Source organism: Ailuropoda melanoleuca, chromosome 11, assembly GCF_002007445.2.
Source record: "Ailuropoda melanoleuca isolate Jingjing chromosome 11, ASM200744v2, whole genome shotgun sequence".
NCBI lineage: Eukaryota > Metazoa > Chordata > Mammalia > Carnivora > Ursidae > Ailuropoda > Ailuropoda melanoleuca.
The window spans coordinates 40,272,765-40,344,853 of record NC_048228.1 but is presented as its reverse complement, the minus strand read 5'-3'; the positions used below and the strand labels follow the sequence as shown (position 1 = coordinate 40,344,853).

The 72,089-nt window shown below is 40.2% G+C and overlaps 1 protein-coding gene across 1 annotated transcript; it reads left to right on the top strand.

The window, feature by feature from the left end:
• Nucleotides 1–15,038: 15,038 nt before the first annotated feature.
• On the top strand, nucleotides 15,039–67,214 carry PKD2 (polycystin 2, transient receptor potential cation channel). The gene is made up of 15 exons (XM_034671547.1): nucleotides 15,039–15,500; nucleotides 23,113–23,226; nucleotides 35,449–35,582; nucleotides 37,112–37,362; nucleotides 40,897–41,121; nucleotides 43,603–43,831; nucleotides 48,432–48,599; nucleotides 50,947–51,128; nucleotides 52,258–52,378; nucleotides 55,268–55,366; nucleotides 57,567–57,688; nucleotides 57,937–58,054; nucleotides 59,156–59,319; nucleotides 64,318–64,465; nucleotides 64,823–67,214. Exons 1-15 carry the CDS (start codon nucleotides 15,065–15,067, stop codon nucleotides 65,057–65,059), a joined length of 2,748 nt encoding a protein of 915 aa, XP_034527438.1. The 5' UTR covers nucleotides 15,039–15,064; the 3' UTR covers nucleotides 65,060–67,214.
• Nucleotides 67,215–72,089: the final 4,875 nt, after the last annotated feature.

The following is a 72,089-nucleotide window of genomic DNA, read 5'->3' as shown; positions in this document are numbered from 1 at the left end:
ATCCTGTATTTTTATTTTCTAAATCTTTCAACCCTGGAAAAAAAGGGTGTTATCCTATTCTAGATTCAAAGCCTAAAGAGGTATAACCAGGAGCAAACCATGAACTTTGGCACCTAGACTGAAAAAGAAACAAGATTATAAAACACATTTTGGTGACAATCATGGTAATTGGAATACACAGTATGTTAGATGATATTGCAAAATTACTGTTAATTTTCTTAGGTGTGATCATGGCATCATGTTTATGAAATGGACATCCCTGTTCTTCAGAAATGTATAATGAAATATTCAGGATTGATGTGCCATGGTTTTTGTAATTTGCTTTCCAATGATTCAGAAAACACACACACACACACACAGAGTACACAAGGAGAAAGAAACTAATGTGGCAAATTGTATAATTCTTTCAATTTTTGTCAAGGTTTGGAAATGTTCCCAAAATTTGGGGTAGGAGGAAAGAGCCGGCAGAATACAAAAATGTATGATGAATAACGTCCTTAAAATAATGTCTCTTCCATCGATATCAAAGTTTCAGAGCAATTCCTTCATGGTTTACTTCTTATATAAAATCAAGGAAAAGGAATTAATATATTTTTACAACTAAAAAAACCCCAATATTTAAACTATGTCCCACCGCCCACGTATTCCCTAACGGCCCTGTAGACACTCCCTTCAGTTGCAACCTGACAATATTTTCACCCTTTTTCCATGTCAGTAGCATAACCTAAGCATGATTCGGAGTCCTTTTTGACTGGTCCCTGGCACTGCCTCTCCCCCTCTCCCACACCCAATATTTCAGGCTTCTAGGAACAGTGGCTCCGAAGATTGATTGCAATTATAACGGTAACAACAAAACTTCCCTGTGAGTCAGTGTTGCCTGTGCAGCAGGACAGAGGCAAATCACTAAAATAAGCAGTTCTGTTCTGGATCTGTATTGAACATTCAGAAAAGGACTTAAAAACCCTATTTGTGCAGGTTGAAGAAAAAACTGTCTTCTATGGCACAGTTTCATAAGGCAGCATTTTATGTTTCCTCAATTTTGTGAATTGCCATCCTGAAGCATTATGAATTATGCTCTCCACTTGCAACACCCAGACCCAAAGCCCACACTAACATGTTACACGTTCAACTGCAGTCTCTTTGACTTAACTTCTTTTATTGCAAATACCGTAAAGACTCATGTCTGACTAATCTAATGTGGTTATTTTAATCCAAAGGGCAGCTATATATTGCATATTAGGTCCCTATCTCGAAGAATAGATGTCCCCACCCCTAAGATGCAAACAAATAAATCCAGGAAACCTATGTGGCTAAACACAGTCATCAGGTCAAATTGAAAGCTAGGTTGGCAACCAAAAAGGCAAAAGACCAGTTGCCTCTGAGGAACCACCAAAAGAATGTGGGGCAGACCTAAGGGAAAAATCCAAAATAAGGGTCCTAAAGGTGCCCTAAGTATTACCAACATCATTTAGAACATATCAAGGTGATACTTTGAAGTTATTATTTATAAATTATTGAGTAAATGTACAGAAGTTTTGCATGGAAATAATACACCCAATTTCTTGAAGGTGAGAAGAGGTGAGGGATGGCCTAACCCTAGTAAAGCTCAAATACCTGACTTTCCCCACACATCACCTTCTTCCTCATTCCAGACACTAACACTGGGGAGGAAGGGGATTAAGTGCTGATGCTGACATGTTCTTCTAAAGAAGGACCCTATTGTCTTAGTCTGTTTGGGCTGCTATAACAAAAATACCACAAACGGGATGGTTTATAAACAACAGAAATTTATTTCTCACAGTTCGGAAGGCTGGGAAAGCCAAGTCATGGCACCAGAAGATTGGGTGTCTGGTGAGAGCTCACTCTGGTTCATAGATGGCCATCTTTCTGCTGTGTCTTCATGTGGTGGAAGGGACTGGCGATCCCTCTGCAGCCTCTTTTTTAAGGTCATTCTGGGCTGTGCCCTCTTGAGCTAACCATGTCCTTAATACCATCACATTGTGGTTAGGATTTCAATATATGAATTTGGGTGGGGGCAGGGGGTTGTGGACAAAGGAATAGTTGGTCTATAGCTCCTACCCTCTAGCCTCAAAGCATTTGGAGATGGACCAAAACACAGGCAGACTCTACTTGGCAGTGCCTCCACAGCCTCTCTGGAGGTGTCAAATCAATGATCTCATCTACCTCAAAAAGCTTGACAAACAAGAGCAAAACAAACCCAATGTCCCTTTTTACCACTTTCATCCAACATACCCCTGGAAGTTCTAGTCATTGCAATAAGGAAAAAATAAATTTAATGTAATTTAAAAAGTAAAGAGTACACAAATTAGAAAAGAAAAAATAAAACTATTTTCGGACAACATGGTTTTCTATGTAGAGAATTCCAAGAAACCTACAAAACATTTCTAGAACTAAACAATGAGTCCAATAACATTGTAGGATTCAAGATCAACATACAAAAATCAATTGAATTCCTATATACTGACAACGAACAAGTTAAAACCAAAATTAAAATGATGTCATTTATACTTGCTAAAAAATTGAAATGTTTTGGTATAAATCTAAAAAATTATGTATAAGATCTGTATGATAAAAGTTACAAAATGCTGACTTAAAAAAAAACACAAAAAAGACCTAAATACTTGGGGATTCACAACAGGCAATAGCAAAAAATCCCAAACAATCCAATTAAAAAATGGACAGGAGAATAAATAGACATTCTTCCAAAGAAGACATAAAGATGGCCAACTGGTACATAAGAAGGTGCTCAACATTACTAATTATCAAGGGAATCAAAATCAAAACTACAAGGAGATATTACCTCATACCTGTTAGAATGGCTATTATCAAAAAGACAAGAGATACCAAGTGTTGGCAAGAATATGGAGAAAAGGGAACTCTTGTTCACTATTGGCAAAGAATGTAAATTGGTACAATGACTAGAAAAAACAGTATGGAGGCTCCTCAAAAAATTAAAAACAGAGCTACCATATGACCCAGCGATTCCACTTCTGGGTATTTATCCTAAGGAAGTTTGGATAGGGAAGTTTGGATAAGGAAGTGATTTATCCAAAAATCATTATCGATTCATCAGAAAGATATAACAATTGTAAATATTTACTCATTATTGGAATACTTAAACATATAAAACAAATACGAACAGAAATGAAAGGGCAAACAAACAGCAATAAAACAATAGTAGAGGACTTTATACTCCATATTCAACAATGGATACATCATCAGACAGAAAATCAATAAGGAAACAGTGGGCTTGTATAACACTATAGAGCAAATGAAAGTAACAGGCATTTATAGAATGTTACTTTCAACAGCAGCAGAATACACGTACTTTTCAAGCACATTCTCCAGATAGATTGTATGCTGGGCCACAATACAAGTCTTAACGAATTTAGGAAGACTGAAATCATATCAGTCTTTCCTAATCATGATGGTATAAACTAGTAACAGAAGGAAAGTTGGAATATTCACAAATATATGGAAATTAAACAACACACTCTTCAACAACTTGTGAGTCAAAGAAGAAATTAAATGAGAAATCAGAAAGAATCTTGAAATGGAATAAAAACATGCCAAAACTTATAGGGTCCAATAAAAGCAATTCTAAGTAGGAAGTTTATAACAATAAATGCTTGGATTAAGAAAAAAGAAAGTTCTCAGATAAACAACCTAACATTACACCTCAAGGAACTAGAAAAAACTAAGCCAAAGTTAGCAGAATAAAAGAAATAACAAAGATTAAAGCAGAAATAAATGAAATAATGAGTAGATGGACAATAGAAAAGATAACAAAACTGTATTGGTTCTTTGAAAAGATAAAATCAACAAACCTTTCATTAGACTGACAGAGAGGGAGAGAAAAGACTCAAATAAGTAAAACTATAAATGAAACTATAAATGAAATGAAAGAGGGGACATTACAACTACAGGAATGTAAAAGATCATAAGAGAAAATTATCAAAAATCTTATGACAATGAATTGGATAAACTAGAAGAAATGGATAAATTCTTAGAAACATTCAACCTACCAAGACTAAATCATGAAGAAATAGAAAATGTGAACAGTTCAATGACAAGTAAAGACATTGAATCAGTAATCAAAAATTTCCCAATAAAAAAACCAACCAAACAAACCCAAGCCCAGATGGCTCTATGGGCAAGTTCTACCAAACACTTACGGAAAAATAAATGCCAAACTCTTCCAAAATATTGAAGAGAAGGGAACACTTCCAAACTCATTTTACAAGACCAGTGTTAATATAATAATGGATATATGTCATTCCACATTTGTCCAAACCCACGGAGGTAGGATACCAAGCATGAACTCTACTGTAAACTGTGGACTTTGAGTGATTATGTTGTGTCCATGTGGGTTCATCAAATATAACAAATGTGCCACTCTGGTGGGAAATGTTGGTAATGGGGAAAGCTATGCATGTGAGACAGGAGGCACATGGAAAATCTCTTTACCTTTCCCTCAATTTTGTGTGAACCTAAAACTGCTCTTAAAAAATAAAGTCTTTAAATATGGCGGGGAGAAAACCACAACAGTGGTGAAAAATTTTAGCATATCGCTTAGGGTCACTTAGATTCAATTAGGAAATAGATGACATACTCAACAGGCTAATCTGACTAGGAGTTATATAGAATGGACCAGCTTTTATTCTAGGCTAATTTGGCCCCACGACTGAAGCATTATCTGAGTCTTCTAGTCAATGCCCCATATATTACAAAGTTTCCCTACCTTAGATGTTGAGAACTAGAAAATTTTCTCGCTCTGTGAGAGTATCAGAAATTTTCCCACTTGCTCCTTTCAGGTAGTTCTTTCCCGGGCAGATTTCCCGCCAGGCAGTTCTGTCCTGAGGCAGATTCTTCACATGCACACTCTGAAATGAAAGGGCAACTCTGGGAGGTGTCTGGAGCTCCTTCCGCAGTTCTCTCCTCTCTGGTACTCTGTCTGCAAATTGGCCTCCCTTGTACCTTGGCCTCTTTGGCCACCTTGGCCTCCCCAAATTCTCAACTTAGTCTTCTCAACTAGGAGGGACTACACTGCAGCCTGGGAGCCCCCTCTAGGTAATTATTGGGAAACCATAGAACTGTCATCCTTTATCTCCTTGTTTGTTTATCTTCTTTCAAGGATTACTGTTCATCACTGCTGATTGTCTGGTGTTTGAAAACCATTCTTTATAAAACTTGACTGTTTTGTTTTCTGTTTTTTTAAATTGAGGGTAAGTGGATATATCTGTCCCTGTTGCTCTGTCAGGCTGGGAACAGAAATCCTTTAAAAATAATTTTAACTTAAAAAAAATAATGAAAAAGACCAAATAAATATATGACCACAGAGAAAGAAAAAGTGAGCTGGCAGATTTCACAGGAGAAATTAAGGATTTAAATAAATAATTAGAGAAATAAAAGCCACATTCGAAACTATAAAAATGAAAGATATAGGGGTGCCTGGGTGGCTCAGTCAGTTAAGCCTCTGCCTTCAGTGGCTCAGGTCATGATCTTGGGGTCCTGGGATGAGCCCTGCTCGGGCTCCCTGCTTCTCCCTCTCCCTCTTCCCCCCCTCCCCCGCTTGTATTCTACCCTCCGCTCTCTCAAATAAAGAAATAAAATCTTTTTTTTTTCAGGGTTGGGATAGATAACTTTTATTCCAAAAGAATTCCATATCCATATTCCATATCAATAACAGCATTTAGGTAAGTGTATACCCTTGCTTTGTAGACAAGATTCATTTGAGTGCCTAAGTTAAGGCATTTAAAAATTATATATATATAATTTACATCACCCATCCAATCTCATTTCCTTATATAGGCAACATCCTATAAAATGAAGTCTGATTCTAAAGGCCATATCTGCATGTAAAATTTAAAAAATTAATATATGCATGGATTTTTTTACACCAATCTTATAAAAACAGTATGTTCTGTTTCCAGGGATAATTAGCATCAACTTAGTCTGCTGCTAATTTCAGTTATTTCTTACCAAGTACATTAAAAAAAAAAAGTGAATGATACAGTAACATGGAGGGCACGATTTGTAAAAACTTCTGTTAAAAAATAGAAAATGATAAAAAGAGAAATAATTAGAAAGAAGATAATACAAAAATCAAGCACAGTAGCTCCAATATATGCATAATTGGTATTCCTGAATAAAGAAAGCAAAATTTAAAGTATTTCGAAATTACAAATGAAGAAAACTTCCCTAAAATAAATGAAAAAATGCATTTGCTGATTAAACCCGTATAATTTTTCCCAGAAAAATAATTATGATAATAATCAACACAATGATGTACTCTAGAGCAGGATAATAAAAAATTCACTAAGCAGGTAGATTTTGGGCAGGAAAATCAAGTCATCTGCCACAGCTGAGAGGAAAGAGTAGGTTTAATCTGAACTCTACTTCTCCATGGCAACATTTAACGACAGAGGAAGGTGGAGGAATGTGTCCAGGATCTTGGAAAGAAGGAAGATTGAACCAAGAATATTATGCCCAGCCCATTTGTTTTATGTTTATGGCAACAGAAAGGCACTCTCAACTTTGTACAGACTTTGGGAATAATGAGGCATTAATGAGTCCTTCTTTTAAAAAATGAAAAAAGAACACTTAATAAAAAATCTGTCCCAAAAGGATTGAATCAAGAGAACTTGGGGAAGGGGAACCCATGTTTGAAAAGTATTGGTAATGAGTACTGAATATATTTAAATATAAGATGAAATATTATATTTATTATTTTAGAAGAAAATAAAAGTTTATAGACTTTGACAATGTCAAAATTATTAATTTTTGAAAGTGTTGGTAGAGAGTACGTATTTACCTTATTTTCAGAAAAGTCAAAGCCTACTGAAAAAATTGACAGATCAAAAAACAATTCCTTGCTTAATTTAAAAAATTGATGTTATTAAAATTTACATTTGTAAGTAATTTCTAAATAACATTCAGACAGAAACCCAACACAGCTCACTAATCCTCTCTAATAAATTGATGAGAAGCCCTTTACAGGTCAGGGCAAAGTAAGGACTATGACCAGACAGAATCATTAAATAAAATTAAACCATTAAAATTTACGAATTTAAAATATGTAGTCAGTGAGCAAGAGTATGAGGGAAGCTACTGTAACGAAAGTAGGATGGTATTAGTAAAAGGTTAAACAAACAAACAAAAAGAATACAACATGCAGAAATAAACTCACACATACAGGGTCAATTGATTTTCAAAAATAGTGTGAAGATGATTCAAGAGAGAAAGAATTGTCTTTTCAACTAATGATGCTAGAACAATTGGACACTTATATGTAAGGGGAAAAAAACTTGATTCATACCTCCCACCGTATGCTAAAATTATCTCAAAATGGATTATATGCCTAAACATAAAACCTGAAATTATAAAACTTCTAAAAGAAAACATAGGAGAAAATGTTCATGGCCTTGGATGAAGCAAAGATTTTTAAAAATATGACACCAAATGTACAATTCATAAGAGAAAAAAATATGACACCAAATGTACAATTCATAAGAGAAAAAATCACAAATTGAACTTTACCAAAATTAAGAACTGCTATTAAAAATTACCAAGAGAGTTCATTTTAAAAAGGACTTCTGGAATATTATGCAAAGATTTCAAAGCTATAATTTAATTATGTAAAAAAAGAAAAGAAAGGTTCAGGGACTCCTGGGTGGCTCAGTGGGTTAAGCGTGTGCCTTTGGCTCAGGTAATGATCCCAGGGTCCTGGGATGGAGCCCCTCATCGGGCTCTTGCTCAGTGGGGAGCCTGCTTCTCCTTCTGCCTGCCGCTCCACCTGCTTGTGTTCTCTCTCTCTGACAAATAAATAAATAAATAAAATCTTTTTTTAAAAAAAGAAAAGACAAGTAAGGTTCAGCATCCTCTAAAGTCTCTAATCTCCTAACTCTTGCAGAGTGGGAGGCCAAACCGGCCACCCTAAGCCCAGACAAGGGGCCCCGAACCTGTGGTCACACAGCGTCTTATGCACCTAAGTAACACAACTTTTACCAGTCTGAAGATTTACTTCTATTCAAATTTGGTAGTACTGTTTTAATTGCAAGGGAAAGAAATCCTAACCTAAAATAAATTAATCAGAAAGGAAATGTTAGAACTAATGAAGTCCAGGGGTGGATCTGCCTTCAATTAGCGCTGGCTCAGGGGATCAAATGATATCATCAGAAGCTGGTCTTTCTTCATCTCCTAAGACCCACCTAAGACATAATAAATCAGAATCCCGAGGAGTTAGACCCCAGAATCTTAAAACCAACAACAGAAACCCTTTCCAGATGAGTGCCATAAAGCACTTATCGGTTCCTTGCTTTCTGTGTGTATAGCTTGTCTTTGCAAGTTAATGCAAGCTTCTTGTGTGCAAGGACAATTTCTTCTGCACCCTAATCATGTCGAAGATTGTGGTCGATGGATATTAAACAGGTATTCTGTAAAGTCCGGTAGATCTAGGGATGCTGTAAGTTTAATGCTATAAGCATCAGAAGGCATTTGAAAAAAAAAATCTGTATTCTTTTGGAAAATCTGGGTGAGTGACAATACAGTTGGATTCAAAGTTTTTGAACAGCTACATCCAAATGGAATTAGTGAATAAATCTGAGTTAGTAAATAGCAGTATTCCAAAGCACTCTATTCTTAGCCCTGCCTTGTTCAAAATTCTTTTGAACTTGAATAAAGATATAGATGATAAATATCACATCTGCTATTGACAAAACCAAAAGATGTCAAATGATAAAAATGTATTTCACAATGTTCTTAAATAGCATGGTCACCCAAACATTACCACTAGATCCATTTTGGTATTCTTCCCAGTCCTCACATTATATATATAGTTATATATACATATATATATGATATATATATATATATATCATATATATATATATAGTTGGATCCATTTCCCCTGAGTATCAACATTTTGGCTGCCAGCTTGTCTAGACTTATATCCTTTGACTCTAAATCTAGCAGGAAGAAAAGCTTTTCTTTTCCACAACTTGAAAAAAAAGTTATGTCCTGATTTCCATTGAAGAGAACCAGATCCCACGCCTGTTCTTAAATACCATTCACAGGAGCCAAGGGTTCATGAAGCTCTGGTCGGCCACGCCTGATTTCCACACTCATCGCTTGGGAACTAGTGGTGGTGTCAGCCACATCTGAGGCACACATGGACTCAGAACAGGGAAGGGTGGTTCCCCAAGAAAATCTGATTATTGTTTTGGTAAGAAAGGGGAATGGCTATTGAACTGCTAAATAGCAAACCAAATAAGCCAGGGTCCGTAGGGGTTTACATTCTACTCAGGAAGACAACTATGTTAACAGATATTTTCAATATGAAATGATAAATGTTGGGGCGCCTGGGTGACTCAGTTGATTAAGCGTCTGACTCTTGCTTTTGGCTCAGGTCATGATCTCATGGGTCATGAAATCGAGCCCCTCATCAGGCTCCGTGCTCAGTGGGGAGTCTGCTTAAAGATTCTCTCCCTCTGCCCCTCCTCCCACTCACTCGGAAACTCTTTCTCTCACAAATAAATAAATCTTTTTTAACAGAAAGATAAATGTTGTGATTAAATTTTACAGGGCAGAGGGGCAAGGAAATTCAAGCTAGGGGCCAGGATTATGGCCAAGTAAATTCTAGAAGGGGATGATGCCTGAGTCTAGAAAGATTCTAAGTCTTTAGGAGACATAGAAGAGGGCTTGGGGAGGATGTAACGATGTTTCCAGGCATCTTCGACTTATAAGATTTGATCCCCTTTCAGGCAGGAATTATGTCTTATCCTTGCCCTCCTGGAATCCAACACAGTGCCTGGTGTCTAGTGGACACTCTGTAAGTGTTTGATGAATTTGTTAATATTCCCTCATAATGTGTTCAGCAAAAATTCTATGGTAATTTGTAAGGTAGATATTTAACCACATTATTCACAGAAGGAAACTGAGATACAGAGGTTAGGTCATCGAAATCACAGTGCCAGCCAACAACAGTGCCAAGGTAACTCCCACAGAGGCAGGGACACATCCAAACCAAATTCTAGACATAAGGTAGAATATCACAAATCCTAGCCTTGCATTATTAGTGCAGTAAATTGAGAAATAAAAACAAGTAAAAATTTTAGTATGGTTAGCAGTTCTTATAAAGCCCAAAACACCAGATTTTTTTCTAATGATTTCAGATGTCAAGTGGTAAAAATTTATTTTATAATGTTCTTGAATAAATAAGGACTGGGAAAAAATTGAGAGGGAAACATGTTTGTTTGGGTGGGTTGCTAAGCAACACCACACATACCAGAGAGTCCTTCTGGATTTTCTTTGGAAGGTGAAATCTGCAAGACCAATGGGTCCTTCTGCTTGTGTCCGCTTCATCTGTTCACAAGGGAAAATAAAAGCAAAACAGGAAGCAAACAAGCAAGTCTAGTAATACAGAAGCCAGAAGTGTGGAGAATACTAAGTATTAAATCGGACTGGACTATTTTTAAAGTTGCCTTTTAAAGGGCTTGTCTGAGTGTCCACCATGGCACTGAGACAAAGAGATGGGGTTTGTGTAGCATGTTCCAGAAGAACTTACCACACAGATGAAATAAAACCAAATAGCCTCCAGCTATGTTATTTATCCTGCAGTATTTCAGGCCCTGTAGGTTATTGAAACTTGCAATATGGCAATAGGATTATGGCAACCAGGTGAAGAAAAATATGAGTTTGTGCATCTCATTTATTTAATAAGAGAAAACTTCTTATGAGAACTAGGTTATAAGATGAATATTAAAGGAAGGAATTCTGTGGGAAGGGGGAGAAATTTACAGGTTCAAGGCCTTCTTGAGGAAAAGCAAGGCACTCTGAAGGGGGAAAACATGCCAAGGTAAAAGCACAAAAGAGAACATGAGGAAGCCAGAAAGAATGACTCGGTATTTGAACAGGAAATACATTGCATGGCTGGTGATGGGTTTATGAAAACTAAGATTGGAACTGGTAATGAAATTGCTGGAACATAAGATTTAGGATGTGGTGCATTAAATACTAGAGAAATATTTTTTCTCTGGATTTTTTAAAACTCACATTACTTGTGAAGATTTGTAATTAAAATTGTGGGTAAGCACACATTTAACTCTGAATTATGTATGTGTGGACACATTTTTGGTCAGTCTGAATTGTTTTGGAGACAATGGTATAGTCCTAAAAAAGAATGTTTCAAATTTTATTTCAAGTAATTGACACTATAGAAGATGGCACGTTATTATTATTATTATCAATTATATATATAGAATAAAGGCTACACTCTTTAACATGCATCTCAGGCCTTCCATGATCTGGCCCTACCTTCCCCTCCCATGCCAGCCTGAGTTGTCTCTCTCCTCAACCCCTTCTTGTGTGAAAAACTTGTTACTGACTTGATGCCCTAGGGGCCAAGAGCAAGCCACCCCAAAAAGTGTACCTTAGCACCGATTGTTTTAAATAAAAGTTACTTAAGAAACAGCTGGTGTAAGGATACTCAGAACCACCTCCACCCCCCTCCAGCAGGAAATCAGCGTCCCATATGAAAGGTACCCTTCCTGTGCTAAGAAGTACAAAGATATCCTTATCACCGGAGATAGGAACTTTAAAGCCCAAAAAGCTGTAGAAAAAACCCTGAGATCATAACCTGAGCCGAAATCAAGAGTCGATGCCTAACTGACTGAGCCACCAGGCGCCCCATGCACTTCTACCTCAATTATGATAAAGATTTCCGTCTATTACAATACCTTATGTGGTTTTTGGGTTTTGTCACAACTGGGTTGCGAGCTTCTTTAGATCGGACACTCCCTGACTGGCAGTGTCTTCTTGACACTTCTTGAGCACCTGCTACGTGCCAGGCGCAATGCTGTGGAAGAACACAATCAGTGCAACAGGCAAAAAGCCCAGCCCTTGAGGAGTTTGCATTCCGTGCAGAATTGTTGAGGGACATGAGCCTAGTCAGGTGTCATCATTTTCAGTCATACTGTTAGACCTTTGGTTAAGACTGGGGTTTTCTAATTCTTCACGTAGAGCCCTTTTGAACCTTCCCATACCACCATTTCTTCTCTGAGGTGCAAGGGGACTTGGAATAACTTATGCCCACAGGAAACTTTTTTTTTTTTAAGATTTTATTTATTTATTTGAGAAAGAGAGAGAGAGCCCACGCACGCACAAGCAGAGAGGAGGGGCAGAGGGAGAGGGAGAAGTTGACTGACTCCCTGCCCAGCAGACAGCTTAACTCGGGGCTGGATCCCAGGACCCGGAGATCATGACCTGAGCTGAAGGCAGATATTTGACCGACTGAGCCACCCAGGCGCCCCCCGCATCAAACTATAATTAAGTCACTGTTCAAAATGTTATTTTCAATTTTGTAATGTTTGTTTCCCAAGGATGTTTTGATTTTCCACAGTTCAAGGTTTAGAACACAGCAGATGACTCCTCAGTTTATACATTTCTTCTTTGTTCTTACTTTTTTTTTTTTATGCTAGCAAGTCTATAGTCTACAGATACAAGGAAGAGAATACTGAGTGGAAAAACAATAATACCAAGGAATAATAGACTAATAAAATTAATTCAATTACTATTTATTTATTGGGTTCAGGTTCTGTGCTTTCACTATGCCTAGTAGTAACATTATTATTTTAATAGAATATCCAAGATAGAACAAAATATTCTTGGGACTTAACTGCAGGGAGTTATCTCATTGGCAAGATACATACGCTAACTCTAAAAAACAGCAGATGGGAGAATATAATTTAGTATTGTAGAGAAGAGAAGTTGTTCCTCTACCCTTCAAGGTCTTCCAGCTGAACTTAGAATTAAATTTACATGAGACAAATTAATAAAGGGAAAAAACCCCCAAAGTTCTATTATGTGCACACAGAGGCCTAATAAGGAAATTAAGGCCTAAACAAATGACCAAGGCAGGCAGTTTTCATATTTTTTAGACAGAGACAATATTTGTGAGGAATTGACAGGCATAAAGAAAACAGATGTTTGAGAGCTTTTATTAATAAGGAATTCTAAGTGGAATTTGATACAGGGAATAGGAAGAAAAGAATTATGAGGTAGTAGATTAGGAAAAACACACTCCGTCTTTAAGAAGCTCAAAGTTAAGAAAAGGATGCTGATAACTAAATAGATAAGCTGTAGAACTGATGATAGGTGGCCATGATTACCTGAATAAAATCAGCACGTTATGAGCACACAGGGAACCAAACAAGAGGGGAAACAACGCTAAGAAGGTAGACTGGGAGCTGTTATGGGCTGAATTGTGTCCCCCTCAAAAATTCCCTTGTTGAAGTCCTAATCTCCAACAACTCAGAAAGTGACTGTATTTGAAGACAGGGTTTGTTTTGGGTTTTGTTTTTTAAGATTTTATTTATTTATTTGACAGAGACAGCGAGAGAGGGAACACAAGCAAGGGGAGTGTGAGAGGGAGAAGCAGGCTTCCCAACGAGCAGGGAGCCCCATGTGGGGCTCGATCTCATGGTCCTGGGATCAGGGCCTGAGCCGAAGGCAGACACTTAAGGGCTGAGCCACCCACGTGCCCTGAGTGTTTTGTTTTGTTTTTTTAAGGTAATTAAGTTAGAGTGAGGTCATTAGAATAGGCCCTAATCCAATGTGACTGATGTCCTGATGAGAAGAGATTAAGACCCAGACACCTACAAAGAGACCACCATGTGAAGACTCTAGCGGAAAACCACCATTTACAAGCCAAGGAGAGAGACCTCAGGAGAAGCCAATCTGGCAACATCTTGATCTCACACTTCCAAGCTCTAGTATTGTGAAAAAATAAATTTCTGTTGTTTACACCCCCCCAGTCTGTGGTACTTCGACAGCCCTAGCAAACAAATAAATACAAGAGCAGATGAAGAAAATTCACTAACCTAACCTAAGGAACTTAAGTTTTATCTATTAAGCTGTGGGAAGCCCCCCAGAGGTCTCTAAGCATCAATGTGACCAGAGCAGTTAGGTTCTGAATACCATCAGGAACCTGGGGACCCTGACGAATGGAGATGGAATTGAAAAGTTTGTTGTTCCAATGAGGAATAAAACAAAACATAGACCAAGGGCCCTGGACGAAATCACTGACAACAGGCATGAGAAATAGAGATCCTATCAGAGAGATTTGTGGGGCAGAAGTAGCAAGATCTGGGGAGATGAGGTGTACGAAGTGAAGAGTAGACAGATGAGGGTATCAGGGAGAAGCGTAGCTTGAGAAGGAGGACAGCCATGCCTCAAATTTCAACTGGGGGCACAGGAGGCAACGTAGGCTTAAAAGAGGAGGAGAATGGATATTTAATTTGGTATAGGTTAAGTCTGAGACAATTGCAGGAACATCCAGTTGGATGTGCTTCGTAGAGTGGGAATCAAGTTCTGGGCTGACGTGGGCTTGTGACTCGGAAGCCAGAGTCTAAGGCGGCAGCCGGGGGAGGGGATGAGCTCACGCTCAGAGTACCAGCGATGTGAAGGTTCCAGGACGCAATCTTTGGGGGTCCCCACAATGTGTGGAGAGAGGAGCCAACCAGAGGTTAAAGAACCCATCCAAAATGCAACGGAAGCGGGGACAAGGAAGTGAGCGGTAGTTTGTTGGTAGTTTCGCTAGTACACACCATCCCACAAAATGGTTCTCTCTCTCTCTCTGCACTTTGGGAAATCGAGGCAAAAGGGGCTGGGGGTTAATAGGCACCCAAGCATTATGTCAGGGTCACGCAGGCAGTGACAGCTCCGGAAGCCCCTTCTCCGCAGGCGAGCGGGCGGGGCAGCGAACCGCTCCCTGCCGGAGCCCCTCCACCCGAATGGAATGTGGGCGCCCGCACCGGGCTCGGGCTCCACTTGGAACGGGAGCCTGGGCGCCGCTCGCCGACCGCGCAGTCCGTGGGGGCGGCTTCCTCGCACCTCCCCCTGCAGCGCGCCGCGGCGGCTGGGCGAGGCGAGGCGAGGCGAGGCGAGCGGGAGGCGGGCCGAGGGGGCGGGCGAGGGACGCGGGACTGCGGGGAGGTCGGGGGCGGGGAGCAGGAGGCGGCGGGAGCAGAGGGGCCTGGAGATCGAGATGGAGCGTATCCGGCAAGCGGCCGCGCGGGACCCCCCGGCCGGAGCCTCAGCCTCTCCTTCTCCTCCGCTCTCGTCGTGCTCGCGGCAGGCATGGAGCCGTGACAACCCAGGTTTCGAGGCCGAGGAGGAGGAGGAGGAAGAGGAGGTGGAAGGAGAGGAAGGAGGAATGGTGGTGGAGATGGACGTGGAGTGGCGCCCGGGCAGCCGGAGGTCGGCCGCCTCCTCCGCCGTGAGCTCCGTGGGCGCCCGGGGCCGGGGGCTGGGGGGTTACCACGGCTCTGGCCACCCGAGCGGGAGGCGGCGCCGGCGAGAGGACCAGGGCCCCCCGAGTTCCAGCCCGGCCGGCGGCGGGGACCCGCTGCATCGCCACCTCCCCCTGGACGGGCAGCCGCCCCGAGTGGCCTGGGCCGAGAGGCTGGTTCGTGGGCTGCGAGGTAAGAGCGCGACCCGCAGCGGCTGATGCGCAAACCAGAGCTGCAGGCGCCGGCCGGAGCCATCGCCCGCCGTGGGCAGCTTTCCGGGGCTCCACCTCGCATCCCTCTCGTGTCCCCGCCTCCCTTGGAAGCGCGTACCCCACCTCTGCTAATTGTGCCCTACTTCCGGTACCCATGGCGGGATTCCACTGCGCCCTTGTTTGTGCAAATTTGTGGGATACCTTCTTCTTCTAAAAGAAGATAGGTCAACATATTTTTACCTCTGTATATAAGTGAAAGCCGTATTAGAATGAAAGGATACCTCTGAAGATTTCTTAATTGTAGGGAAAGAAAAAAAAGGAATATTCTAATATAACTGAAGGTGGTTGCACCTGTATATCGGGTCTCCCACTGGTCTGGATGCCCTCTTACCCCTCATTCCATTCTGAAAAGGGTAACTGTAGTGTTATGCAAGTTGTGGGAGAAGTGTCATTGAGTTGTCACAGATGTTGTTTTGGTGATGTGTGTGGTTGTTTTGGGGAGAGCAAGCTGTTGAGAACACCAGAAATAGAATAAAATAATGTCTATGAAAACATCTAGCCATTTCTAATCTAGGCATTTTTCTAAAACAGTTGCAAGGAAAAAGTTACATTGTTTTAAAAACTTGGTAGTATGATTTGAAATAGCTAACTTAATGTTCTTTGAAATTCCAACAGACAGTGAAGTCACCAGATACCAGCTGTGTGTACTTGTGTCAGAGTTCAGTGCACCCAACTTTCCAAAGGCAGGAAAGGAATTTTCAAATTTGCCAGTGCCTATTTAGAGGGCACAGATTTTCCAGGAGCAGAGAGGATCCTGTTTTTGCAAGGTTTTGTCAGAGGCATCCTTGGAAAAGAGTTGCATTTGGTCTCACCATTCAAATTATTTTAATCTCCACTTTTAAGAGTTTACATCCTCAGTTCTTTTGAAAGTTTCCCTTCCCTTTTCTTCCCTATCAGTTTTGCAAATCTTGTACAAAAAATCCAGGTGCTTTTATAGCAATATAATTAAGACCAGGTCAGCCCTACACCCATATTCCAGTTCCACCACACACTGGCCCTATGACCTTGAGCAAATAGCTTAGTATCTCTGATCCCCAATTTTTGCTTTTCTTAAAAAGAGATAATCATAATACTTTGTTCTTGAGTGGGGAGAATTAAATGAGATGAAACATGTGAAATGCATAGCATGTCACTGACATGTTGTGAGTGCTTCATAAATAAAATCAAATTTTTAATAGTGTACACTTTTGTACTTCTTTTATGTAAGTGCATATGCTGTTAATTCATGACAGGGTGGGGAACGAAAGATCCTTTTGAACAACCTATGTAAGTTAGTAAAAAACCCTAATGCTTTTTAAGGTTCAAAACTGTATCCAAACAAATTATTTTTTTTACATTGTTTTAAATGTGCTTTAAAAAATATTCACTGAAGTAAGAGAAGTTTTTTTACAAGTTAGTGAATAATAAGTTATGATACTTTTACCTTTTTTGAATAATCTCAATAATGGAATATAATGAAATGAAATATATATCTTTATATGAGTTTATATACAAGTATAGTTTGTCAAAAAATTTTTTGCAAAAAATTTACAGTATATAAGCTCAGAGTGAACTTCTAGTAAAACCTTATCAATGGTCTAATTAGTAGGGGAAGAGACTCAGGAAAATGTTAATCTTAGAAAATTTTAGAATAAATTTTATTTTATTATATATATTAAAAAATAAACATATACTTATCACTTATTAAGTAAGTCACATTTGTTGAATAATTAGCACCTACTATGAAATACTGCGCTAGGTGCTCCCTCCTCCACCACCAAAAAAAAAAAAAAAAAAAAAAGAACTAAAATAGTACCATCACCATTTTCCTATGGACAGAAACCAAGAAAAGTAAAATAAATAACCATGAATGAGTTGTGATATTTTTCTGTTATGGGATACCAATGACAAAAACCTTCTATGAATTTTGTAAGTAGTACCCTAGGATCAGAACAGAAAGTAACTTGCAATTTTTAAAGGTAGGAGAAATTAGTCAAGGTTGGAGTGGTCAGGAGCTTCCTTGGAGATCTCCTGCTTTCCCAATTTTATACAACTCACTCAGATTTCCTGGGCCTCTGTTCCTCATTAATAAAACGGAGGAGTTGAACCTAATCTCCAAAGTCTTTTCTAGCTTCAACATACTCTGTGATGGTCTTTAATGACATGAATCCAAGATGGACAAAAAATGATCCTTTTTGCTCTTTGTACAGTAGATAGCTCTGTCTTCTTAGCAGGGGTAAGATGGTAAAGAAGAAATGTTGGAGGCCTGGCTGTGGGAAACACTGTGTCCACCCAAGGAACTGAGAATGTATCCCTAAATATTAGGAAGCAGTTGCAAGTTGTTAACAGGGCCAGAAACATGCAGAAAAGGACTATCAGTAGGCAGTGCGCTGCGCAGAAAAGCTTGCACAGGGAGACAGAGAAGGACTGTGTAGCAGGCAGCCAGGGAAGAAGTGCTGAAGGTCTGGACCAAAGAAAGTGAAGGATGGCTGAAAGATGTAAAGACTGCCCCCAAACTTAAAGGTATCCCCAATAATCGTGTTTACTTTTTTCTTAGCAAACTCTTTTTCATGCAAATATAAAATTTGACACTTTACATGAGTCATCAAATTTTTTGAATTTCCAGAATTCAATGTGTTCTATGGATGTATCAACTTGGTAAAGTCATCTCTTGTTATTTTAAACATCTATGCTTGGGTTTTTGGGGTTTTGTTTTCCTGGAGAAATCCTAAAGCACTGGCTGTATTGGTCAGGGTGGGCTAGGCTGCTGTAACAGATACCTCCTTTCCCATTCACTATGTTGTATCATCACTGCCCATTTCCAGAACTTTTTCATCATTTCAAACAGAAACGCTACCCATTACCACATTCCCCTGCTCCTGGTAACTTCTATTCTACTTTCTGTCTCTGTGACTTTTTCTAATCTAGGTACATCATATTAGTGGAATCATACAGTATTTGTCCTTTAGTGTCTGGCTGATTTCACTTAGCATAAATTTTCAAGGTTTATCCATGTTGTAGTATGTATGCAAATTTCATTCCCTTTAATAAATGAATAACATTCATTTTGTTTATCCATTCATCGGTTGGTGAACGTGTGGCTTGTTTCCACCTTTTGGCTGTTGTGACTTTCCCTTTGTTTTTAACCCAGACCTCATTTCATCACTTCTTCCTTTTCTTTTTTTATTTGCATTTTAATTGTATTTCCATAGCTGTGGGGATTTTTTTTTTTTGAGGGAGTATTGCTGCTGTGGGGTATGTGGTAAGGCTATGCTGGTAACAGAATTTGTGCAGTCAACAAACATTTGTGAGAGTCTCCTTTGTGGTGTATATTAGGGTTACAGAGATGAATAATACAAGGTCCCAACTCTCAAGGAGCTCAGCCTAGTAGAGGAAACAGGTATAAGTAAATAATTGCGATGTGAGGTCCCAGGGATGGGAGGGACCCAAAGAAGAGAGGACCAGCTCTACAGGACGAGGTCAGAGGAAGTGAAATTTGAGTTAACAATTTGGAGGTTGAGGGGGGTATTTAAGAAGGAAAAAGTAGCAGAAGTAAGACCAAGCAATCCTGTAGCTTATTGGTACTTTTTCCTCTAAAAAGTTAGAGCTCGCAGAGGCTCCAAGAAGGGGGCTGATATGGTCACATGTCAATCTGAAGATGATTCTAGCAAGAATGTCGAGAATGGAGTGAGGCAGATAGTGCTGGTTGGCAGGAGAATAGGTCAGGAGAGGACTAACCAAAAGAGGGGTAACTGGCTGCAGCCAAGGCTTGTGATCTGGGATAGAAGGAAGCTGGACTGGGGTGCCTGAGTGGCTCAGTCGTTAAGCGTCTGCCTTCGGCTCAGGGCGTGATCCCGGGGTTCTGGGATCGAGCCCCACGTCGGGCTCTTCTGCTGGGAGCCTGCTTCTTTCTCCCCCACTCCCCCTGCTTGTGTTCCCTCTCTTGCTGGCTGTCTCTCTCTCTTAAATAAATAAATTAAATTAAATTAAATTAAATTAAATTAAATTTAAAAAAAAAAGAAGGAAGCTGGACTGGAGAAGCCATCAGAATTGTGGACCAGCTCCATGTGAGGGTTAAGAAAAGGGCCTGTTCTAGCTTGGTACCTTTAACCCAAACAGGGCAAGTAGGTTTCTAGACAAAGAAAAAAATCTCCGTGTGGGGCATGCAAGTAAGAACTGTCTGGAATATGCAGGTAGAACTGGCTGGTAGCCATGGCATCTGCTCATCTCTACCTCAGGAGAGGGCTGACTAAGAATTTAAGATTCAGGAGTCAATAACATAGAAGGTAGCAACTGAATATTCTATATTAAATGGGCCGATAGTAGTAAAAAGTCACTTCCCTTTTTAAAGTTGGCCCTGCAATTGAAGTAAACATTTGGGAGGGTTGTGTTTGTCTTCCTGAATAAGGCCCACCTGTGTTTGAGCACAAAAAACCAGAATTCTTTCATGATATAAATGCAGTGAGAATTTGGTTAGTCTATTCACAGTGAAATCGAAGTCCGTATAGATTTGGGTGTTTACACTGCTCTGAAATTTAGACCAACTAGATGTCAAAAGTAGGACGTTTTTCAGAGTTGCACCTGTTTCTGGAGCTATAGACAGGCCTCTTCCAAGTACTTTATGTGCTTTACACATAATATTTCTAATTCCCAGAGCAAGCCCACAAAGAGGTACTCTTATCCCATTTTCAGCTGAGGAAATGGAGGCTCATGATGTTCAATAAGGTCTCACAGTTCATATGTGACTGAGCCCTCAACTGAGCACAGCTGACTCCGAAATTCCACATTGCACCTTGTCATGATCGATGAGTCATGGGGGTTTAGTGTACGTCGGATGGGACGGGGTTGGTATGAGGCACATGATCCACATGGAATCTTTTAACCGTGGAACTGAAATATTCAAGATGAGATGATACGATAGCTGGAATTGGTTTAAAAAATTGGGAAGGAGTGGGTGAGGGTTTAGATGAATCAAGGTCAGTTGTTGAGTTGATAATTGTTGAAGCTGAGTGAGAGATACATAAGACTTCATTATATCATTCTCTCGGTGATTTTTTTATATATTGCAAAATAATAGTTTGGAAAGTATTTGAATAAGATAGTTGCATATATGGCATTTTTTTACAATTATTGATGTTTGAGACATCTTTTGTGTTTCAGATTATCCATCTCAGAGTTCCCCTATATTCGTATTGATAAGTACCACTGGCTAGGGGAATATACACTGTTTAGATGAAGTACTCCAACTTTGGGGTCTGGCATTGACCAAGCACCTTTTTAAACATGAGAGAAGCTGGATATTGTCTGGTGTCCCCCTCATATCCTGTTCTGCCTAACAGCTGGAGACATCTTATATACCGAGTGTGAGTGCCTAAAATGCTGGGCATGTACTCCCACCATGATGAGGACAGTTGTGGGAAAAGACAACAGTTGATTTTGAAGAATGCTGCCATTTTGGACGTGAACACTGTCTTTAACCATTCTTACTCTATCAGCTCTGCTGAACATGGGAAGTAGTTAGCCGGAGGACAGCAATTTTTTTCTATTTGTGGACAGAGCCATTTCTCACTCATCGGAATGTAAAGAGTTCCCCATGTCCTAATACAGACCCTACACACACAACCAGTGGGGAAATTGGGTGAAATTTTGAAAGTGATAAATATTTGAGGAAGGAGATAGACTAATTTAGAAAGTCACTGAAATGCATAAAGTATATTATATAAAAATATAAATAAGGGGTCTTTGTTTCTTTTTACTTCAAATGTTTCATTCAAAGGTTAGAATTAAATTGCCATAGATCATTGCACGTTTAACTTGAATAAAATTTGCTGGGAGTTTGGTTTTTCTATTTATAGGTCAAGCAATACCATTTGTAAATATTAAGAACCATGACTACTCCTTAGTGCATAATTGTTTATAAACCATGGGAAAGAGTGAAATCACTGACTGAGGCAAGACAACAATCTTTGCTGATGATAAAGAGACTGGTAATCTCTACTTACGTGTATATTTTAGGCCTGGTCTCCAAAAAAATATAACCAAAGAAATAGTGTGATTGCGTCCAGGGCTACTGAGCCTAATATTTGGCTGCCTCTATGTTATTCTGAGTTGTAATTTTCCATGTCATCTAAATTTGTAATAATTTTTAAATATGATAGAGTTTCAGCGAACAAACATTCTGCTTGCTGCATTTCTTCTGAGTGAGTAATTCCCTGACAATTACTAGATCTTGGCAGAAGCAAGCCTGGTCATAAGTCATGCTCCCCTTTCCGTGTGCTGAAACCTATGATGCGTAACACAGTGTCTTTGAATTCAGATGCTGATTTTCCTAAAGGAAATTTGGGAGGAAAAAAAAAAAAGAAAAGGAAATGAAATACCCAGCTTTAGGAGTAGAATTAATGTATTATTATAAGACTTAAAAAATACATAAACACTGGTCATGGAGTCATTTCCGTGAAATAAAAGCTGAGATGCCATTTCTCCCTGTTCTCTGTGTGGCTTGATGGTGGCTTAAGTGGCTGTGTGAGTTTCAGTGATGGATGGTGTTAAAGTCTGTGGAATAAACGTGTGAGGCAGAATGCTGGGGCCAGGTTGGCTGCCATTCATAGCCAACCTAATCTAACTGAAAGGATTGAGAAGTTTGTCCTTTTTGGCAAACACTAAGGCTCTTCCAAGTAACCAGCAATGTGATTTTACCGCACTGTTCATTAATGGGGGTTTTGGATGGCCACCACGTCTGTCTGCGGAGCGAGTCCAACACTGCGGTCACTGCCTCCAGCAAGCTCATGGAGGGTTATGTCATCCCTGCTCAGCCAGCCCAACACTTTTTCCATCTGCTAAAATATGGAACATGGTTGCTGATTTTATTCTTTCTCCAAAGAGAGAGAGAAGTTGGATGATGGTTGCTTTTAACTTAAAGATGATATGTTAATTAGCATTTTTCAAATCTGTTAAGCTAAGCCTGTTTAGGGTAGTCAGTCAGCATTGAGTTTCTTAAAGGAGAAAGACGGGTGCAGAGTAGCGAGATTTTTGTGCCAGCGTGCTAGAAGTTTGGTGGATATTTCTGTAGTGAAAGGATGCTCTGACCAGGCTTTCTTTTCATCAGGGGTGATCCAAAAGGTGTCATGTGCCATAGAGTTACATCATGTCCTAACTAGGTTAAGTGAGAAGGCAGTTGCCAGGTTGTGTCCTCCCCCACACAGGAAGAGCAGATGTGTGTGCGCACTTTTTAAATATGTTCTTCTAGGGTGCCCTCATTTCCTGTTCTCTTTATAAATTTTTACTAATAAGACATTTTCTGATGGGATTGTGAGTTTAGACAATGATCAGATTGTCGCCCTGTGTTTTGCACATCTGGGGAGATAATAGAGGGTGATGTATTCTTAAATAAAAGGCACTCCTGCTAAAACAATCTCTTAGTTACATTCAGAGCATGCTAAAAAAAAATACAGGACAATCCCCCTTAGGGTTATACTATTTATTTTATGTTTCCTCTTTGCCATTCATGAGATTTTTAACAATAAAATGTCATACTTTTCATTATTATTTTAAAGGTCTCTGGGGAACAAGACTCATGGAAGAAAGCAACACTAACCGAGAGAAGTATCTTAAAAGTGTTTTACGGGAGCTGGCCACATACCTCCTTTTTCTCATAGTCTTGTGCATTTGTAAGTAGAATGTTTCCTCCTACTAAAGGAAAAGTTTTGAAAATATTTGACCTGTCGAAACCATAATTGAAAGGAATTGTATATGCATCAGGGGTTCATTCAGAAGCTCTCTATTTTCAATTTCGTTTAGAATTTGGTAAAGCTCTCCTCTCTCCTCTCTCCTTTGGTAAACATTGATTAAAATTCAGCATTATCTGATTGGCCAGTTCATTGTCAGTCATGACCATTTTCAGTATGAGATGCATGTGGCAACCTGCCAGATACCAAGAAACCAAGTAAAAGGATTTTTTGTATTAGATTTCCTGATAAGTACACTGAAACTATTTTTACATCAATTAACGTAAAGTCTAGTGTAAGAATTATTTTCAGCAAAATGACGTTCCAAGTTTAATGTTTAGGAAATACAAATAATGTCTCTTAATATTGCTTTTACGGATATATATATATATATATATATATATATATATATATATTCAAAAGTCCCATTCTTTTGGATCTGGATGTGTTTGTTGTGTGGGTTCCTTCATTCTAATTCATAGTATCTTCCAAATCTTCTGTAATCACCAGCCTCATACTCTACTTCCTCTCTTCTTTCAGTATGTCTATGCATCCCCTGGGATGGGAGGTGAGTCAAGCCTTAGCCAGGACAAGTCTTAGAAGCCATTTGCTTCAAAGTCCAGAAAGTTGTAGACAATGGATTGATGTTCTGAATCAAAGGGTGTTGGATGATGGGAGTTCTGTCCTGTTCTCTCTAAAGCCCTTTATGAGAACAGACAGGAGCAGCTTTATAACAACCAAGACCTCTCACCTACCCCTGGGAAAGGACTTATTCATATAGTGTACACCTAGAAATGCTTAAAAAATTAACACCAATTTTGAAGAGTCCCCTTCTTTCTATATGGAGAGAATCAAAATTTAATCAGTGATTTAATAAGACCATTCTTACTACATTAAAATTGACCTCCTTGAATTTAATTGACTAAGTGCAAAAAGCTTCCTTAAGAACATTTTTTTAAATGTATTAGATTTATTAAAAACTTTTTTAAAAAACTTGTTAGTTGAACATAAAGGATTGAGGAAACACTTAAGTTTCAATATTTATAATTTTAAGAAATTGAGTATCATTTTATTTACTATCCCCACACGCAGTTTTTTATTAATACTTGTAAGCTCTTAATGACTTTAACAGGGAATGACTTCTTTTTGCATTTTCTGAGACTTTGCCATCCCAAGTGGGAACTTAAGAAAAAAAGAAAGTATTTAAGCTAGAATGTATGTATGTGTGAATAACACCCCTTTTCTTGATTTTTTTCTGTTATTTGTTTAGGAAGGAATGTCATTATTTTTTACAACATTCTATCTAAGATCGAAATGTTGAAAAAGTAGAAAAGATCTATCCATTATATTAAAAGTTGTAAAGTCAGAGCTGTGATATTTTTTTCTGTTCTAAGCTGTTAGAACTTAGAATACTGAAGGAGAGTTTGTTCCCTGCACAGGTGCTTAAATATTAAACTACAGTGGCCTTAAATATTAACAGATTGATTAGAATCATTATTAAGTTTTTTTCAAGCATGATACAGACACATACATACATATATATTTCTTATGCAAAATATAAGTATTCCTATAAGTAAGTCTAGGTTTTCAGTGGCCGTCCAAATTGCTTGAGCATTGGAATTGCCAAGTGAATTTTTAAAAAATTACAGTTGGCCCAGATCTGCTAAATCAGAGCCTTCCAGATGTGGCCCAGGGAAGTGAGTGTTCTGATGCACTGACAAGTTTGGGAACTAGGCCAGATAAATAAACCAAATACCTAGAGTTCTAGGAAACATGCCTTAAGTCATATAATTAGTGTTTTCTTGTTTATTTTGGAGTTTTTAATGCTTTTTGTTCTTTTTCACACTAATCACTTTTTTTTCTTCTATCAGTGGCTACATATTTTACATAGGCCAAGTTTTATTTTCAGAATATCGTAGAATCTCTGGCTAGGAAGGGATCTTAGCAGCCATATGATCAAACCTCCACTGAATGCTAAAATTCCCCTTGCAGCATCCCTCTCAAATGGTCAATCTTCCTGTTTCTCATTGAGCAAGAGTTTCAAGTTAAGGGACTTTCTTTGAAATAGTTCATTTTGCTATGGCTGTGTTAGAAAGTTCTTCCTTATATGAAGCCAAGTCTATCCTGTCTAATTTCCTTTCTTAGCTCCCCCACTCCAAGCCCACCTATACCAAGTACCTTTTCCATGTTCTTCTCCAATTAGCCCATCAGAAGTTTGGAGACAAACATTTGGTCTCCCTTATGTCTTCTCTAGGTTAAACCTTTCTGGTTCCTTTAACGTTGATCGTGTAGTTGGAGACATGCATTTCAGGACCCATGTGATAGAAACTCCCTCCAGTACATGTTCTGTTTATCAGGTCCCTTTGAAAGCACAGTAGGAATCTCTTGATGAAAGAGTGGAAACATGGGGCCATGGGTGTCCTCAGTCAGATACACGGCTGTGGTTCATGCCTCCTCCCATCACCCGATTCTTCACATAAATGATTCCTCAGTCCCTTCACCAAAAATGATAAAGCACTGTGTCCCCCAACTAGTATATGAACACTTTTTCCTGGAACAGAGTGGAGGACTTCCCTTTCAGCTATGTTAAATTTCATCTCATTCATTTCATGTGTTGAAATTATTTTGGATCTAGATTCATTCATCTTATGTATCAGCTGTTCCTCTTGGCTTCACTGGACCAACAGAGTTGATATCATCCATGTCCTTATCCTGTTAATTAATAAATCAAAAAAGATTGGTCAAAGAACATCATCCGTTAGCTGAGTGGAGTTCACTGAACTATATTATCATCTAGCTCAGAATGTTCAAGAATTGGGTAATAAGAAAGACTTTTTCAAATGCCTGTCAGAATAACTCCACCATTCCTCTGTTGTTGGCTGTTGACCAAATTAAAAATGAACGTTGTGAGGATAAGCGCACATGATTTACTTCTAACAAAGCCTTACTGGCTCCTAGTGATTGAGCCCTTTCCCATTTCTCAAAAACCATCTTTTTAACTCCTAGTTTTAAAATCTTGCCATCAATATCAATATCAAATGACTAGTAATATCAATCACATTACTCTGTGGGTAAATGAGATAATGTACTTAGCTGTATGCTTTGCATATTGGAAGCTCTTGATATGAAGTAGATAGGATTCTGGAAGCAGTTGGGATAGTAGGAAAAGTATAGATTTTTCTGTATCAACTGAGATCTGGGTTCAGATCCCAGCTCCACTACTTATATACTAGGTAAGCTTGAGCAAGTTATTTAACCTTTCTGAGCCCTTGTTTTCTCATCTGTGAAATACTTATTATGAAAAATTTTGTGGGGTGCCTGGGTGGCTCAGTTAGGCATCTGCCTTCAGTTCAGGTCGCGATCTCAGAGTCCTGGAATTGAGCCCTGAGTTGTCAGACTCCCTGCTCAGCAGAGAGTCTGCTTCTCCCTCTCCTGCCCCTCTGCTCCCCTGCTCAGTCTCTCCCTCTCTGTCTCTCTCTTTTCCCTCTCTCTCTCTCTCAAATGAATAAATAAAATATTTAAAAAAGAAAAATATTTTGTGAAGATTGGGATTAATACACCAAAAGATCCTAGGATACTGTCATATAATTAGTAAGATCAAAATTTTGCCCAGAGGGGGCGCCTGGGTGGCGCAGCGGTTAAGCATCTGCCTTCGGCTCAGGGCATGATCCCGGCGTTCTGGGATCGAGCCCCACATCAGGCTTCTCTGCTGGGAGCCTGCTTCTTCCTCTCCCACCCCTCCTGCTTGTGTTCCCTCTCTCGCTGGCTGTCTCTATCTCTGTCAAATAAATAAAATCTTTAAAAAAAAAAAATTTGCCCAGAGATAGTTGACAATGGCTGAATTGTTTCATCAGTAGGTTCTGAGAAGGGTAGGTTCTAATTGGGCATTCATTTGAAGCGACTAAGTGCCCATGAAGACCTATTTTCTATCTTGTTGGTGTTAGTTCTAAACCCCTATGTCTTTAAAATTAGTCTGCTTAACCCAGAGGAGAGAAATGACATGGGGACTAGGTGACCCCACTTTCTGTATAATTTAGAATTTATTCTTATTTGAAACCTAAAGTTGCTATGAATCCACCCTCAAGGTACTTACTTATATATGGGTTACTGTTATAGACAGCAACAGTATTTCTTTGTGTGACTTAGATGCTGAACTTAAAGAAAGGGATTAATAGTATTATTGAAGGTCTTTGGAAAAGCCAAACAAAGTCTTTGGTGAATCTATGATTAAAAATACATTTACCTCTTCTTTTTTTCTGCTCTCTCCATTAAAATTTCTCAAATTTCCTAGCTTTAAACTTAATAATGGACATCATAAAGAAAAGTTGGTTGAGTTAGCATCATAGAAATGTGGTATTTCTGTATGTCAAAGAAATAGACAAGATTAAAAGGCAGAAAACAATTGTAAAGAATACTTACAAGAGGGGCGCCTGGGTGGTGCAGTTGTTAAGCGTCTGCCTTCGGCTCAGGGCGTGATCCCAGCGTTCTGGGATCAAGCCCCACATTGGACTCCTCTGCTAGGAGTCTGCTTCTTCCTCTCCCACTCCCCCTGCTTGTGATCCCTCTCTCGCTGGCTGTCTCTCTCTGTCAAATAAATAAATAAAATCTTAAAAAAAAGAAAAAAGAATACTTATAAGAAATATTACAAAGGATTAATATTTTAACACATTTATAACCCACAAAGCACTGAGAAAAATACCAAGGCCTCAGTAAATATTTTACAGGGTAGAAAATATAACATGTTTCACAGAGTAGAACATGTAATCAATTAGTGTAAGAAAAAGTCTTTAACTTTAAACTCACCAGCGTCCAAAGAAGTAATGAAACTGGAGAAATGAACAACAGAATCATAATACAGCATGTTATGTCCTAGGACAGGAAGAGCTCTTAGAAGAAGAAATCTATGTGTCTCCATCTCTTTATCTCTGGAAGGAGGCTTTGCCTTGTATTCTAAAAAAAAAAAAAAAAAAAGGAAAAAAATGAATAGTATCAAATCAACACGTTGTATACCTTAAACTTATACAATATTGTATGTCAGTTATACCTCAATAAAAAAGAAACGATTATTTTTACTTGTAAAAATCTTGCAAAGATGATTATCTAAGCTAAAGATAATTTTCCTAATTGCAAGAGAATTCATGCTGATGAACTGTTGATAACTAGGTCAGGGACGTCAAAGTCCCTGGGTTAATCATCACATTGGTGGGAAGCTAATTCAGTCTCCAGTGACAAACATTCCAACAGCTTTCCACAGCAAACACATTCAGTCTGAAGCTTGCAGCCCATGGAAAGTAACTTTTAAAGACTGCCTGTGACTGAAAAGCTTTTGGTCCTTTTCAATAAATTGAACAAAACTACAATGACAAGAAATGCATGTTCTTGCATAAATATTAATTTAAACATGGCCTGTGCTCCATGTGCATAGCTTTCTCTCCTTTATGTCTTTGTGATAACGTATATAAACACTACATATCTTTCTTTCTTGTTTCAAAAGACAAAGTAATAACTAGCTCAGTATGGGCATTGGCAATACCACTTGTGTCAATAGACTTAATTCCTCAAAGATTTCCATCACAACGTTACTTATAATTTCCTTCCAATTTTAACCAAAACTAGATTAAAATATTTGGAGGTTTTAATGACTTTAATTCACCTCTCCTGTTTATTCTGCTGTCTCACTGCTGTCTCTTGAAAGGCCTCCCCACAGTTGCTTAGGGACCTCTTAATTGCTAAATTTTATGGGCTGTTTTCAGACTTTCTCTGGCATTTGCTTCTATGGCATTTGGCTTTCTAGAAGCTTCTTTTTGGCTTCCAGAACTCACTCTCTTCCTATGTTTCTTCTTGCTCTATTCACTTTCTTAGTTTTCGTCTTTATGAAACGTGTTTAGCCAGGGTATTCTCTGTGATTGGGTCTTTGGTTTTCTCTTCAGGTGATCTTTTGTACAGTTTCAACTGGTACTTGATGCTGGTGACTCCAAGTCCCCCCTAGACTGGCTCATGAACTACAAACCTTGTGCCAACTTCTACCAGGCATCTCCACTGGTATATCTCCCAGGCATCTCATCCTTAACATTCCTAACCCTGCACTAAACATCCTTCCCATCCAAACTTGCTTCATTCATGTTCTCTCCGTGGATTCATGTTGACATCACCCACATGATGCTTCTCTCCAAAGCTGGGCATCATTCTAGATGCTTTCCCTCATTCTTCTCATGTGATCATTCCGCTTAATGCTTCCTCTTTAGTGCCTTTCAAATCTGTCTTCCTTCATAGAGCACTATTGTCCCTATTTTAACCTTTATCATCTCTCTCCTGGATTATTCATTTATTCATTCATTCAACTGTTCAGTAATTTAATTAAAAACAGATTTAGGCCCTGCCCTGAAATGTGGAAGTAATATGAAAACATTTGGGGACAAGGATTCCCCTACAGAGAAGGCCTCTCTCAGGCCTAAATCAAGAGTGGGAGCCAGTTGGATGAAGAGAGAACTGCATGAGTGAAGTTTCTGAGGCAGGAAAGAGCTCAGAACATTCCAGAAGCTGAGTGAAGACAGTTACTAGAGAGAGTACCATCAGATGAGGATGGAAAGGTGGTCAGGGGCCAGACCCTATAGGTCTGGTAGGCTTTGGTTAGGGGTTTACTGGAGAAAGCTGGGATTTTAAGTAGGGGAGTGACATGATTTATTTAAAAATTTTTAAGAAGATGACTCAACACCATTAGACCACAGATTGGTTGGGATCTTTTTATTTTTTTATTTTTTTTATTTTTTTTTTAAGATTTTTTTATTATTTATTCGACAGAGACAGAGACAGCCAGCGAGAGAGGGAACACAAGCAGGGGGAGTGGGAAGGGAAGAAGCAGGCTCACAGCAGAGGAGCCTGACGTGGGGCTCGATCCCATAACGCCGGGATCACGCCCTGAGCCGAAGGCAGACGCTTAACCGCTGTGCCACCCAGGCGCCCCAATTGGGGTCTTTTTAGATCTTTTAGTAGGACTCCCAGGTACTGCCTCCAGACTGCTGTCTCTGAAACCAGATTAATCCAGGTCAGTCTTTCATTTAACATGCTGTAATGAACTCACTTTCAAGATGAAGTTTAAAATCGTTACATAATAAAGTGCACTTCATTATACAGTCCTTACTTACTTCTTTAGACCTGCCACTCTCTATGAACACCTGTTACTTCTACCACATCAAGCCACCCTGAGTCCCAAAAAGGCCTTGACCTAGGCTGTCACCTCTTCTTGGTCTATTCAGTTCTTCTCATCCCTCAAGATCAGCTCAAGAGGCAGATCCATTGAGAAGCCTTATCCACTAGCCCTTACCCTGAGCTGTGCTGAAGTCCTGGGCCCACCTCCGTCACCGCACTCTTCACCCTGCGTTGTCAAACTTGTTCATGCATTCGTCTCGTCAGCATAGGGAGGGAGGACGGGATGCTGTTAGGCACATCTCAGAGATGCCACATGGATGTTCTTACCAAATGTTGACAGCTTGGCCCATTCTCGTTCTCTGTTTACTAGTACTTCTTGCTCACTAACCCAGAACTGTTCCTAATATGACAATTGCAAGAGTTCAAACCTAATCATTCTTTGATTTATGTATGTCACTTTGCATTTGGCACTTTTCGTTTGTAGAGTCTGTTCAAGTATCTGTCCTTATTTTATCTCTGCTGTGTTTCTGTGAGGATGTGGGACAGCACAGAGCTAGCAGATGAGTTTGGCTTCCTGGTCAGGATGATGGCTTCACTTTGTGGCAGATGGCCTTGGAACACGAGAGTCTACTGTCTTTACATCTGGTGTATTTATATTTGTGTAGCAGCTTTTATTTCCTCTTTGGCCCAAGAGTTATGAAGAAAAATTTTTTTTTTCATTTTGAGATGGTTTGGTTTATTTCTGTGTTTGCTTAATCCTTTTTAAATTAATTTTCTGCATTTGTGGTTTTTAAAATACCACTTTTTTGGTTTTTGTGGGGGATTTTTTGTTATTTTCCGTGTTTCTGTTTGTCTTGTTACATTGGAAAATTCTTCTTTGCTTTTTATTCTAACGATTTGGAGTTTCTATAGTACAGTCCTCTTTACTTGTTTTTAGTCTTTGAGCCTACGTTTTTTTCAACATTAAGGGTAAAATAGTGTCTATTGCCTATTTTGAAATGAGGCATGTTTTTAAGACAGCTTTATTTATGTCATATGCTGATTAGTTGGTGATACTGTGATAGTATTTATTCTGGCTTATTTCAAGGGGAACTTGGAAATTAAGACAAGGCCTATATAGTAGAAGAAATATATACACATAGGACGTTTATCTATCCTATGCCTTATATTTTTTAACATTCTTCTCCTTTCTGTTCCTCATTTAAGATTATGATAGTTTCATCCTGTATTTTTTTTTCCTTCATGATTCAGATCATTTAAAGGGTGAATGCTACCTTCCAAGTGAGCTTTTCTCTATCAGGGACCAAATAGAAAATGATGTAGCTGTCTTGTATTTCTGTTGCATTTGACGTCATGCAAAATGTCTTCACATACATTTCTCCCATTGAACTATGCAGAAGCTCTAGATGTGTTTTTTTTTTTTAATTTCATTGCTTATTTATTTGTCAGAGAGAGAGAGCACAAGCAGGGGGAGCAGCAGGCAGAGGGAGAAGCAGGCTCCCTGCTGAGCAAGGCGCCCAATGCAGGACTTGATCCCAGGGTCCTGGGATCATGACCTGAGCGGAAGGCAGACGCTTAACTGACTGAGCCACCCAGGAATCCTTCCCTAGATGTTATTATCCCCACTTTCTTGTTGATGAAACTCAAGCTCAGAGAAGTTAAGTAGTTGTCTGAGATCCCAAGACACCGAGACCCACTATCATGAACAAACACAGAGGCAGACATTCAAGATGAAGCAAAGCTGAAACTCAAACCTGAATCATTCTGCTTCCAAATCCCAGGGGTCCTTTAGCTACAACCTAGATGGACTCATGGTGTAGGTGATTCTTGGACTGTATGGAGCTGCCATTCAAAGATACCCCAAGGACTAGCCCAGGGCCTGGCACAAGGGAGGGACTGAGTTAATATTTGCTGATCGAATGTGTTAGAATAATCATCCCTTCAAAGCTAGATGACATTGTTTCTCTGGATGTCCAACAGATGGTGCTAAATAGCCAAGGGAAGTCATCACTTCCCTTTGAGTGAGGCCGTGAAATTTCATACAGGTCCTGAAAATTTCAAAAACAATTGATATTAAAAATATAGGAAAACGAAAGAGTTTACAGTGGCTAAAATACTTATACTTATGGACATAGAGAACTAGCATATTTATAAATCAAAACATTTAAATCATTTGTCGTAATTCTTTTTAAACAAAAAAACCCAGAGGTAAAAAGTTAGAATGATTTATATTAATTAATCAATCCAAAGTAAATTCTAATTTCAAGTTAAATGAAAAAATCAGCTTCCTAATTATTTATTAGATTTTGGGGATCCTTCACCACTTCTCTTTAGCATCATATCAGCTTTGTTCCCTCAGCTGTCTCTGGATCCACAGAAAGCTTTCGTAGAGTTCATGGTACCTTGCCCATCCCTCTGTGGGAGCTGAGTGGGAGTGCTTTTCCCAGGGAAGCTTATTGGCTTTTCTTCTTGAGGACAGAGATCACACCTTGCTTATCTTCATAAGTACTTTGGACCATAAATGTGAATGGATTAAAAGTCTAAGCCCTTAACTCTGGCCCAGTATAGTTTTGAGAGGTAGCAGGTCATGTAACACTTGAAGAGGAATGTTCTTATCCTAATTTGTGGGTCCCAGGAGGACAGGTGAGAGAGCCTAACTAAGGGGACAGGAAAATGTTCCTTCCCCTCCAGATAGAACACATAAGCCTTGTGACTGTGTGTATTCATTGATTCATTGACCTCCTGAGGTAGACTTGAAAACACACTTGTGTTTGAATCACTATTATCTCCTCCTCTTTTAAAATAATTTTCTATGCTGCTCAGGTGGGGAAAGGAGTTATATAAGGATGAGATTTTATTAAGTAGCACTTAATCTCCAAATCATATAATAACGGGGTTTTTATTTATTTATTTTTAAGATTTTATTTATTTATTTGACAGAGAGACAGCCAGAGAGAGAGGGAACACAAGCAAGGGGAGTGGGAGAGGAAGAAGCAGGCTCATAGCGGAAGAGTCTGATGCGGGGCTCGATCCCATAACGCCGGGATCACGCCCTGAGCCGAAGGCAGACACAACGACTGAGCCACCCAGGCGCCCCAATAACAAGGTTTTAAAATGCATTTTATGATGCCTGAAGATTATTACAGGGTCAGCTAAGTATTAATCACCTGCTGGATGTTGAGAACTATGGTAAAAAGAAGTGTAAAACCTCTGTGGTCAAAAGAATTATAAAAGAGAAGTGTTTCCCCTTGAAGCTTTTTGTCAGTTATGGGAATTATAGCATATTGCACATGTAATCATTAGAGTCCAGTGTGAGACAGCCCCGATTAAAGTGCTGGAATTTTTAAGGATTAAAAGCTGATTAAGGAGGAAGAGCCATCATTATTGGGCATTTAAGTTTCAGCCACTGTATTGGGTAATTTTTAGTTATTATTTTTATGTAAGCACCAAAAACTCCTGTGGGATAGCTAATTATCTCCATCCTGCAGAAAAGGAAACTGAAGCTCAGAAAGTTTAAGCAGCTTGGGGTGCCTGGGTGGCTCCGTCAGTTAAGTATCCGACTCTTGATTTCAGGTCGGGTCTTGATCTCAGGGCTGTGAGTTCAAGCCCTTACTTCAAAAAAAAAGAAAGAAAGAAAGAGAGAGAAAGAAAGAAAGAGAAAAGAAAAAAGAAAAGAAGGAAGGAAAGAAAAAGAAAAAGAGAAAGTTTAAGCAACTTGTGCAGGTCATGTAGTGAATAGCAGACACGGCTAAGATTCAACCTCTGATCTCCTGTAACCTACTAAGTCTATAAATTATCTTCCCGTCTCCCTCCAGGACCATTCAGAATGGGCTGATACAATTAGCAAATCTTCCTGGCCAGGGTGTAGCTTAAGTTTAAAGGGTTCCGTAGAAGATTGGATCAGTAGATGGGAGGCAGATGTGTCTGTGTTAGCATTTTGGAAGGAAAAGAGATGGAAAACTCAAAGTGGTAATTAAAGAACATTTAATGAAGGGACTGTTTCCAGGGTGGGGATGGTTATGGGAACCTGCAAGGGAATGAGGCCCTCAGAACAGTTACCACCTCCAGACCTGAGGGGACTAGGGGAGAGAATGACATGGCATGAACCTAGTGTGGCTGTGGGAGGAGAGATGCCCCCAGCAGCTATGGCCAAGGTTAGAGGGTCCCCTGCCAAACTGCATCTAGGTGGTGAAGGAATGGAGTAAGGGTTGAGGAAGCAAACCCAACCTCCCTTTCCTCAGGTCTCCAGATTTCCCGTTCATCCTCCCCTGGGCCAAATGCATGGGAAATCAAAGGGCATGGTACAGTCTGTAGAGGTCAGCCTCAGAGTGCAGAGCAGAGAAGAATGGAGAATGGATGTGGAGCAGAGAACATCCCGCTCCTGTTATGGTAGGGAGAGTAACAGCGCGTGCCCAGCCGCAGGACGAGGAGTGAGGCTTGGCCTCGGTAGGGGCCTGTGCCAAGCAGCCTCACCGTGTGGAGGGGCCGATCCAGGAGCAGCCTCACTGTGTGGAGAGGCTGACAGGGGAGGGGCATGAGGTTGGATAGGCATGTCCCAGATGGCAAGTAAAGACACTTGATCTTGGGGCGCCTGGGTGGCGCAGTCGTTAAGCGTCTGCCTTCAGCTCAGGGCATGATCCTGGCATTCCAGGATCGAGCCCCACATCAGGCTCCTCTGCTAGGAGCCTGCTTCTTCCTATCCCACACCCCCTGCTTGTGTTCCCTCTCTCGCTGGCTGTCTCTGTCAAATAAATAAATAAATCTTTAAAAAAAAAAAAAAGACACTTGATCTTAACTTGATGCTCTGTAGTAAGCCAGTTTTGTTTCACATATGCCAGTGTTAATTTATTTCTTTTATAGGCCTGAGAGCTAGGGAGACATCCTAGAAGAATGGTAAAGGGAAAGAAGGCAGGGGACACAGCAGAATGTTTGTGGCTACCTGCCCCTCCCCTAGGAGTGTGCAAGTGAGTGTGCGGGTTCCCCTGCAGGGTTCACTTGGCTTTTTCTGTGTTCCAGTGACCTATGGGATGATGAGCTCCAGTGTGTACTACTACACCCGGATCATGTCACAACTCTTCCTAGACACCCCAGTGTCCAAAACAGAGAAAACAAACTTTAAAACTCTTTCTTCAATGGAAGACTTCTGGAAGGTATTTGCAAATGACTTTCAAAGCATTTCTTTCCCATTGAAAATGGTTTGTTTGGCTTCATAAATTCAAGTTAGCAGTATCTCTAGGACCCCCTTTGTGCTTGACGTTGTATGAGGTGTAGGTTATGGTGAGTTGATAGAAGTTATGGTTCTGTTGAGAACCTGGTGTGTGCCTTGCACCGTGCTGAGTGTTTCATGATCGCATGGTAACCATACGAGGTAAGGGCTAATGTTACGCCCCGGTGGTAGTTGAGGAGACAAAGATTCAGCATGCTTACACATAGTTAGGGAGTAAGAAAAATGGACTTGTTTCTAGCCTGACAGGCACTTCCTCACCCTAGTCTATAATTCACTCAGTCATTCATGATTCAGTAAATATCTGTTGAGTATCTCCTAGGATATACGGCCCATAAGGGCAAAATTTGGTTGTTTTGTCTTGCTTTGGTTTTTGTCTTTGGTCTCTTTGTTGAGGATGGCATGTACCCTAGAACAGTGCCTGATACAAGGCAGGCATGTTCTTTCAAAGATCTCTAATGTGGAATTCAATCCAACCCCTTCCCAAGTTGTCACAAAATCCAGCATAGTAACCAAGGATAAGCTACGAGTGATACCGTAGGAGAAATGTTACACTGATCTGGGAGGTATGGTGCTCAGAACCTAAAAAAATTGGAAGGGACACTGGAGGGGAAAGAATTGTTTCTTCCTGCAGAGATGCTTTCTAAAACTCTTACTAAGCCCTGAGGACAGAGCTGGTGGTTGTAAAGATAGAGGAATCTGGACCGTATGAACCCATCAATACCAATGCCTAAAAATACTTGGCATCCAAAACCATGCATGTAAGATAGGACTCTCTCCCTCCTCAGCAGAGCAAATTGGTCCACCTCTATCGACTGTCTAATAAGGATAAGACACTGAGAAATAGCTGCTTCTTCCCTATAGGCAAACTAATGGGAGACTTCTCCTGTAGCCACAATTCCGTGGTAATGAATGCCAGGCTCTACGAGCAGGGGCAGGGGCAGCTACAGAGTTTACCATATGACAAAATAATCCAGACACTTAAAAGATCCACCAGGCGGCAGACTGGCAATCAAAACTGTAGTCTTTTTCTCTCCAAACAAGTTTGGAACCTTGGGGAATGCTGTTTTAATAAGGAAAAGTAAAATTGATCATGGTTGTGGATTGATGTCAACCACCTCCCCCCTCCACCACCTTCATTCCTAGCGCAAAAATCAGAGTTGCCATTTATTAAGCACCCACTGGGTACCAGGGTAGCAGCCATGCAGAGAATGGATATAATCGATGCAGGAACCTTGGCTCAAAGTTGGATCCTGCTCAAGGCCTCACAGCTAACAAGCAACGCTGCAAGATCCAACCCAAATCTTTCTGACAGCAAAACCCACCCTTGTCACTCTACCGTGTTTACAGAGTTGCCAAACTGTTGGTCATGCAAACATTCCAGGAAAGAGCAAAGCAGTCATTAAGCTTGGGGCTTTTCAAAAAAATTTTCACAAATGTTTCCTTGGTTTTCAGTTCACAGAAGGTGCCTTGTTGGATGGGCTGTATTGGAAGACACAGCCCAGCAACAGAAGCGAAGCTGACAACCGAAGCTTCATCTACTACGAGAACCTCCTGTTAGGGGTGCCCCGTATCCGGCAACTCAAAGTTAGAAATGGATCCTGTTCTATTCCCCAGGACTTGAGAGATGAGATTAAAGAGTGCTATGACGTCTACTCCGCCAGTAGTGAAGACAGGGCTCCTTTCGGTCCAAGAAACGGAACTGCGTAAGTGTCTGTGCCCAGCGGCCATGCGCGCCGCGACTTCTCATTCACTCATTCATTCATTCATCCATCCATTCATTCATTCATCCTCTAACCCCTTAACCAAGGACTTAAACCGTCGTACCTGGTTGAATATTTTACTCTTTCTCATATCATTAAGAAGGGAAGTGGCAACTACTACCAGATGCTATTTAAGAGGTGACTTCATGTATTATCTCATCTGCTTTTCACAAAACAACCTGAAATATGTGTCATCTCCATTTTGTCTATGAAAAAACTAAGGCTCACTTACCCAAAGCATCACAGCTTGTAAATGGAACCAAGCTGGGATTTAACCAGCCTGACTCCAAAACCCATGTTTCTTCCACTAAACCACATTTCTTCTTCCATTTTAATTACACTGTTGGGGTGGCTCGGGCCACCCTCAGCTCCTCATCCGTATTCAAGCTTCTAGAGTGCAGGGACTATACTTTGTTCACTGCTGTATTCTCAAAGCCTTGACCACACTGCCTGGTAACTAAAGCTGCTCAGTAAATAGCCACCATAGTGATTTCCACAACAAGATGGACTGCCATGTATCTAAACCATCCCTTGATTCTGCCCTATTCTCAGGTTACTCCCATTTCTCCTTCCCTTGAACTCCACAAGCTTCTGGAAAGAATAGCCTTCACTTGCCACCTCCATTCCCTTACCATTGATTCACCCCTTAAATCTTAAACCCTGTGTCTCTGACATTTCTCTTGGAAGCCACCAATGGATTTGTTGAGTTTGCCAACCCAATGACCAATTCTTGGTCTTCATCCCATGCAACCTCTGCACAACCCGGCCGTGCTGATTGCTCATTCTTTTGATTTCTGAGAGTGACACTAAACTTTGGGTTCCCTTCATTCTGTAATCCTTCTCTAATTCTCCCGCTTCTCTCTTACTCCTAGGTTCTGGCAGGTACCAATATTCAGAGCTCTAAATTTTCTTTCTTTACATTCTTTCCCTTGGCACTCCAGTGGCTTCCTCTCTCATGTCTATTTGATAATTTATCATTTCTGCAACAAATATATGGAATGTTACATTGTGCCAGCATTTTCTCAGCAAAGTCTCCCTCTTCTAGAAATACCCTTGGTGCTGGCTGGGTAACAAAGCAGCAGGAAACAAGACAGAAACAAATCCCTTGTCTTCACAGAGCTTAATAGGAAACCAAAAACAAATTGTATCCTACCTATGTCCTACCAGCTCTTTTGCATTATCCAAAAGGGGTCTCCAGTCATTTTTCAGATGTCCCTTCTTCCTCTCTCCAGCTTCCAAATCAGAGGCCACATTCTGCCAACAGTCACTGCAGTGTCCTGTGTTCATCCTTCCTGTCTGTCTTCTTGTCTTCCTATCATTGCTCTGGTTCAGGCCTCATCATCACCTCTGGGTTATTGCAGGCACGGCTGTCAGAGCCCCCAGGACCACTCCCAGGTTCAGGGATGTGCTGGAAGGATTCACAGGATTCGTCCTCTAGTCACGGCTAAGCTTCAATGCAATGAAAGGATAAAAGCAAAAGCAGCAGAGGGTTCAGGCACATGGAGCAAAGTTTGTAGGAAACTAAGCGCAGGCTTCCAAAAGTCCTCTCCCAAAGAAGTCACACAGGACATGCTGAATTCCTCCAGTAACGAGCTATAACAACATGTATAAAGTGTTGTCTCATTAGAGACTCAGGGCCGGAGGTAGTCACTGGCTGCTGGTCACATAGGCAGCCACTGCCTAGCAGGTACTAAAATCCCAGACTCCCAGAAGGAAAGTGGGCATTGGGCACAAGCCACTGGGTTTGTGCAGACAGCCTAGGCATGGCCACTCTTCCCAGTCACACAACGTTTTCGTTGTTTTTTTTTAAAGATTTTATTTATGTATTAGAGAGAGCACATGCATATGAGCGGGGGGTGGGGTGGGGTGAGAGCGTGAGGCAGAGGGAGAGGAAGAAGCAGCCAGTCGGGCACTTTTTGTATCAGTGTAAGGAGCTGTTTATCAGTCATGTTCCGAATGCTAAGCAAGGCACAACCTTGCAAGCAGGCCTTTCTAGGGAAAGGCCGTTTCAGACCCGCTGTGGCCACTTTTTTCTACACATGAGCCCTCTGTTCTCACCACTCTAGTCTTTCCTGCAGCCACCAGAGGAACCCTGTTCTGTGCCTCTCAGTAACCTTCCCTCAGTGACCCCTTCCTGCTGGCTCTTTACCATCTGATCACAGTCTACCTGTCAGCCTTCTTTCTTCACATTACGCGAGCTACCAGCTGGGTGCCTCGTACTTCTCCAGCCCTGCCTGGCTCAGGCTCGAAAATGCCCTTCCCATCTTCTGGTGCCTGCCTGACTCCTATTTGCCTTTCACAGCCCAGGTCCACTGTGGCTTGTTTCAAAAGCTTTCTCCGATGCGCCTTTCCTGTCACCGGACTCCCGGACAAGGATAGCTTTCCTCTGATCTGCCTGAGCCATTTCTCTTACTCCTCTGATGGATATCATCCATCTACATTGCATTTTAATTGTTTCATTACTTTTCTCTCCCTATTTACTATATATTTGAGAGAGAAAGGAACTTGCTTCATCCTTATTTTTTTTTTAATTTTTTATTTATTTGACAGAGAGAGACACAGTGAGAGAGGGAACACAAGCAGGGGGAGTGGCAGAGGGAGAAGCAGGCTTCCCGCAGAGCAGGGAGCCCTATGCGGGGCTTGATCCCAGGACCCTGGGATCATGACCTGAATAGAAGGCAGACACTCAATGACTGAGCCACCCAGGGGCCCCTGATTCATCCTTATATCCTCATTTATGCCAAAGAAGCATCTGGTTCCTAAGAGAGCCTCTGTCAATATTTGTGGATTAAATTCCCAAATGCCCTGGGGCACCTGGGTAGCTCAGTCGGTCAAGTGTCAGACTCTTGATTTCAGCTCAGGTCATGATCTCAGGGACCTGAGATCAAGCCACGTGTTGGGCTCTGCACTGGTCATGGAGCCTGCTGAAGATTCTCTCTCTTTCTCCCCCTCTCCCTCTGTTTCCCACCACTCTCTCTTACTCCCCTTCTCCCCCTCTTAATTTGAGAGGAATTAATTGATTAATTAATTCCTAAATGCCCTGTGGAGTCTTGTTCATTTGCCGACAGTGGTACTTGATGAACTTGTACCTCTTGGCTGCAGTTTTCTCTGAGAGCCTAGAGTCATCTAGCCCCTGAGTATAGTTACCCAGGGAAGACAACCATATAAACTAAGGGCTGAGAGACAGATTCTGGAGACAGGCAGTCCTGGTATAGGTTCCTGACAATACCCTCGAAAGCTTTGAGACTGAGTTGACCTCACTAAGCTTCAGGGCCCTCATTCCTAAAATGGGGATAATAAATGTATGAGAATTAAATACGAAAACACGAAGCACCACACCAAGCACATTACCCAGCTTGGTAAGACTTATACTGATTTATTCCATACTCTGTCTTACCAGGAACCAACTGTCTTTGAATTTGCTGTAAGTGTTCCACTGATTTTATCTGTTTCATTTCCATTTTGTTTTTTCATTAGTTGGATCTACACAAGTGAAAAAGACTTGAACGGTAGTAGCCACTGGGGAATGATTGCAACCTATAGCGGAGCTGGCTATTACCTGGATTTGTCACGAACAAGAGAGGAGACGGCTGCTCAGGTTGCTAGCCTCAAGAAAAATGGCTGGCTGGACCGAGGAACCAGGGCAACGTTTATTGACTTTTCAGTGTACAACGCCAACATTAACCTGTTCTGTGTGATCAGGTGTGTACCAGGGGCACTGATCCGTCCCATGTCTGTGTATTTGTAGGTACATCCTAGTCTGGAGAGAGATCAGGAAACCATTGCTGCAGTTGGCTAAAAGAGAGTGCCAAGAATCAGACCCGAGAGCAAGGGAAGGGTGAAAACCAAAGGCTTAGTGGGATAAATATATTTGGTGGAAGGGAGTTAGGATCCTAGAATATTATGAGTTGGGAAGAAACTTAAGTCTGGTCCAAGTTTATCCCAAAGCTGGAACCTTCCCAGAAAAAGCACTGTGTTCTGTTAACATGTGTTCTTACTCATGATAAGGATGATCATGAGTGGCCTCTGGCCACCAAATCTTGACTCATTGCCTGAGTTTCCCATTCTCAGATGAGGCCCATGCTATTTTAGAACACAAGCACAGCAGGCAGGGGCTATGCCTAGGTTCATGAGGATACCCACGTATCTGCAGACACACAAGATTCACCAAAGGCACATGAGGTTCCTTCTAAGATCCTGTGACATTGCTATCATGATCACCCTGGGCAGTAGTGAGAAAACTGACGAAACTCCTACGTGCTTGTCTGGGGCCTTTTGTTCATTCATTCATTTATTCAGCAAACATTTATCGGACACTTAATATGTGCCAGGCACTGTTCTCAGCTCTTGGGACACATCAGTAAACAAAATAAAGATCCCTGCTCTTGCAGAGCTTGCACTCAACCAGGAGGAGAGAGATAATAGACAATAAACAATAAACAATAGAAACAAATTAATTAAAAAGTATACTAGAAGGTAACATGTACTATAAAAAAAGAAAAAGTAGAACAAGGCAAGGGGGATATAGGGTTACCCCATTTAATCCTCCTGGTGAACGTGTCAGCAACACCTAGACATCGCTGGCATGAATTTCTTGCACATATATTTACCAACCAAATAAGGATACATTCTCATAATATCCTTATTTTGTGATCATTTTTGAGGCTAAACGCACATCAGCTTTACATGGCCAGTTGGATTTTTCCAGACCGTGTATTTAACAACTTTTGAGGGAAACACTATCACATTAAGTCCAATAAGAGTTATTACTAGAAATGAATGAAAATCAATTGCACTCATTATTGAACTATTGAATGATTTCAGTGCGGATAGAGAGAGGATAAAAGCGGGCACTCAACTCTGATTGCCATTGAAGGGAATATCTATAGAAGGTCTTGAGTATGTCCTCCACGTCCTCCCCATACTTTACGAGTGAATATTGTCAAGGCAGTTACTTCATTTATCCGTGCTGCTGTCTACGTTTCTGGAGGGGCTGACGGATGCAGGGCCAGAGCAGGACAGAGAGAGAGGACTGGGCACAGAGAGGCTACTTTCTGCCCTTCCGAGTTCACGCTGAGGCTGTGACGAGGCACTTCATTTCAGTATTGCTTCCTGAGTTTTTGGTTCTTACCCCTCTTCTCTAACACATCGAATAGGAAAAAAAAACAACAAAAAAACCAGGAGATTGACAGTGAGGAAGGAAGAATTTTCACCCTTCTTTGACCAGTTCTAATTGGCCATAGTCTCTGCCTGGACCTGATTATTGCTCGTGCTTGAGTCCTAGACACTCAGGCTCCAGGTGTGGCCACCCGTCCTGTAGTGGGAGAGATGGTTATACTAACAGTCAACTGAAGGTCTTTTACAGGTCTTAAAGTGAAGGAGCTAGATATATTCTACTCCTAGTTTGATAGGGAAGCTGTACCATTAAATGAGTCATTTAACTTTCTCACTATGACACCTACAAAATGGGAATTTGGCAAGAAACATCCTCACTTCAGTTATGCTAAAACACTAAACATCTGTGCCGTCAGTATGAATGTAAAAAAATACATGTTACTGTTTTAGACTATCAGACATTCACCGAACACCTATTAATGATAAGGTTCTGGGAAGGGTAGAAAGAATAGCCCCTAGGGCAAATTATTCAATGCTAGTTAGGTGATACCAAATGAATGAAGGAGAAACCCAGTTTGTGTATATATACACATGCATGCATATATATAGACACACACGTATACACACACACACACACACACACACACACACATCTACTTCTCAACAGGCCATACACGTTTAATGCAGGAGTTATATTTCTCAGGTTCTTCATTGCCTCGTTAAATTACTTGTATTTAATAGAAGTCCTAGAAAGGCCTATTTGTTGATTAACTTCTACATTAAGAAAAAAAACCCCAAACTAGAGCATTTTTAGCAGTATGAGTACCAGAGGGGAGACTCAGGAGGAATAGTCTCTTTAGGAGGGCGTGGGAAACCTTGTTCCTTTGGGGCACAGAATTGTGCAAGTACGAAGCTGTGATCAAAAGTATTCTGCCGCTAGTTTGGGGTGACTTGTGGTTGCAGTTGTAATCCCTCATTAGTGCAGGGACAGAACAGGTGGATGTCCTTTCCTGGCTGCATCCATGTGCTGTTGTTGTTACTGTTTTAATTGTTCTTATTGTAACGCAGGTTATTGGTTGAATTCCCAGCAACAGGCGGTGTGATCCCATCTTGGCAGTTTCAGCCTGTAAAGCTGATCCGCTCTGTCACAACTTTTGATTTCTTCCTGGCAGCCTGTGAGATTATCTTTTGTTTTTTTATCCTTTACTATGTGGTGGAAGAGATATTGGAAATTCGCATTCACAAGCTACACTATTTCAGGAGTTTCTGGAATTGTCTGGATGTTGTGATCATTGTGGTAGGTTTGAGAACACCACCAAATTCCCTATAAAAACATGTTAATGAGAGTCCTTGATCTGTCTCCTCAGTATTGTGGACCCTGACATTCCTGCAGGAGAATCTGAACGTTCTCCTCTGCTATGTCAACGTCAGTGTTATGCATTACTTCCTCATTGTGCGTGAGTAACCCTTCTGAATACAGAAGGAGAGAGGTACTTATGAGAAGCTGTCAATTAGCCACACTGATAACAAGAATAACTTCGTGGGGCACCTGGCTGGCTCAATTGGAAGTGCATGTGACTCTTGATCTTGGGGTCATGAGTTTGAGCCCCACATTGGGTATAGAGATGACTTAAAAATAAATCAATAAATATTTTAAAAAATGAAAGAGATCCATATATGCTGAAACAGCTAGAGTTCCAAGACATTAAAAAAAAAAAAAAAGAATAGCTTAGTAATTCATATTTGGCTTTGGCATGCCATATGAGACATGAGGGAGAAAAGAATGTTTTGTTTATTCTTTTTTTTTTGTTATTGTTAATGATATTTTTCTTCAACTACTAGCAAAAAATTATTTTGTATTTTTCTGCTCATGTGTCAAGTTACAGCAAGAAGAAATGTCTTGAAAATATTTGGGGTGGCAGAGAAAACCTTCCTGCAGTTTAAAATTTCCTGCCAATAGTTCAGTGTACAAAATACCTTTGAGGGACTATCAGGGTTTTCTGTATCAGGTGCAAGAAATCAGAAGGCAGTGAGGACAGAGTCGAGACTATGAAACCTTGTAGCTCCCCTGCCTGCCCTTGACTCTGTTATAACTCATTACACTTGTTCAACATGGCTTCCCTTCCACATCATCCTCATCACTTCCTTCCAGGGGCCTCACTGGGGAAATGCATTTTTGCAAACTTTTCTCCCTTCAGCAAGAACACATAATCTTTTGCTGAGTCGTGTTACACACTGAAGCAGATAAGGACATGCTTGATTATTAGGTGCCTAAAAGTCCATCCTTTCCGCTGTCTGCTCACAGAGGTGCCCCCCTGAAATCTCAGTAAGTGGTGCATTATTCTATCAGCGTTCTCTCTTCTGTTACCCTACTTCTTGGCCATTATTGTCCCCCTGCCCCTAACAACCAAAAATTCATTTGGGCTTCGTGAAGCATTTACATCAAGTCATTTTCAAAGCATCACTAGAATTAGTCGGCAAAATATAGAAACTATGCTTTGAAATATCTTATTAAGATGTTTTAAATACACAAAAATGTTATTTATATGTGAGTAAAAGAATGCTTAAGGCATTGAAAAGAACTATATAGATCTATATTGCATGACAATAATATTAACTGGGGCAATAGTAATAATATTGCTAACGCTTTAGAAGTTGTGTGTGTCAGGCATAGTTCCACGTGCTTTTCACATCCAGACGTACCCTCCGATTTCACCGTGACCTTAGTTACTCTGCCACTGCCTCTCAAGCCACATGCATGTGGACTTCAGAAAGAGCTTTTACTTAAAATACAAATTCCTATAGAATACGGGGTGGAACCCATTTGACCCTGATGCATTTAGAAGTGCATCCCTTCTTTCATGATGGCTGTGTAACATCACACAGTTCCTGTAAGTAAACTCTTGATCCCCAAGTTCTCAGTATATTAATAACAGTAACAAAGGAATTTCACCATTTAAGGAAGCAGGAGAGGCAAGGATACTGGAAGTAATTTTTCAAAATATTTCTATACTGCAAGATGGAAGAGTGTGGTCCATATACCTTGAAAATTATTCTAGAAAACAATTATCTTTTGGAACTCTAAGGTTGCAAACCCTGCCTTTTTAGTTTATATGGATATATTTATAGTTCGGTCATTGAGAATAATGGTAAAAAGGTGAGTGTGATATTATGCTAATTGATGGCAGGTTTATTTGGGTTTCAACCAAATATCTTCAGTATCAGCAAAAGAGTAGTCGGTGGCAATCAACCTGTTCGATTACATCCACCTATCAGTGAAAACGTTAACAACACACCCTAATGTATTCCATTTATTTATAAACGGGGTGTGTTTGTGTGTGTGTGTGTGTGGTATAATAGGTATATTTGTAAAAACATACAGAATATAGAATTTGAAAGATTGGGTTAAAAAAATACAAATAGAATTCTAACACTTTCTTTTCACTTGGGTAGAAGTTTTCATTTTTTATTTCCACACCCTGGGTAATGGCCTTGTACCCACTTCGGAGAAAATAGCTGTTGATATCATGGAAATTGAGAATAGTTTCTTTGGCTCAGCAGCCACAACATTTTGCAAGTATTTCTTTGAAAACTTGCTTCACTGTGCTATTGTTCTTATTTTTTTTAACTCTTAGTACTGCCAAAACAACAATTCAGACAGTGTGCTTTTGTAAAGAATAAGGAAGGGCTACTGGAATCCTCCTTCTCCTTTGAAACCTTCTCTGACCCAGCAGAAGTGAGGGCACGCCTTTTGCTCACCCTCCAAAATAAGCCCTCTGCTCCCCGGGACCTACAACCCCAGGAAAAAAGCAAAGGAATTTTTACCGGGCTAGGGCACACCTGAAACTTGAAAAGTAATTATACCCTAAATATAAATATAACATCTTGGAATCACTTTGAAATTATTTTCCCTGTTTTCCTTTTGTTTCTTTAACAAAGCCTCTGAAATCTGTGGGCTTTCTTTAGTCAACCTATTTGACCTAAACAGTCTTTCTAGCAGAATTACTGATAAAAGGAAGAGTATTAAGGAGTCTAAATTTGGGGCCCCTAGTGGCTCAGTCGATTGAGCGTCTGCCTTCAGCTCATGTTATGATCCTAGAGTCCAGGGATTGAGCCCCACGTTGAGCTCCATACTCAGCGAGGAGCCTGCTTCTCCCTCTCTCTCTGCTCCACCCCCTGCTCGTGCTCTTGCTCTCTTACTCTCAAATAAACAAAATCTTTTAAAAAAAAAAATCTAAATTCAAATAATTTTGTTGATTGGTAGGTTTCAAGGGTGAAAATGATTAATTCATTTATACAAGAAATATTTTTTGAGCATCTACTATGTACCTGGCGTTGTTCTAGGCGTGGGGTATATAGGACTGAACAAAACAACCCTTCTGAAGCCCTTCTGAAGCTTATATTAAGGAAGGGAAGTTCTTTTGTAGATAGGAATGAGAATCTCAGGAGGACATAACTCAAGGGCTTACAAAATCTCGTTCCCTCATCTGTTTTCTCTCATCCTCTATTTTGAAGAAAAATTCTCTAGGAAATTCAGTGTATTGATACAATATTGACATCGTATAAAGGATCACATCCTGGGTACAAAGCAATTGTCCCTAGTGAGAGTTGGGTAAAGAGTTATTGTTGTTCAGTCAGTCAACCCTTCCCTCTCAACTAAGCCAAGATAGAGAAACATTTTCAGTATATTCCAGAGAACTCAAAAGGAAATATCCCACCACCAGCACAAAAATATAAGATTTGCTCTGGGAATCCTTCACAGAAGAAGAAAAGGTGGTAAGGTTGACTCTGTCAGCTGTAGTCGGTAGCCAGGCAGGTCTTTGCTATGCTGATCACCTGGAGCCGAGGTCAGGACAGCTATCTCAAGAAGGGCTAATGAAGAGGTCTTAGACCATCGTGCATGAGAAGAGAAAGGGAATGGACAGCAAAGGTCTCAGCACCTGAGACAACCCACCTGCTATGGCTTCAGACCCCACAGGAGGCCCAGGTTGTAATGGTTAACCTCTAGCACTTTCCATGCCTACACATTAATCCAATGGTGATGGTTGCAAGTCGGGCCCAGTGTTCTCACACCTGGTTTTAGAGCCCAGAACTGAAGCCGATGTGAAAAGTTGCATGGTTGTGAGTTATGGGACAGAGATGAGCAGGAAAGAAACCCTTGGCTTACATATATTCCCACTGCAAGTTCTCCTGAGCCCTCTCTGACCATCATCCCCACCATCTTTTAAGACCAAGCATCTTCTTTCCTCTTAAAAGCACTCTTTTGAGATATGTCTTTTTTCACCCTTCACCTTATGTTGTGTGAAGCCAACTCCTAAGTAGGTTTTTGCGTTACTTATTTTTGTGTGTGTACCTGGTCTTGAGCCAGAGAACACGTTTCTTGAGAACAGAGTTTGTGCATTTTACTTCTGTTTGTTCCTCTTGGCCCCTGGCACAGTGCTATGTATATAGATACTCACTTGTATTTGTTGAATAGTGGAAAAAAATGTATGGCTGGCAATTGAAAAAAACAAACAAAAAAGCAAGATGAGGCTGTGAAAGCAGGAGGTAGAAAGTGATTTAAATGAGGGTGGCAGAAAAAAAAAAGGCATTCCTATTTGAGTTTGAGTTTGTAATATAGCAACATATCGTGTGTGTGTGTGTGTGTGTGTGTGTGTACACAAGCTTCCGTGTGGCCTCCGGTGCGTACACACACACTCATTGGATCTCTCTTCCTAGCTGAGGGAATACAGGTGGTTTATTGTTACACCTGTTTTATGGCTGTGCTCAACACTTGTATGTATGAGTGATTTGGATAAGTAGATTGGTGAGCCCTAGGAGTAATACATGGGTAAGGAAAAATAGTCATTTAAAGTTTCTAAAACACTGTAATGATATATAACCCTTTTGTTTTCCAGCTATCAGTGGTAGCTGTAGGAATTAACATATACAGAACATCAAATGTGGAGGTGCTCCTACAGTTTCTGGAAGATCAAAATACTTTCCCCAACTTCGAGCATCTGGCATACTGGCAAATACAGTTCAACAATATAGCTGCTGTCATCGTATTTTTTGTCTGGATTAAGGTAATTTACAAATTTCATATTCTGGATTTTCAATAATACTTTTCTTTTTACTAACGTGAGTCACACAAAATGCTGGAGGACTTGAGTTTGCGTTTGTGGCCGGATTCAAATAGCCAGCCATAGCCACTTCCTACTTTGCAAGGATACTCGCAGGACCCATGTGATCCTTCCTCTCACTGTGAACGGTGCTTCCTATGACGTGACCTGAACTCTTGCAAGACCTGTCCCTGCAAGGTTGTTTAACAAATGCAATAAGACCTGGGCCTAGGGCTACACTACCACAGGAACAAGTCTGAGTTTCACCTGACATGGTGTGACCAGGTGAAGGAAGAGGAACTAAGAATGAGGGGTGCACATGGAAAGGGATGGAAAGATGCACTGGAAATGATCTATAGGAGGATTGCCTCTCTTCCGGGTGGAGGCCATGCGGAAGCTTTACCTAGAATTGAGGTTGGGACAGATACATACTCTTCCAAGTAGTACCTTAATTACTTGTTTCCTTCTTTTCTGAGACACAGTGTGCAATTCCATGTGTGTGAAAGGTTAGGGCATTTCATATGCAAATGAGCCTCAATTCTGGAGTTGCAGGAAATTTTAGGAATAATGAGGCAGCTGCCAGTGTGTCACCTGTCAAGTTCCAGGATTCTGCTCTCCGGACGGTAACTACTAGCCACAGGTGACTGTTGTAATTGAAATTTTAATTAATTAAAATTACATATCATTAAGCATTCAGTTCCTCTGTCATTCTAGCCACATTTTAAGGTCTCAATGTCTATATGTGGCTGGTGGCTCCTGTATTGGACAGTGGAAATAACATTTCCATTGTGACAGAAAGTTTTATTAAATAACAACACTGTTCTACAAGCTCCTTACCAATAGTTTGTTTTTGGTTTGTCTTTTTTTCCCTAAATTGGTATTCACACGTGGAAGGCCTGAGATTTATCAGAGGGTGTAGGCCTCATCCTATGTCTCTCTTGCTATTATTTGGTTACATGCCTGTTCAGGAAAAACCACCGCTCACACACCAAACCGTAAAATGAAATAGTAATAATAATCCAAATCCAATGGGAATTAAGTAATGTGATTACAACAACCCTCAAAAAATATTTGTGGTGGCCAGAAACAATGTATAAGAGTTCTTTAAGTAAAATTCTAGTGATTTCCTTTCAATTTGTGCCTCAGGCTAAGTATTTTATTTAGTGTTTTGCTTGTAACTATTCTGCTTCTGAAACTTAAAGAACCATTAAAGTTCTTTAGGGCAGGGACTGTGACTCAACTGCTAATGTATCCCCCTCCTGTTCTTCCATCGGGCCTTTGAGCTAGAGCTGCCCGCTTGTCATGCCCTTGGGCTGTGACGGGCAACCTGAACAGCGATCCTTAGTGTCTGGCCTACAGAGATGTTCAATATGGCTTTGCCAGCAGACGGAGCTGGGTTCAGCCGCTGGCTCTGAGCCCTGGCTGCCTCCTGGGGGCAGGATACCAATATTTCAATCTCATTGCAAAGATCTGAGTCAGTATACAGAGCTCTTCCCATAATGCCTGGCACGTAGTTGCTAAACAATGAATGACAGTTAATAACATGCAATAACTATTTCCGAGGGTGTTTTTTGTTGTTCTTTACTGATTTTCATTTGTGGCTTTTCCCCCCTCTTTTAGTTTAATCTTTCTTAGGGGGTAGAATATTCCTAATCCTCTTAATTATGATTTGAACCTGTTTTTACTTTATTGCAACCATCATGTAAAATGTTAGCAACATCAGGGCAAGAGCTCTGTTCTGTTCTCTGCTGTTCCCAGCTCCAAAAACAGTGCCTGGCACATGGTAGGCACTCAACAAGTACTTTGTGAATGAGAAAATAGGAGTTGCTGGGTTTGGGGGAAAGAGCAAGTCATTATTCTCTCTCTTCTGAAAATGTTGTTGTAAAATATATGTAACACAAAATTTATCACTTTCACCATTTTTAAGTGTATAAGTCAGTGACATTAATTACGTTCACAATGTTGTCCAACCATCACCATATGCATTTCTAGAACTTTTTCATCATCCCAACTGAACTCCATATCCGGGAAACACTAACTCCAAATTCCCCCCTTAATGCCAGGTGCTGGTAACCTCGTCTGTCTCTATGAATTTCCATATTCTAGCTACGCCATGTTAGTGCAACCGTACAATAGTTGTTTTTTTGTGTGTGTCGGGCTTATTTCACTTAGCATAATATTTTCAAGGCTCAGTGGTGTTGTGGCCTGTATCAAAATTTCATTCCTTAGGAAGGCTGGATAACATTCCATTGTGCATATCTACCACATTTTGTTTACCCATTCATCTGTTGATATCTTCCCTCTGTTACAGCTCTTCAAATTCATCAACTTTAACAGGACCATGAGTCAGCTCTCCACAACCATGTCTCGGTGTGCCAAAGACCTCTTTGGCTTTGCGATTATGTTCTTCATTATTTTCTTAGCATATGCTCAACTGGCCTACCTTGTCTTTGGCACTCAGGTTGACGACTTCAGTACTTTCCAAGAGTGTATGTAAGTATATATGAAATTAAAAAGAAAAATTTAATCAGAGATGTCACTGCCTTCTGAAGGATAAAGAAATCTTCGTGGTTGCTATTTAATGAACAAGTATCTTAAAAGTTATTTAAAAATAAGAATTAATTATCTTTAATTAATTAATTATCTTTCCCAGAAACGGTGACCCACCAATGCAAAGATGGCAATGCATAGAGCTTAAGATAGCAGCTCTAAAGTAACCAGATATAGTGGAACAGCTGTAGTAAACCGATACTGTTACAAAGACGTAGGGCTTCTCAGCACCAAATGCAGGTGGCAGCTTTTAAGAGACATTTGCCTATATTTTCATTCTTACTCAATATTGTTGCCATATATTTTAAACATGGAGTTATTTTCTAAGAAAAAGTAATAGTATTTCTAATATTCTAAGAGAAACTCAAATCGGTATAGGAATTTTCAGTGTTTTTCCAAAGTTCTCAAATATAATGTGAAGACCAAAAAAATAAAATAAAATAACCAGTATTAGATTTCCATGCCATTTAGAAAGGAGTTAGTTAGGAAAGAAGAGGATTATGATAATAGAAGTTAATAGGGCTTTGTGCTGGAGGACACCTAATTAACGTCACTGTCTGATGGAAGTCCAGAACAGAAATGATTTTACTGATTAAGACCCAGCATTGGCAACACACAGCCACTCAACACCACTTTGAGTGCATGTGAAGATATTGGATCTTTGAATGCATACAATTTTGGCTGTCCTTCAAGTCTTTTTTTAAGAGGTTTTAAATTCAGAACCAGGGTGACCGTTGTGAAGTGTAGAGTTACCATGTTTTAGCCAGATTATGTGTTAAATTCTTATAGCTGATTGCTTTATGTCATCTAATAATGTTATTATATTTTCTTTTTAACCAAATGGAAATAACATACCTAGCATGAAAGCATATTATTTTTATTCCAGAGGCCTCAATTGGTCATATAAGTAGCAAGAGTTTTCCAAAGGGATTGACAATATTCTATTATTTGACAGCTATCTATACTGATAAAAAGTTCCAAAAGTGTGAAATCATCTTTAAGGAGTGTTACATCAATGCTGGACATTCTTTGTTTTTGTATTGTGGTGTTTTGTTTTGTTTTGTTTTCATAGTTTCACTCAATTCCGTATCATTTTGGGTGATATCAACTTCGCAGAGATTGAGGAAGCTAATCGAGTTTTGGGACCAATTTATTTCACTACATTTGTGTTCTTTATGTTCTTCATTCTTTTGGTATGTACACTTTTGTTTATAGTGAGGTGATTTAAACTTCCTAAATCACCATCATAAAATCACCATCTAACCATCATAAGAAAACAACAAACTTGTCTCCATTTTCAATAGATGTTATAAGATCCTCTGTGTAAAGTTCAGCAATTCAGTGTAAAATCCCCAAAGTTGGTTCAAGTGTTTAGTGGTTATGTATACGGTATTTACAGATTGAGTATTAGATCTACTTTAGTGAGACTGAAAGAGTCAGGAATATCAAGTAAACCAATATCAATTTGTGGGGAAAACAGTAAGTCTGTTCATATCTTATACATATGTATCTTTAGTTTTATCGGTTTTTTAAGGATTTATTTATTTATCTTAGAGAGATGGGGAGAGAGCACGAGCGGGAGGAGGGACAGAGTGAGAGAGGATCTCAAGCAGACTCCTTGCTGAGCGTGGAGCCCGACACAGGCCTCCATCTCATGACCCTGAGATGACGTGAGCAGAAACGAAGAATCAGACGCTCAACCAACTGAGCCATCCAGGTGCCCCTGTATCATTAGTTTTAATGTTAAGCCTTTCTAGTTTCTTTTTTCTATTATATGTTAGGGAAAACAGAGGGAACAGTAAGCCTTTTTCATCTCTAATATTAGTAGTACTTTGAATTCTGGAGCACCTGAATCCCTGAATCTCTACTAAGAAAACAAAAACCAGGAATTGAGAGCTCTGCAGCAGACCTTTTAGTTAACTGCAGGTCACCGAGTTTTCCCTCTGCCGAATGAGGGACACACCTGTGGCCATTTGAAGTGCTCAAATGTGGACTTGTTTGAAGGTTGTTTTCTAGGAGGCAGTGCCCTGAAACTACTGAGTCATTTCATCAAATCAATCAATAGAACACGTAAAAAAGCTTTTAGCTTCTGTCTTTACACTAAAGTAATTTTTTGTGCTACTACACAAAAAGGAAATGGTCTCCCTGCACCCCACAGAGAGAGGAGGAAGCTACTGTCAATACAGACTTTTCTCTAAAGAAATGACAAGCCAGGTGCAGCATTGGCCACTTGTCTGAGATGACTGCCAGGTGTTAATTTATTGCCCTGACTTAATTTTTTTTTATTTTTTTACGATTTTATTTATTTACATAGAGAAAGAAAACACATGAGTAGGGGGAGGGGCAGAGAAAGAGAGAATCCCCTCTCCACTCAGGCTCCATGCCCAGCGCAGAGCCGGATTGCACAATTCTGAGATCATGACCTGAGCCAAAATTAAGAGGCCTACACTTAACCGACTGAGCCACCCAGGTGCCCCTGCCCTGGCATTAAAAGAAGCCACAGTGATGTGAGGTGGTCCAGCGGAGCCAGGAAGCAAAAGCCTATCATCACCAGGGAAAGACCTCTGATTACACAGTCAAGCGAACCTTCTGAGACAGGGTGGAGAGAAGGAGGGGGAGAGAACATTGATTGCTTGGGTTGGGAGGGAGTAAGTGGGAGATGTTACTCTGGCTGCCCTTAGAATTGAACATTAAGCCAGGAACTTACGTGCATTTTATATTTTATTCTCATTTCTGCTACAGAATCTTAAATAGTATTCCTCCTTAATTTGTAGCAATTTAGTAGCCCATTAAAATAATAGAGCTCTCTTTTGTTCATTCTCCAATCATTCAATAAATATTTACTGAGCCACTATATTCCAGGCAAGGTGCTAGTACTGGGGGTACTGTGGTAAGGAAAATAAGAGACCAGACCCACACTCAGGGAGATTCCACAAATTTGTGGGGAAAACAAACATAATCAAATACATAATTCTGGGGGCACCTGGTTGGCTCAGTAGGTTAAGCATCTGCCTTTGGCTCAGGTCATCAGCCATGTGCTTCTCCTTCTCCTTCCTGCTCATTCTCTCTGTTGTTTTCTCTGTCTCTCTCTCTCAAATAAATAAAATATTTTTAAAAAATACATAACTCTATAGTTACAAACTGTAGCTATGAGATGAAAGGAAAAGTGAAGAAAGAGCATGTTGAAGAGGGACCTCATCAGTTGGGTGTGGCATTTCAAGAAAACCTGTGGGAAACAGGTGTTGGAAATACAAACCATTATCCTGGGGAGGGGAAAAGTTAGGAAAATGAACTGAATAATAATAGCTATAAATTATGTAACACTTACCATGCTTGAGGCCCTGTCCTAAGGACTTGACATAGATTATCTCATTATTTCTTACAACAAATCTGTAGGGGAGGAACTATTATTTCTCCCATTTTATTAATGTAAGAACAAATAAATTTTAAAATAAAGATTAGAACATTTAAACAATATAGTCTTGGCAGTGCTAAGACTGAAACCCAAGTGTGCTTGACTCCAAAGTCTGTCTTTTTCACTAACCTTATCTTGACTGTCTTCTGTGAAGCCTACTGTATCCCCATTTGCAGAGATCTTTTTAACTCTTCAAAATATGCTCTGTATCTCAAATAATATTATATAGCAATATTTGGAAGAAGCATAGAATTCCACTTGTCTATATTGACTGTTGGAATTTGAAGAGCTATGTAGAGTTCTATACCTCTCATAATTTCTGTCAAATGAAAAAAGTGTAGAGAACATAGACAAGCAAAAATAATAAAATAATCCCACCATCATAGGTAAATACATCGATATTTTGTTGTATTTCATTCTTGTCTCTTTTTGCAAAATATATCACAATATATGGTTTGTAAGTAAGAAAATATATTGCATTTTCCTTGGTATGATTTAATGAAAAAAACAATTTTCCCAGAGAGTACAGTAGCAAAACTATTAATTTATGTTTTCTTAAGAAATCAGATTGTTAAAAAAAAATGCGTATGTCAAGTTTTGGATTGATGTTTAGGAAGTATATTTAGGTTTCTTCTTTAATCTCAACTTTCCTTTGATTTACAAACAGAATATGTTTTTGGCCATCATCAATGATACTTACTCTGAAGTTAAATCTGATTTGGCCCAGCAGAAAGCTGAAATGGAGCTCTCAGATCTTATCAGAAAGGTATGACAAGCCCTAATTCTCAGAATTGTTTTATTTTCTCCATAAAATGAGCATTGTTTCAGCCAGATTCCACATCAACATTGATCCATTGTCATGGTTTACAATGAAGAGTAGAGTGCTACATTTCAGGAATAATTTAAATGTTCTCTGTCTTGGAGCTAGAGATGGGTATGCTGCTAGCTTGGACTGAAATTCTGGAAATCTTTTAATGCCCTAGAATAAAATTCTCAACAATCTCTTTTGACTCTTAAGAGCTGAGCTGCTTATTTACCTTTACTTGTTTGGAGGATGCCTCTAGTTGGCTGTCACTTGCAGACCCAGAGTTCAGAATAAACTGGGAGGGAAGAATTGAAAGACATTTCCACTTTTTCTATCTCGAACACAATTTTAAAAAAGAAAAAAAAAGTTTTAGAAGCAAACATTTTGTGGTTCACCCCTTATCCTTGACCTTCCAGTGAAGTTTTAAAATAGTCAAAGGAAAAAGGCCACAGGGTAAGGGCCTGAGAACTTTCACTTACACACCTTCTCAGGAAGTGGTTAAATAAATGGAAGGGTGGGACCGGAAGCTTGTGTAGCTTTGTTCTTCTCAATGTGACTTCTTTATTTGGTTTAAAGTATAAAACTTAAGCAACAACAAATAACTACATCTAAAGAATGCTGCCTGTTCTTTAACATCATTTTGCTAAGATACCAGTGGCTCCTTGACTGTGTGATCTTTTTCTGTTGGCTCAAGTCCTAAGACTGTGTTGTCTGTGAATCATGTTGGAACAGAGAACTTCCAGTTCTTCAAACAAAATCCCTTGGATGGGATCTAAGACTTGTGTTATTCCGAATTTTGCACAACAGTTTATTACATGTTAGCAAATCTCGAAAGTGTATATGAGCAGTGCTGACTTTGAGCTTTGGGGCTGAGATGCACAGATTTCAGTTCATGTTAAATAACACCAGCCTCGCAACACACTTCCTATTTCAGCCATCACAGTATCTTGCCTGTGAATAATACTATAAAGTGCAAACTTCCAATTGTCACAGAGCATTTCAGTTATCAGAGTATATTAACTGTAATAGCATAACATGTAAACTTCCCTGCTAGCTCTTCAGTCTACAGATTGTTACATAAATAACGGATGTGTATCATAATCAGTGAGCAATAACATCACCTCTTACGAAGTCTAGGCTAGGTCACTGAGCACCTGCTGTTCCGTGCAGGCACCAAACAGGTGGTTGTGTTGCTCCTCTGTCTCCCTGTCAGAAACCCCCACATGACATTTTACAAGCATGCATAACTGAAAGGGAGAATGGGCCAGCAAAGATAAAAGCAGAGCAAAGAAACAAAGGCTGATAACACTGAACGTGAAGTTCAAAACAAATGTAAGAGAGTTCTAGAATGCTGCCACCTTCCGAGATCTTGAGTATCTGTGGAAAGACAGATACGCAGTCAAAGAACTTATTGAAGGCAAATTTATAAACATGAATGAGGATAGTGGTTGTGATGGAAAGTTCCGACAGTGTCTGCGAGGAAGTGACACTGGCAAGCAACATCACATTCAAGGAACTCTGGAGATACTTTACAACATTGAAAGGGCAAAGGATAAAATGTTGGGAGCTGATCCATATTAAGAAAGGGTTATAAAAGCTCCTCAAGACAGAAAAGAGGCTCCCTCCATATCCTGTTGTATAGGAAGAAGGGAAGCACTATCCAAACTACTCTGGATAACATTTTTACAAAGAAAGAAACCATTTTAATTTTAATGTTTCTAGTGTTTTAAATTTCAGTATACTAAATAGATACTCATTTTACTGTTGTTTTTTTAAATTTCCCTGTAAATTTATAACCAATACCAAGGGAGTTTTTAATGCTTTGATTAAAAGTTTCGTTTGTTTTTTAAGTTTATTTATTTAAGTAATCTCTGCGCCCAATGTGGGGCTCAGACTCATGACCTCGAGATCAAGAGGCACAAGCTTTTCTGACTGAACCAGCCAGGTGTCCCTGATAAGATGTTTTAAAGGTCACGGAGCAGTCATAATTTTTCCTGTTGATTATTAACATCACTTTGCACAGTTCGGGCTTGCGTAGTTATTTTGACAGTCCTGCACTACCGTGCAAAGCAAGGTCTACGCCAGTAGTTACTAGTGTAAATGGATGGTAAAGCACATGGAAAAAGAGAGTAAACTAAACCCAGTCTTGTCTTTTCAACAGGGCTACCAGAAAGCCTTGGTCAAACTAAAACTGAAAAAAAATACTGTGGATGACATTTCTGAGAGTCTGAGGCAAGGGGGAGGCAAGTTAAACTTTGATGAACTTCGACAAGATCTCAAAGGGTGAGAATCACACTTCTGAGGCCCTGGCAAATTCCTGTATAAAGATAAGTTCTTGGTGATAAGGATATTTCTGGCCGGAGTACTCAGACGCTCTTCTTTCAGAGTAGGTGTCTTCCTGGAACATATCCCAGGAGGAGCGCTGGCCCTGATTCAGCAGTTTCTCCTTTCTCCCTGCATCTTGATGTCTCTGTGTTTGTGTCGGACCATGTACATGAATGATTTCCTCCGTAACCTCTCACTAATTTCAGGAAGGGCCATACTGATGCAGAGATCGAGGCAATATTCACAAAATATGACCAAGATGGAGATCAAGAACTGACCGAACATGAACATCAGCAGATGAGAGACGACCTGGAAAAAGAGAGGGTGGGTCTAGTGTAGGAGAACATCTGATTCAGTCCTCACAGTGTTTCAGACACCACGCTAAGTAGTGGATTACTGAGAGTCTCTCTGTCTTTCTGCCTCTTTCTCTGTCTCTCTGTCTCAGTCAATTTATGCAGTAGCACCCAGCATATTCCAAAAAGGATATACAACGTAATAATATGTAAAAATACAGTAGGTTGGCGTAAATGTAAAAAATCAAAATGAAAAATGAGGCAAAACAAAAGTGAAATATAAAACTAGATTATGAAGCTAAAAATGCAAATACATATATGCTTGTTAAAGACTGAGCTACAAATTTGGCCCTAAGCTTTCTCGCCATCAGCTTGAAAAGGGAAACTTAGGAGTTATATAGTTCACAGTGTTCATGAGAGTGGGGAAAAAAAGATTCCTCGGGAGATATATAAAGTTAGTTGCTCCCTAAATTAACATTTACAATAAAACAAAACTAGCAGCTGCCTTCCATTTGAGCACTTGTCATGAAATGGTCTTTTATAATCAGAAAGGATGATTAAAAGCTTTTAACATTAACTTAAAAAATAAATGGTTAAACAAACCAAAAACTATCCATGGTATTTGGGGTACAGAGAATACAGGTGAACACTCTATACAAAGTCCCTTTTCTGTAAGGAGGTAGTATAGAACGCGGGTTCTAAACTGCTCTGCAGGACGGTGTCTGTAGGTGGGAAACGACCAGGTACGGTGAAATGTGAGCAGGAGGACAGTGAGTAAAATCATCTTGCACGAGGCCGTATTTAGTCAAAATTTTTATTCTAAGATTATATCCTTCCTACTTTGTAGCTATTAAATGTGTTCTCTTTTATAAAAAGGTGGTAATATATTTCTTCATTGACTTTTTTTTTGTTATATTTTTAATGTTCTTGCTTGTCCAAACAAGTTAGCAGTTTCTTGCTGGTCATTAAAAGTCTGTTTTGAAAATTTGCCAGTCTCTGAAATTGAGAAGTGTGGGAATCACAGTCTGGTGTTAAATGGCACCTGCCCATTTCCCACGTGCCCAGGCCCGCAGGGAAGCTCCGCGCAAACTGGGTGTTCCCACTCCTCACTCACCAATCCCATGTTCTTCAGGAGGACCTGGATCTGGATCACAGCTCTTTACCACGTCCGATGAGTAGCCGAAGTTTCCCTCGAAGCTTGGATGACTCTGAGGAGGATGATGATGAAGACAGTGGGCATAGCTCCAGAAGGAGGGGAAGCATCTCCAGTGGGGTTTCTTATGAAGAGTTTCAAGTGTAAGTATTAAAGAATTGGCACAATTTGGACTGACGAGTTCAGCTGAGACCAAGCAGCTTCTCCCACTTCTCACAGTTTGATCCTTCCCATTACTTGTCATCAGTTCTTTTTTTTAATAACTTTTAATGGTGTTTTTTCTTTTGATAAAATACGTTCCTTATAGGGAGATTAGCAAATAAAGAAAAACAAAAGAAAACATGAAAGTCTCTCCCATTCCCACTAAACCAAAATGCCAGTTAACCTTTTGGTGTTTGTATCTCCATTTACATGTGTTTTTTTTTTTTTTAATGTTTTTATGCCCTTAGCACATGGTATATCCTAAAGGATGTTTCATGTTCACCTGAGAAGAATGTATGTTCTGCTCTTGTTAAGTGGAGGGTTCTGCAGGTGTTTATTAGGTCTAGTTGATTTATTCCCTGTTGTTCTACCTATTTGTTCTATCTACTTTTGGAAGTGGGGTATTAAAGTCTCCAACTATTATTATCATATTGTCGGTTCCTTCCTTTCTGTAAGGTTTTGCTTTGTGTATTGCTGTTCGTGTGTATGCATGTTTATAATTGGTACATTTTCCTAATAGATTGACCCTATTTTCATTATAAAATGTCCTACAGTATCTCTAGTAAGATTTTTGTTGTTGTTTTAAAGTCTTTCTCATCTGATATTACAATAGCAACTCCAGCTTTTTTATTGCTGCTTTTTACGTGATACATCTTTTTCCATTCTTTCACTTACAACCTGTTTGTATCCTTGAATCTTAAGTGTGTCACCTGTAGACAACATATAGTTGGATCTGGTCTTTTAAGCCAGTCTGATAGTCTTTGCCTTTTGATTAGAATGTTTACTTCATTTACATTTAATGTTATCATTGATATAGTTGGACTTACATCTGCCATTTTATTTTTCATTTTCTATAGGTCTTATGTCTTTTTTTGTTCCTCTTTTTTCCTTTATTGCTTTCTTTTACATAAAGTGACTATTTTCTAATGCAACATTTAAATTCCTTTAATAGTTTTTTTCATTACATTTTTCAGTTATTTTTTTCGTGATTGCTCTAGGACTTAACATATACAAATCAATTTATCAGAATCTACCTCAGATTTATATTAACTTAATCCAAGGAGATCTAGAAATATCCTATATAACTCCGTTATCTCCTCCCCTTTTTGTGTCATTATTTTACACATTCATCTATATATATTACAAATCCAGTATCACGTTGTTAGAATGATCACTTCATAAAATTTTATGTCTCTTAAAAGAGCTGAGACAAGAAAGAAGAGAAAATATATATTTATAGAGTTTGGAATATTCTTTTTCATATTTACCATTTCTGGTTCTCATCTCTTAGCAGTTCCTGTGGATTCAAGTTACCATCTGGTGTCATTTCTGCATTCCAATACAACTTTGATAATACCCACCTCCTTTGTCCTGGTATTGTCAAATATATTATTACATTTTTATGTGGCCCAACATATAATCATGTACATATTGTCTTACACAGTTGCTTTTTAAATCAGTTAAAGGGAAAAAAAGGAAAAGGAATATGCATTTGTATTTTTACAGTTGCATAATACCATGTACCAGTACCAGTGCTCTTTGTTTTTTCATGTGGATTCTAATTACTATCTGGATCACTTGCTTTCAGCCTGAAGAACTTCCTTTAGTATCTCTTCTAAAGCAGGCCTGCTGGGGCACCTGGGTGGCTCAGTCAGTTAAGCCTCTCCTTTTGGCTCAGAACATGATCTCAGTGTCCTGGTATCGAGCCCCATGTTGGGCTCCCTGCTCAGCCGGGAGTCTGCTTCTCCCTCTCTCTCCCCACTCCCCCCAGCTTGTGTGTGCTCTCTCAAATAAATAAATAAAATCTTTAACAATAAAAATAAAATATAAAGCAGGCCTGCTAGCTAGAATTCTCTGTTTTTCTTTTTCTAAGAATATTTTTATTTCTTCTTCATTTTCTTCTTGTCTCCACTGTTTCTGACGAGAAGATAGCTGTTAATCTTACTGAGGTTCCATTGTATGTGATGGGTCACTTTTCTCTTGCTGCTTGCAAGATTTTTTCTTTGTCTTTGCCTTTCAATATTTTGACCGTGATCTCTCTGGACGTGGATCTCTTTGTAGTTAACCTAGTTGGAGTTCATTAAGCTGCTGGGATATATAATATTTTCATCAAATTTAGGAAGTTTTCAACTATTATGTCCTCAGATTTTTTTTTTCTTCTTTCTCTCCTTTCCTTCTGGGTCTCCTATCCTGTGTATGTTGAAGTGCTTACTGGTATCCCACATCTTCACTCTTTTTTTCCTCTCTGCTCTTCAGACTACGTAGTTTCTGTCCATCTGTCTTCAGGTGTGCTGATTGTTTCTTCTGCCAGCTCAAATCTGTTGAGACCCCGTTAGTGACTTTTTTCTTTCATTTATTGTACTTTACAACTCCAGAATTTCTCTTTGGTTCTTTGAAATAATCTGCATCTCTTTATTGATATTCTCTATCGGATGAGACAGTGTCATCATATTGTCCTATATCTTTCTAAGCATGATTTCCTTTAGTTCTTTGAATATATTTATAATAGTTACTTTGAGCTTTTTGTCTACTGACTCTATCTGGGCCCTCTCAAAGTCAGTTTCTGTTGCCAGCTCTTTCTCTGTGTATTATGGGTCACATTTTTTTCTGTGTTTGTTTTTTTTTTTTTGCCTGTCTCATAATTTTTTATTGAAAACTGGAGATATTAAAGAAATATTACAGCCATTTAGAATACTTATTTTCTTCCTCCCCCTACCCCCCAGGCTTGTTCTGTTTGCTATTTGCACGCTTGTTTTTTAATGAAGTCTATTTCCCCCACATTGTGAAGCCTCTGATGTTGCCTCTCAGAGGGCAGAGCCGTGACCGCATGACCACACACAGTCCTTTTGAAAAGACAGTGCTTTTAGCAAGGCTCTCATTGTCTTTCCTGGATCTGTCTGTGAAGCCTTCTGCCTCTTGATATTACTTCCACCTCTTAGCTTCCACTAATTGTTGGCTGATTGGTCTATTGTTTTCAGTAATGCCTTGGGATATAAACTGTTCACACTCTGATCCAATTCAATCCAGGCCCCTTTGCAAGGGTAGTTTTTGAAGCCAGTCTTTAGCAGTCTCCTTATCTGTCTCTTTTCCTGGTTCTTTCTATAAAGCTTGCTGGTAAACAATTTACCTTTTTTTTTTTTCAAAAGATTTTATTTATTTATTTGACAGAGACAGCGAGAGAGGGAACACAAGCAAGGGGGGGTGTGAGAGGGAGAAGCAGGCTTCCCGATGCGGGATTCGATCCCAGGATCCTGGGATCGTGACCTGAGCTGAAGGCAGGTGCTTAACGATGCGGGATTCGATCCCAGGATCCTGGGATCATGACCTGAGCTGAAGGCAGCTGCTTAACGGCTGAGCCACCCAGGTGCCGCAAACAATTTACCTTTTTTATCTCATGAGGTGACCAACCTTGTCTTAACAGCTTATCACCACGATCTCTGTTGTTTTGAGGAGCACTCTTAGGCTTAGCACTTTGTTCCAAACAAAGCCAGTCCTCTTGGGGGAAGGAAGCTTTGGAGCTCTCCGTTCTATGCCCGACTCTCCTCGTGGGCAAAACCTATGTGCCACTGATTCAGAGCTAGGGGCAGGGACAGTAGTCTACTTCCCCAAGCGATACCCGTGTTTCATGAATAAGCCACTGGGCTAGGATGGAAGTCTTCAGTCTGCTCAGCTTTCCTCTCCTGGCATGGAAACTCCACCCTACAGTCGGCGGTTGGGTAGAGGAAGAGAACCTCGTTCCTCTTAGCCACTCTTGCCTGGATTAGATCCTCTGCAACATGAATTTGGAGGTGGGGCATAGAGATGAGACATGCAGCAGCCTCCACCTCCCTCGGAGACACCACAGCCCCCACTGGGACCTGAAGGGAGTGGGGGCCCTGTGTCCATGCCGAACCCAACTGGACTGACACTTCTGTCACACTGAGCGGGGGGAAACAGAGGGAGTAGACCGTAGCTCACATGTCAGACTCTCACTCTTCTTACTAAAATCCAGTGGATTTTCTTAAATAAATGCTTCTTCATTTGCTGTATACTCTTAAGATTTACAGAATTTTGAAAAAAATTTTAAATAATTTTCAACAGTTATGGTTGTTTCTCTGGGGAGAGTGCCTACAGAGCCCCATGCCACCATTCCAGAGGTTGTCTCCTATTTCTATGTTTTTAAAGCATTTGCATAATTTTTTATTCAAAATAATGGGATCATTAGTGAACAGTGTTTTCTAACTACTTTATTTACTTAATATATCATGAACTTTACTATTTCATTAAATATTCCATCACCATATAATTTCTGGTGTCTCCTTGGAATTCCATTGTATAGATGAACAATAACACATTTGAATAATTTTCTGTTAATTATAAAAATAATCATTTTTATTTTTTTTTGAAAGATTTTATTTGAGAGGGCGAGAGAGAGAGAGAGCACAAGCAGAGGGGAGGGGCAGAGAAAGAAAGAGAAGCAGACACCCCACTGAACAAGGAGCCCAATGCGGGGCTTGATCCCAGGACCCAGAGGTCATGATCTGAGTCCAAGGCAGACGTTTAACCAACTGAGCCACCCAGTCATCCCTAACATAACTATTTTTCAATGAATCACTATTAATAAGCAGAACTCTAATGAGTATGCTAATAGCCAAAAAAATCACACATATACATATTTCCTTTAGAAATTTTTTTAAAAATGGTATATCTGAATAAAAGCTAAGCATATATTTTTAAGACTTCTAATACAATGTTGACTTGCAGAGAAGTTGTGCCAGTTATCATTCCCATCAGCAATATATGAGTTTATCGCTAAAGTTTGAGACTATTTAGAATGTGTTCAGATTATCATATTGTTTAAGAAAAAATATCTTAGCACTTCCATTTGAAAAGCCAGCTGGGCTAAAAAGGCAACCAACTACATAAGGTGGCTTTGACCCTCTCACCTGTGCTTTCCACAGCCTGGTGAGACGCGTGGACCGCATGGAGCACTCCATCGGCAGCATCGTGTCCAAGATTGACGCTGTGATCGTGAAGCTGGAGATCATGGAGCGGGCCAAACTGAAGAGAAGGGAGGTGTTGGGAAGGCTGCTGGATGGGGTGGTGGAGGTAAGTGGTCATCTGACACAGAAACACTGATTCTGTAAAATACTGGGGTAGTCATGTTTTGTAACCTTTAATCTGAGATGCGTTTTTTGAAATGTCTGTAACTGCAGATCAGTGCAATCAGATGATACCCTGGAGGTGTTACTGAGTACTACAAGCACTGATGCTTCTGCCTTCACTGAATGGTCGAATTAAGCAAAAAGTTACTCCAGTAGCTCCAAGAATTGCTTTATATGCTATCGATCGCCAGTGTCAATTAATGACGGATTATTTGGCCCCTTAATTTCCTAGGGCAACTCCTAAGTACAAAAGTATGCAACACCCTACCCCCAACATCGTGGTCTCTTTTTCCTTTATTAGGATGAGAGACTGGGTCGTGACAGTGAAATCCACAGGGAGCAGATGGAACGGCTGGTACGGGAAGAGCTGGAACGCTGGGAATCTGATGATGCGGCTTCCCAAATAAGTCACGGTTTAGGCACACCCGTGGGACTGAATGGTCAGCCTCGCTCCAGAAGCTCCCGCCCTTCTTCCTCCCAGTCTACAGAAGGAATAGAAGGTGCAGGTGCAAACGGGAGTTCCAATATCCACGTCTAGGACGTGTGTTAGTATGTGTTCGGATCGGTGAGAGAGGGGCTGTCCCGCATTGCCATGGCAAGTGCACTGTCTGTATGCCCTGACCACCACAGGATGCTGGTCTTTGTGACCAGCTGTTAATGTTTCTGCACTTTAATTTATTTTAAACCTTGCCCATGGATCAAAGAAGATTTTTTTTTTCCTCACGTAAGAAATCTAGGTGTAAATATTGAGTCTAGGAAAAAGTCTTTGTAAAGTATACGGAGTGGTGTGCCCACCTGCTCCCATGGCTGAGTCTTCTCAGTTGACAATGAAGTAGCCTTTAAAGCGAGGAGAGAACTGTCAAAAGGCTTCTGAGTTTTATTTCCCATCACAAAAATCAGTATTGTCCTTTTTGCCCAGTGTGTGAGGGGAAAGCAGAGGCATTCCTTCCCACTCAAGCTGAGCTCATGGACATAATATAGAGCTTTCTTTTAAGAAAGGAGCCTTTTATTTCAACTACCTTTCTGGGGTAACCTTTTCTAAAAGATGAGCTGGAAAAGAACCCCAAACCATAGAATGGGTATGTAGTCATTATGCTAGAATTCGTATGAATGGTTAAGATAAATGTTGAATATTGTGCTTTTTTTTGTCGTCATTACTGTATCATATCTAATGTCTGTGGGAATAACTTCCGCTTATTCACACTCTTTTTACTCTGAGCTGCAGGAAGCCACCAAGGATTGATTGTGGGTTAAAACGTCATCTCTCACCATAACATGGGAAAACTGGAAGGAACCCTATCACTAAGTTTGACTTATTCTAATAATTAGTTTAGTATAAAGATTTGTCCATATATTCTCTTCCCAGGTGATCCAGCTTATTTGCAACTGATTTTTATGTTGTAATGAATCTGGGAAGGCCAACTTACTAAATGTTTTAAGTAGGTACTGAAGGTTTTAACTCAGCAAATGTGTTCATTTACACAAAAATTTAAAGGACTTTTGAAATTCGTATATAAATATTGTAAAACTAAAGTTTGAGTTTTATGCTGTTTTGAGAATATAGAACTCAAATACTCTTTTTTTTTTTTGTGAGAGAGAGGGAGGGGCCGAGGGAGAGAGAGAACCTTAAGCAGGCTCCATGCTCAGCACAGAGCCCAACTCGAGGCTCAATCTCTTGACCCTGAGATCATGACCTGAGCTGAAATAAGAGTTGGACACTTGACCAACTGAGTCACCCAGGCACCCTTAGAACTCAAATACTCTTGATCCTGTATTTCAAAACTAGAATTTATCATCTAAGTGGAGCTCAGTTTAATCAAAAGGAGTTTCTGGTGTTGAAAATTCATTATCAGAATGTATCACCCGAAGTTTGAGTTTACAGCAGGTTTTTTTTTTTTTTCATTAGGAGAGGGTCTCACCAAATTTATGGAGAAGAAATCTATTTCTCAATAAAAAATAAAGATCCTATTTTTCAAGTGTTGAATGAGGTACCTTTTGAAAGCTAATGGGACGAGCAAGAGAGAATGCAGTGCTGGTGAATTAACTCTGACTCGGAGAACAGTAGAAGAGAGTCCTGTGTTTTAGTGCCTTGTTTTGAATTCACATGTTCATGTAATTGGTAGAATATGTCAGTGAAATTTTCAATGAAAACATGAGCAAACAAACCTTTTTAAGCTGGCTTCCGTAGAAGTGATACACATTGGGTTTCTTTAACAGGATTTCTCGTGGCATTCTTTCTCTCTTTACTTTCTTTTGAATATGCTACACAAAGTGCTTTATTACTAGGTACTAAAGTTTGCATTCCAGGGATATTGAGTGTACGTATTTATGTGTACCATGTTGTTATATGTAAACAAACTTCAATTTGAAGTGCAGTCATTATGTGGTATCCATGTGTATTGACCACGTGCCATATATCAGTTATGGTCACTAGAAAGTCTTTTTATATACTTATTATTATACTGTTTCTCATTTCACCTGTAAGATTTTACAAAATTCTTTCTTTTTACCCGTAAGTTACATATTTTTTTTTCTCTTTAGTCATGGAGAACTCCCTTCTCATCCCCCTCCTATCATCTTCCCCTCTATATTTGTATTATTAAGATGTTACATATGCAAGTCTCTCCACAATCGAGATTTCATTCATGTGTAATATCGAGCACTTTACTTCTCAATAAAGACTTGGTATAACAGATGTAATAGGTGTCTGTTTCCTAAGTAGAAGCAGCTGGGTAATTTGTATCATGAGACTCAGTAAAGGCTTAGACTTTGAAAGAGGCATCTTCTTTCTTTATGTCCAAAGAGCAATCTGACATATTACTCCTTCTGCAGTCTGTGCCTCTAGGAGGTTATTCTGAGGATTGTGTAGTACTTCCTGTTGTGTGGCCACCACCTTTTATTATGCTTTTCTATAGTGAATAGTTGGCCCTAATATTTCTGTTATTTCAAAATCTTTGAACATAATTTCCTTGTTGGCTTTTCATGAGTTCCTCCATGGGTATATAACAGGAGTCAGAGTGCCGAATGCCAGGTCTATAAATATTTAATTTTTTAAAAAAATTATTTTACAGAAAGAGAGAGTGCATGAGCAGGGGGGAGGGGCAGAGGGAGAAGGAGAGAGAGAATCTCAAACAGACTCTGCACTGAGCGGGGACCCCAGTGCGGGGATCCCAGGACCCTGAGATCATGACCTGAGCCGAAATCAAGCGTCGGACACTTAACTGAGCCACCCAGGCCCCCTATAAATATTTAATTTTATTCAGAACTGTCAGATTGCCCTCCGGAATGACTGCCCCAGTCTACAATTCCACTATGGGCATGAGATTACCAGTTTTATGCATACCCTCACCAGCATCAGTACCATCCCGCTTCCTACTTTTTGTTAATGGCATGATTTTAAAGTAAGGTCTCACTTTATTTTGCATTTCTCTGATTCTTAATTCCTAAGGTTGGACATCCCCTCATAATTGTTCAACATTTGGGTTTCCCTTTTGGTAAGTTGCCTATTCAGACCTTTAAAATCTTACACTTTGATCTGATGGGAAACACGTATGTTTGTGTTCATTGCTTATTTTTCTACTGGGTCACGGCCTTTTTTGTTGATTTGCGAATCAACAAATCAAGTTCCTTGTGTGGTTTAAGTATTAATCCCTTATCAGTTTTGGACTCTTATCTCTCTCATCCAACTGATAATTTTGTCAATATTTTCTTGGTTTTTATACTTAAAAAAAATCCATCAATTTATTTTGCCTTATTGTGTCGGGTTTTGAGACCTCTGTAAGGTCAAAAACTTGTATTTATTAAACTTAGTTTTATCTTTCGCATTTAATACCTTGTGTAAGAGTAACCTTGTGTAAGGCCCACGGGTATTTTCTCCATACAGTGAGACAGTTTTGTCAATATTCTCTATTAAATAATTTAAGTTACTTTACCTTGTTAGTTCATGATGTCGTTTCTGTTTCATGTATAATTGTGTTTTTTTTTAACTCTTTAGCCTTTTAAAAACTGATCTATGAATATTCTTGCACAATTTTTATTATTATGACTTTATAGTTTGTGTTCATATGTGGTCAGGTCTTTTTTTTCCCCCCAAAATCGTGCTATTTTTGTGAAACTTTATTTTTCCATGCAAGTGTGCAAACAAGGTTGGTGGGCTCCTATGGGGGCGGGGGTGGACAGAGAGAAAGTTCCCACTGGAATTTAATTGAATTTATCCATTAGTTTAGGGAGAACTGACATCTTAAAACTATCGGAAACAATTCTTCCTTTATTCAGAACTTCCTTAATGTCCTTTAAGTGTTTCTTACAATTTCTTAAAGATCTTATGCATTTTTAATATAGTTTTACTGGCAGTATGAGAATCTATTATATTTTCTTTTTTTTTTTTTAAGATTTTATTTATTTATGTGACAGAGAGACAGCCAGCGAGAGAGGGAACAGCAGGGGAGTGGGAGAGGAAGAAGCAGGCTCCCAGCAGAGGAGCCCGATGTGGGACTCGATCCTGGCGTTCCAGGATCACGCCCTGAGCCGAAGGCAGACGCTTAACGACTGCACTACCCAGGCGCCCCTATTATATTTTCTAAGTGGTTATTGCTGATATAAAGGGAAATTACAAATGTTCTATAAATTAATCTTACATATATCACACGTGTTGAACTCCTTTACTGGTTCTAACAGATTCTGTATTGGTTCTTTGGATTTTCTGGGGAGAAGAGGAGTTCATTTGAAAGAAAGGACAGTACTATGTTGGAGAGTAGCAGTGAGAGCAGACATGCTTGTTTTGTTTCTGGTATTAATGGGAATGTGTTTCAGAGTCCTAAAAGAAAAGCCGAGACAAGGACTTGAATTCACCTAGTTTATTTGGGAGGGATACTATGCAACTGGAACAGGAACCAGAGAGTGATCCAGGAAAGGAGGAGATGCCGGTATACAGATATGTTACAGAAGGTGCCTCTGGAGGCAACGGGAGCTCAGTTCCACCTCCGAGGACACTACAGAAGGCCTCTCCTAATTCCCTGTCTGAAGAAGGTAAGGCCGGGGTTTTATCCATTGGCCCTGGTCCCTATTGGTGGCGGGGCGGACACCCCCACCCTTTCAGGCTAGGCCTGCACTTGGGCCAAGCAGGTTCTTTCAGCTTTGGAGGCCACACAGCAGCAAAGCCGAAGATGTCTGTGGTGCAGGCTTGAGGGGGATGCTGTCAACACGATCCAAGCTCACCGGAACTGTCTGAGATCAGAGGCACAGAGGAGACAGGCCGCAGGGCACCAAACCCATCTCCTTCAGCCATCCTGGCGCCACTCAGATCCACTCGTGCCCGCATTAAGTCCACTGTGGGCTTTTGGAGGTAGGCCAGCTATCATCTCTAGAGAATATAATTCAGGAAGGTTCGTGGAACTTGCTAGTCCCCATTGCTGCTGTGCACAAGGCCATAACTATTTATCTCCTTTCCCACTGTTTCTAGAGGTTTCTCACTCTTGGCCAGTACTTCAGCTGTACTGCGTTGCCAGTTTGGTGCAGTGATCACACCCTCATTGCTGGGGGCTCAAAGCCCTTGTCCCTTATCAGGCCGTGGTGGTTTTGGCTGCCAGTCGAGGGTAACCACTGAGCACGGAGACACCAGGTTACCTCTGTGAATTCTCTGCCCCGTTAGACAGCAGGAAAGTCCAGCCTCTCCTAACACAGATGACCAGTGTGATACCTGCTTGCTTTGCCTGCTTTTCACCAGTGTGCAAATCTCCAAGTGTGTAGGTGGCAGACAGTTTCAGGTTCGGTGGAACCCTCGCCCTGTATTTGGGATTTGGGAGCTCCACTACCGCAGAGCCGACAGCTGCAGACAGAAAGCATAAATTCTGCAAATGCGTTAAAGGGAAGGATACTGAGCGAGGCCAAGATCACTGGCGTGTAGACCTGTATTCTATTACTGTATACTGTCACTGCTGGGAACAAGAACCCTTGGTTTACTCCAGGGGCCTGCACACTTTCCATAAATGGCCAGATAGTAAATGTTTTAGGCTTTAGGGACCATAATGATCTCAGTCACAACTGCTTGGCCATCATAGTGCAAAAGCAGCCATAGAGAATACAAATACAAATGCCTGGGACTGTGTTTCAATAAAGTTTTATTTACAAAATCAGGCAGCGGGCCGGATTTGGCCTGCAGGCCATATTTTGCCAAACGCTGGTTTAATGCCCGGAACATATCCTGGAGGATGCCGCTCTCATCCCTGCCAAGGGTGTCATCCATGAACTGGCACTAGGATGATGCAAATAACCTGTGTGATGTCCTGTGGGACGCAGCAGTGATAGCTAAAATCACTGAGGGCGCCCTATGAGCCAGGTACTTCTCGACACTTTACGTGCAGTCCCTTACTTCATCGTGACGCCTCCACAGAGGTGCATACTGAGAGAATCCCTGCTTTATGCATGAGACATATACAGATGACGCCACGCAAATAAATCAAGGCCACAAACCTGGTGAATGGCACATGAGAAGGAGAGGAGGGGGGGACATCTGCCTGAGTAACTGTAGAGAGAAAAAGGCCCTGTATTTGTTTCAGGGCTCCTAAAACACTTTTTAAAAGTACCACTCCCTGGTTTCTACTGGAGACCCCTGTGCCCATCCTGATATCTGCACATTTGCACAAAAGACCCGCCACAGGTGATTTGGCAAGTTACCTGGGGAATAGTGCAGTATGTTCCCAACCATAGCAAGAAAATAGTCTGCGTGGCCTTTGGCGGGTCACAGCCTCCGAAACTCAAGTTCCCTCGTCTGCAAAATGAAAACGATGGAACAGCTTGAGGTTTTCCAAACGCTGTACCGCCAAGCCCTTTGTTACTGAGATGATGCCTGGGGTTCTGTTGCGTGGCAAAGAAAGGAGGCCAAACCCTCGCTCGATTGGAGCGGTGGCACTTTCAACTGTCACTTACCTGAGACCCCATAGTGCTGTCGTGTGGGGTTGCCAGGGGAGGAATGATCCCGCGGGTTAGAAAGGGTCGGAAGATGAGCTGATGTTAATGAGCTCACTTGGTTCTAAATGTGATTCCGATATGTAGGTAGATACAACATATGTGACTTTGAATGCAGATGGCACAGTGATTGGATCGAGATCGAATTACAATGAAGTTAAAATGGCCTTACCTGGTTATTACAATCCTAAATCAGAATATCCCAAAGAATCACGTGGAATTCCCAGGCTCACCCCTCAGAGATTTCACAACAGCTGGGGGGAAAATAGCCTTTCCTTGCCTTCCTTCCTCACATAAGCATCCCAGATGATCACTGATTCTTAGCAGGCAAGCTTGGGAAACCCTAGATAACAGCAAAGAAATGTGTCTAGAAAACAAGAATTACTTCAACTTAGAATGTAAGTATCTTGTGTTCACAGTGCTTGGTGGGGACAAAAAGCAGGCTGCAACATGTGAGTCAACCATTTTTTTTTTTTTTATGTATATACCAAAGACAGAAGGCCAGACGATACAGCAAGACGGTAGAACTAGGTTTGGTGGGGTTCCAGGTTTTCTTTCCTTGGGATCTTTATTCCACGGAGAATAAGCACAGACCCGGGAGG

Coding starts and splice junctions, on each gene's coding strand:
- PKD2 (XM_034671547.1), top strand. CDS start 15,065: ATGGAGCGTATCCGGCAAGCGGCCGCGCGGGACCCCCCGGCCGGAGCC. Junction 52,379..55,267: donor TTATGTTCTTCATTCTTTTG/GTATGTACACTT, acceptor ATTTACAAACAG/AATATGTTTTTGGCCATCAT. Junction 57,689..57,936: donor CTTCGACAAGATCTCAAAGG/GTGAGAATCACA, acceptor CACTAATTTCAG/GAAGGGCCATACTGATGCAG.